This window comes from Kogia breviceps, chromosome 6 (assembly GCF_026419965.1).
Source record: "Kogia breviceps isolate mKogBre1 chromosome 6, mKogBre1 haplotype 1, whole genome shotgun sequence".
NCBI classification, from domain to species: domain Eukaryota; kingdom Metazoa; phylum Chordata; class Mammalia; order Artiodactyla; family Physeteridae; genus Kogia; species Kogia breviceps.
In genome coordinates, this window is record NC_081315.1 from 15,627,877 (window position 1) to 15,699,965 (window position 72,089).

The following is a 72,089-nucleotide window of genomic DNA, read 5'->3' on the forward strand; positions in this document are numbered from 1 at the left end:
TAGTCAGTAAGGTGAAACTATGATGATAGAATGTGCAACGTACACATAAGGTTAAAAAAGCAACATGCCTACATCTCTAGGAAGTGCAAAGAAAATATATTGGTTAAGCTGCCAATAACAGAATATTGAACTAAACAAGGCAAAAACACCAAGAATTTCTATCACGTAACTTAAAAAGAATCTCAGGTGGTTCAACACTGTTATCAAGTACTCAGGTTCCTTCCCTTGGTCTGCTCAACCACGTCTGCCCTTATGATCAAGAGACGGCCCAAACCTTTTTATGGCTGACCCCTCACTGACAAAAGGGGGAATTTCCATAATGGCAGTGGGACAGTCATGGCCTATTCCTTTGTCCTGGGGGTGGGGGTGGGGGAGTCTGCTCCTTGTGACTTTACTGCCTGAACCCTAAACAAAATCCAGGATCTATAAGCCAGGAAAGAAAGTAAATAGTTGCTGTGAGGCCTTCAACAGGTCTACTATAGGAACTTAACAAAACTGTTAATATTTTACCTTGGACTTGATGCATGCAGGACCTACCAATCTATTAGGCACAAAAGGTATAATGCTTAGGACACACAATGCATTTGGGGACAAGAAAATATTTTCATTTCCTTTAAGTCAGAAAACAATACGTTTTTAGATAGAAGAAAACGTATTAATACGTAAAATCAATATACTCATCTTTATACAAATGTGATTGTGAACTGTAAGTTTAAAATATTTTCTATAGTGGCAGGGGCCCATGGAAGTTATACTACAGCCCTAGTTGCATGAGTGTAGCATGCTAAGTGCACTAAGAGAGGAAGTGCATTCAAGGTGAAGGGAACAGCATATGCATTCCTCATGGGAAAGGTGAACCACCCCTTTTCAGAGGAATTGATATCCACAGTCCCAAATTCCCAAGTGATCCTAGGATCATTACGTGCATAAGCAGACAACTGCGGTGAGGATACTCAGATTAATTTATCCCAAGTCAATTTCCAATTAAACTGGACATAATAAACAGGTTTTCCCAGAGATGCCAATGATAATACAGTGACATAATTTTAACAGATTTTCCTTTCAATTTTTCAAAATGATAGAACAATATTTCCAAAAGAAAGGTGTGCCCTTTTTAAGACTAACTCTGTGTTCCATAAACACTGTGCCATATACATATGGGCACAGCCCCCACACATATATTTTTGCTTTTTGACATCTTTTCTAAACCGGTACATTTGAGAAGTGGCTATCTCTGTATTTTTGCTATCAAGGTCCTTTATTTGCCAGCTGGTTAGGAAAAAAGGAGGCAAAGGTCGATTTGCCTCTCCCCAGAAACAAATCTTTCATATTACTGATGTTCCACTATAGCAGCCTTGTGGGACTGGGGAGGCCAGTCCTCCTCCTTTAGGGCACTTCCTGCTCAAATACACACAACAAATTTTCTTCTAGATGAATCGGACATCAGAATGGCAATCAAGTCTGTTATGTTAGGAAAAAAACAGTCACAAAAAGCTTGCCTAGCTATTTCTGATAATCAGAGTACTTTAAGAAGCTTCTTATAATACATCCTCACACATCAAGGTTTTCTGGCTTTTGTAGTTGCAAGAGTCTTATTTTAGAGAGCAAAACTGCAAGGCTGAGTGATCAAAAGCGTCAGAGCTTCTCTGGCAGAAATAAATGTGGTTCAAACATTAGTAAATATATATGCTCTAATGAAAATATCTTTTTATAATATAGTTCCCCAGTCTCAGTTGTGAATTTCCATGGGAATTATTTCCAAAGACAAGCTGCAGGGAAAACATCAATCAATCTGCCGAATGAATTTTTGAATCCATTCTCAATGCTGAGACCCCCTCCTGGTGCTTGGTAATTACCCCAATATTTTCTGCACACTTGTTTAAACGGCTTCCTCTTGGGCTTCCTGGGAAGAAGGCCTTTCCCTCTGCTGATCTGAGAGGCAGCTTGCCTTATCGCTGTACCTCATTCCATCTGCAACTCGTGGGGGGTCCCACTAATCATTGTCATTGGAACATTGGATGAGGAGTCTGGGGACATAGATAGATGCGACACCAAAGGAGACCAGGGACCTTCCGAAACAGTACTCATCTCGGTAAATGCTTCATGTCCTCCCAGATTCAATGCAAGAGGTGAACTCTTTTTAAAGCAAAAGCCTGCACCTTAATTATACAAATACAGTGATCAAAGTCATTATCATTCTTTTCAAACAGCAAGAATGTATTAGAATGGTGTTATGTTACCTTTGACAGAAAATATTTGGTCCTTGTGAAGAAAGAGAGAAAAATACAATGGGGGGGAATAAAATAAGAGGAAAGGAAAATTGATTTAAAACAAAAATGCTGTTGCTAGAGAAAATACAATTTAAAAAGCAGTTGATGCAAAAGAAAGATAAATGTTGTAAAGTGTTGAATTTTGAAAGAACTTCAAAATGTATTCAAATGTCACACTGATTTTTCTTACATCTTTAAGTAGTAAGTTTCAAAAGATAAATGTAATCCACAATTTATCCACACATGATTCATCTATAAACATAAAATAAAGCACCGTGATTTTTTCATATAAAAGTATGCTCCTATTGTAAATATTTCTTCTTTACTTTTCTTAAATAAAGATGACTTTCATAGTTTTGGAGACTGTGACATGCGTGAATGTCATTTCCTATGTAAGTTAGGTCAGAGGTTCCTTGAAACTATCTCTGAGATATCTGAGGACAGACTGCTACTTTGCTTAGTGTGTAATACATGAATGTGGGTAATTTAACTCAAAAACTAAAACATATAATCTAACCAACATGAGCAATGAAAGTTTTTGATGCACAAGTATTTGAACAAAAGAAAATTAAGTAAAAGGCTAAGGGAAAATGTCATTCCTTTTAATCTTAATAATATAAAAATCTCGGTTCAATAATTTATCTCTGAATGGTCTGATTCCCAATATTTAAAAAGTTTGAGATAGCTTCTCATGTATAATGCTAGTTATTTCTAGGACATAAACTTGTAATATCACAACCACTATTGTTCTATTTGCTATCATCCAAATAAATATTTAGAAAGCCTCTATATTTAGAATATTTAGAAAACCTCTATCAATATTTATTTACGTACTGGTATGCAACATCTATACAGCAAAGTTCAAAATTTTACCCATAAAACAGAAGATCCAGTCATAATAATAGACTGGAGTCTGCAAGCCAAGAGCAAATCTCAGTTAAGATTCAAAGGTCTGTATTGATCTTTAATTATCTTTTTCTTCTTCCCTCTCAAGAATCCACACTAATCAGGAATTGCCTCCACTTTTCCAAAATGTCCACATGTTATTAAGTTGTTCCTTGTTTCTAAAAACCAATGGTCAGTTCTCATTTCTCATCTTAGTTGACCTAGTAGTGACATGTGTCATGGTTTCTCAGACCATTTTCCTTGAATATTTGCTCCCTGGGCTCCAGATCATTGTTCTCTCCTGATTTTCATCCTAGATCACTGACTCTTTCTTCTGGTTTATTCTGATTGTGTCGGTTTTCTGCATTTCCCTGATTTCTAATCATTCTAAGCTAATCATTTAAATGTCCTGGGCTCAGTACTTTCACCTCTCCTGTCTACACTGATCACCTTGAAGGTCTCATTCAGTCTTAGAGTTTTAAATACCATCTAAATGCCTATGACTCAGAAATTGAAACTTTTCATCCTGCATATCTATCTTGTACTCCCAGCTTTTTTTTTTTTTTTTTTTTTTTGCGGTACGCGGGCCTCTCACTGCTGTGGCCTCTCCCGTTGCGGAGCACAGGCTCCGGACGCGCAGGCTCAGCGGCCATGGCTCACGGGCCCAGCCGCTCTGCGGTATGTGGGATCTTCCCGGACCGGGGCATGAACCCGCGTCCCCTGCATCGGCAGGCGGACTCTCAACCACTGCGCCACCAGGGAAGCCCACTCCCAACTTTTATATCTAACTTTTTACCTTAATTTTGATGATGATAAACATCCCAAATTTATACTCAGAACAAAACTCCTGATCTTCCCCCAAATATACTGAGGTTTCCTAAACTCAATAAATGGAAAATCCATTTTATCATTACTGAAGCACAAAACCTTGGATTTATCTGACTCCTCTGATTCTTTAACTCTCCACACTTGATATATCAACAATGTGTTAAAAACAAAAAAAACAGCCAGACTGATCCTTTTACAACTCAGGGAAGGTCATGACACTCTTTTACTCCAAATTGTCAATGGCATCCCATGTTGCTCAAATGTAAAACCATGTTTTCTTCCAATGGGCTACAAGATAAGGTTTTCTACTACTGAAAACCTTACTTTTCATTCATTATTCCTTACTTTTTTCTTTGCTTACTACAAAACTGTCACTTTAGACTTCTTCTGTTCCTAGATCAGGCCCAACATGCTTTCATCTTTGCTTTCCTGATCCTTCTGTTTTGAAAGCTCATCCTTCAAATTTCTGCTTAGTTTACTCCATCATTTCCTACAAGTCTTTGTTTATATATTGACTATGTTAATGACTGTGTGTGAACTTGGGTAAACTATCTTAATTTTCTGGTATACATTTTTCTAATCAGTACAATATTGATCAAACTTATAGAATCACTGTAAGATTTAAATGAGATAGTACAATAGAATTTGTAAAAGCTGTATGAATGATATATATCTCAGTCCTCAATAAAATATGCTACTCGAGGTATATAACAGCAGAGTATATAAAAGCTCAAATTATGCTAAAATAAAGTTTATATCAGCACCCCTACACCTCTTAAAACATGATGACAGATTTACCCAGTCTCTCTAGAAAACAACCAGTAAAGGAAAAAGTAGTAACAATACAGACAAATAGTCAAAATATTTGACTAGACTAGAAAAATACATGTTATATGTAAAAGCATGTAACATGTGAGAGTCTAAAGACAGTATTCTTCAAAGTGAGGTGTCTCAGAAGACTCCAGTGTCAAATAGCCTAAAATCAAATTTTTTATGTTTCAAAACCAACTGTCTCCAGAGTTATCACATACAACAGCAGTCAAATCTGAGAAGCAGTACTGTAGTTGATGACATGGACATTGGTGCTTGATCATTTGGGCTCAAATCAACAGTCTTCTACTTATTAGAAGATAAGTGTAGCATGGATCCACGTTGGGCTAGTTAATCAGTCTCTCTGGTTACCTTACCTATGTTCTCTTCACTTAACTTTCAGATGTGAAAAGTGGGAAATATTAGACTACATTCTATTTTTGTGATAATTAAATAATCAATGATATAAGACTTAGAGCAGCGCCTAGTTCACAGGAAGTGGTAAATGGTTATTAGTTATTAGTAACATTAACCCAGAGCCAAATCTTTTGTAGAGCTCTGAGTGGAGAATAAAGTAACTCTAAGGTATAGGTAGAATAGGTATAGGTAGAATCTAATATAAATAGCTGATATCTCCCAGAGTTATATGTCCCTAGCTACAAGTGTTTTCTATGGCTCCAGTGATTCCAATGTATCAAAATCACTGTCAGGAAGGAAGATAAGAAGCTGTTGTGCTGCGTGTCATCTATCTCCTTTCAGTTTCCCCAGAGTCTCCATTTCTCAAGTTTGGACAAGGAGTCAGCTGGAGTCTCAACTGGAGTCAAAAGTTGAGCTCACTGCATTGGATAATCTTGTCCTAGATGCAGATTTGAACCAAATCCCATTTGGGGGACCAAGAAATGTCAAAAACATGTGTTAGCTTTGAAGTGCCCTGAAACTTAAAATTATCCTTTAGACCCTTGAAGAATTTAGAGCTCTTTAAGTATTACAGCCTCTTGGTGAGGTACTTAAATCTATCTGTCCTAAATTTCTGTCCTAATGATTTCTCAGGGACAGTTTATTTTCCATCAGTCTGCTGTTCTAGGAAGTACTCAAAATGATCTATTTCCGTCTGGACCAAAGTGTGGGGACAATATGAATCAGCTGAATCCTGAAGTGAGTGTTTCTCACTAGTAAATGAATTTTGATAAAAGGAAAAAAAGGGAATGGCTGAAATCTATGGGTACAAGAGAATTTTTTTTTCTTTTTCAAGTAACTCTAACATAGATCCAATCTCTCCTCACCAATCATGTGTTTGGTACAAATACAGATTTCAATTAGTTTAAGATCATATTTTATATCTAATGTTAACTAAAATGCAAGTTGTTTTACTCCCATTTCTTATTACATTAACATTTTAGTGTGCCGTTGCCTTCCATTATATACCCTTCGCACCTTTGGCTAGAACTCATGGCACTGGGTCTATGTATGAGTGTGATGTAACATAATTATAGGAGCATAATGCATCATTACCATTTTTGCTTTCATATAAACCACAACCGTTTTAATTCTGAATAAACTGTACTTTTAGTTACAACTCATATTCAGTAATTGGCTTTTGATCTTTATATGTGCTATGAAAACTGCTCTTTTGGGCTTCCCTGGTGGCGCAGTGGTTGAGAATCCGCCTGCTGATGCAGGGGACACGGGTTCGTGCCCCGGTCCGGGAAGATCCCACGTGCCGCGGAGTGGCTGGGCCCGTGAGCCATGGCCGCTGAGCCTGTGCGTCCGGAGCCTGTGCCCCGCAATGGGAGAGGCCACAACAGTGAGAGGCCCGCGTACCACAAAAAAAAAAAAAAAAAAAAAAAAAAAAAAAAAAAAAAGAAAACTGCTCTTTTATAATTTATTACCATAAAAGGAAAAAAATACTAAAGTCAAATAGTTACAGGTCTAGGTATAAATCTCCAATAAATTTATAAATTCTACTGAAGAGTTGAAAGTAAGTATGTTGATTTGGGCATATGAGTTTATCATTTAGGCAAATTTATACTTTTAAAATGAATTTAGGAAAACTCTAAAAGGGTGAATTTGGGGGGCATCATGTCTGCTGTGTTTCCTTTATTTCAGTTAATTTTACCCAAAGGTAATTAATCGGTTCAAAATTTCATGTTAATTCTTATATTAATCATCTTTTCTGAAATACTGATTCAATGTTACTGCCTTGGGTGACTTAAATAATATTCTCTTTTTAGCAAATAAGGGTCTCAGAAGATGCCCTCTTATCCATTCCATTAATGCATATAATTGGGAACTTGCAGGCTACAGAATCCTCCTTTTTCCTTAGAAGTTCGAAGCGAACTATTGATAATGAATTAAAGAAAGAAAAGTGTTAAGTTAAATTCATGTCTGAAGAAGTCTTTGTGAAATGTTTTTGAGAGGTAGAGATATAAAGAATGAGAATGTTTTGATCACTTGCAAATGACTTTTATCACATATATATGTCATACATATATATATCATATAAATATAAATAACATATGTCATATAAATACCATATAAATAGAATGTGTTTTTAAGCCATATGATTTTCTCTTCTTAAAATGTAAAATGTTTCACATTTTACACATTTTACATTTTACATTTCTGAATAATGAAGCAATCTCTGTGATGATGATCGACCAGAGGTTACTTGCAAACAAATCATCAATCCACAAACACAGAAAACAAAACAAAAAAAATGGCAGTTGTATAACTAAAAGAAATATTTGTTGAATGAAACAAGGGTCAGTAAATTTATCTCACAGAACAGACAGAGCATCACATGTTTCTGACTGTTAGTTTAAAATGCCCATGATATTTCCTTTCTGGGCTGACATTTTCTTCTCTCCAATTCAATTTGTAACTTAATCCTGTACAACTTTATGATTTGAATAGTAATTTTATACAATAATTTCACTGCATACTAAACTATCACTTTGTGTTCTGTTACCACTTATACAGATGTGGTTTTTAAAATTTTCATTATTTTGATACAGTTCGAAGAAATGTTTTGGTGAGAGAAATTTCTCTTTTAAATGTTGGATATTGCTTCTTTTGAAAACAGAAAACACTAGGCATGGAACAAAAGTATGTTCTCTTTTATTATTCATTCCATAAATATTATTCAGCATCTATTATATATAGGATGGTCTCTGGCACATATTGGAGGATGGATAGCTCTGTAAAACCTTATTTTTCCTTCAAGAAATCTTACCCAAATGACAAGAAAATAGTTGCTGTTGATTCCCTACCACTCTGGGCTGGCCCAGCACTGCCAGGCAAATTGCTAAAGTCACACCAGAAGCATTCCATCTCTCCGTCTCTGTCGTAGGTCAAGACTCCTGCTAGTCTGAGCTACAGAACAACCTATTTAATTATTGCATCTTTTGAAACACACACACACACACATCCCCCCACATACACACACATATCCTTACCCCTGTTGGACATTGGACATTGCTAATAGGATAATGACAGAGTTATTGAAACACATTTGAGGAAGGAAATATTTCTTTCACTTGCTTACATTTAGAAAAACATATTACAGTAAGAATAAAGTTTATTTCTTTCCCCTTTATTGCTTCCTTGTGTGGATATGCTGAACTAAGAATCAGGGCTTGTTACCTTTTAGTTATGACCCTTGACTTTCCCAAGAATGTTTTAAAAACCTGATTTTAGTCAAAACTCAATTTCTCAAAGAATCTTTTTTTTTTTTTTTTGTCTTTCTATTATACACAATGCCAGGGAGCATAACAAGTGAGACAATGTGGGGGACACAGCTGCTCTACACTAGTTTCTGAACTGTAAATGGCTTACTGTGAGACATTAAACAGGAATCTTGTGAAAGAGACCTGACTTAGAAGCCTGACACGGGCCCAGAGACATAGAGTACCATAGTATACTCTCTCTTCCCTAGACACGGGACTTGGGAATGGAGGGTAACATTGATCATCCTCCTAAAAGCCCAGGGACTGACTTAATGCCAAATGTCTCAAATTTGGAAAAATGTACTGCTAAAGGAATAGAGTAATTTTTGCACTTCTATAAATGTGGTGGCAATTATTACAAGAGCATTATGCAGTTTGGACTTGAGAAAAGAAAGATATCTTATCAGAACAGTTAAGAAATTGAATGTGTCCTCATGTGGAAACCTTTTGATGAGGAACTCTAATTCCTTAGATAATCTTTTTACAGACTCTCAAGAAAGTTCACTTTAGGGAACATAATGCAACTTGTACAACGGGCAATGGCAAAACAAGACATAGTAGGGAAAGACTTCACGGTGCTAAGAAAACATCTAAATACAAAAATCAAAAGACTTAAGATCCAACCTTCTCTGCTTATCCTAAATAGCAAAGGGAGCTGATGTTGAAAGATGAAGAAAATAATTACAGATTTTATAAATTATTTATGTTAGCTGACCATTCTAGCATGGCATGGCTCTGATCATTAACCATCATATATCTCTTTGATATTCACCTAGTAGATGGCCAAATAAAGATGGTCATATGCTCAACAAGTACCAACACAAAAAAATGACTATTATTTGAAGAGACTATCTCCTCTAACTCATAACCTAGATTATATACTTGAAATCTAGATCTAGGACTTGCCCACATACTGATGCTGTAATAAGCAGAGAGAAATATATAATGAGTAAATATATGCATATGAGTGTAAAAATTAAGATACATGTCATGTATTTGCAGATAATTTTCTGTGATCGCAATTAACTTTATATATTATACATTTTTTTCAGTGAATAACTTAACGAAAGGTTGAAGTTATTTTTACTTGGATATTTTTAAACATAGGCATAGTCTATGTTCACTGTAGTGGAAAATGGTGTGACTAATTTACATGGACAATTAGATTTCATTGCTTTAGTATTATTGGACAAAGTCAATCACTGCCATAAAATCTGCATTAGGCTCTGCTTTCCATGTGGCAACTTACAATGTTATAAAATTAGACCAATGATTTTGATTTAACATCACCACCATGTTTGTGTACCTACTGAAGGCACCTTTCACATAGAATATAAAGTGAGTGGCACCTAGTTAAGTTGTTCAACAGGGCAGGAATGCGTATCACATAAGTTGGCAAAACGTGACAAGGACTTTGCCATATAAATCATTTACCTGATTAAGGAAAAGGGAGATTTTTCTGGCTGATCAGTCTATAACCAAACTTCTGCAAGTGCTTTGGAACTACTAGTTTTTTAATTGAAGAATATGACATAAGTGAAACAAATTTCAGCTAAAATCGACTTTAGGAGTTCTTTTGGTTAACATTAAGTGATTTCCTTGAGGTAAATATATTTCCTACCCTTTTGAGCAAAAACATTCAATAACTACCTCCATAAATGTGAAAATGTGCTAAACTGTCCTTCAAACTTGTTTTTGGTAAGTCCATCATATTTCATAATTTTTCTACAAACATACTTACTCCTATTTAAAAAATCATCTTATTAAGATATAAGTTACATTAAAAAGTACAAATTAACAACGAGTTCACAGGTCTATTAATTTTTATGAAGTGGACACATCCAAAAACAAAATCCAAAACAAGAAACAGGACACTATCCACATTTCAGAAGCTTCCATCAAGCCCTGTCCCAATAGCATCCCTCCTCTTTAGAGGTAACCACTTTTCTGAAGAGTAGATTGCTTCTGAGCATTATTCAAATGGACTTTTACAGCATGTTTCCTTTTATGTTTGACTCTAAAAAAATTGTGATATCAGACTATGTTGTTGCAGGTGGCTGTCATTTGTTCCCTTTCATTTCTATATCCATTGTAAGACTATTACACAGTTTATTCATCCACTATATTCTTGTAAACAGTTTTGTTTTTCCAATTTGGGGTCATTTCAAATAATGTTGCTACAAACATTTTTGAACATGTCTTCTGGTGCACAAACATAGACATTTCTCTTGTTACTGTACTTAGAAGTGAAATTACTTACTTATGGGGTACTCACATGTTTATGTTTAGTAGATACTGCCAAAAAGTTCAACAAATTCATTATAACACAAATTTGAAGTCTGTAGTGCTATTTGTTGCTTGGTAGCTTATATTATCTTTGGAAACATTTTTACTGTTTTTCTTCAAATACTGTTCATGCTGCAGTGCCTTTCACGTCTCCCTTTGTTACTCTAATATATAAACTTTTTTTTTTTTTACCATGCCCCAAATGTGTCTTACTCCTTTTTCTATATTTTCCAAACTTTTTAATCTCTCTGTGCTTTCAGTTTGCTAATTTTCACTGATTTAACTTTCAGATCATAAGTCCTTATTTGAGCTATTGTGTAATGTACTATTAAATCAATTTATCAAGTTCTTAATTCTAGGTAGTATGTTCTTCTAATGTTAGAGTTATTTTTGAACTATTTTCTTTAAATTCTAATTTCCTACTGAAAATCTCCATAGATAGATATAGATATAAACTTCAGTTATTTGAAATATAAAATATGGCTCATACCTCCACTATTTGGTTTTTGATTTTTCCTGTAGGTCTGTTTCTATTGTATGGTTTTTCACTTAGTTTTCAATAAGTTTTCTTTTCTTTGATTTTCTTCTTTTTTTTTTTTTTTTTTGGTATCCTTGTGTTCCTGTTTTTTTGGTTTTTTTAATTCCAGGCATTCTGTATGAAAATGTGTCCAGGTTATTTGTGAGTATACAAAGTGTTATTATTTTCTTCTTTTGTCCCTAACAAGAAGTTACACTATGGGAAGATAGCTTTAATCTTACCAGGAGTTAACTCTTCTAAAGCTAGGTTTCTGTCTTCACGAGAGCAATTCTACATTCTGTCTGGCCATTCTCTTTGGGCAAATTTCTTCAGAGACCCCAAGTAAAATCCTAAATGTGTTCCAGCACTCACCACCCTCCCCATGTCCCCATGAGACTGCTAAATGCTTTTCTCAACTTCTCAGCATTTCTTCTGCTGCTTAGACTAAGGACAGATCATCATGATATAATCAGAGCAGAAACGGCTAAGTTTAAGATCTGGCTACAACTTGTAAATAAGCAAATAACTCCAAAGCAACAGCAACTTCCAATATCAGGGTCACTTCTTTGTGTTTCTTATCTAAGATATTGACCTCTAACATTTTGACTGATTTGATGGTTTTCTGATGTTTTTAAATTGATTTTTTAAATATTTTATTCACTTTTCACTTTTTCTTCTCAGCAGAAGAGTTAGTCTGATACAACCTGATATGCCATAGTCAAAAGCAGAAATTTTATGTATTTATTTTTCACTCAAACCATGCTACATTCACATATATTTTATTTAACAAGAACAGCAGTATAGTGAGAGGCATATATAACTTTTGATTTAATTTATAAACATGTCTTTTAATCAGTTCAGTAAAACATTTTAAACATAAGACCTGACATTAAAAGCACAAATTTATTATTTATATATAGACTTCTTTATGTTCCTAATATCATGTTTGGGCTTTGTTTCTAAAGACTTAATTAGGCAAATTATTATGGAATTATTTGAGACTGCAGTCTAAACATAAATATAAAAGTTAAATAATATCTTCATAGAGTAGTCTCTATTGGGTATATGAATGTAGCCATATGAAGCTATTAATTTTTAGAATACACAAATATTCTATATAATTTCAAGTCATTTTTATATGACTATATTTTTTTCCTTTGGTTAAGGATAAATCCATTGAATAATTATATAATCAAATAATTTAATTTTTCTTTGGTTTTAGAAATAGTAATTTCATTAAATTAGAAATAATCAGAAAAATTGTGTACTTAAGAGAATTTTTGGTGATAATATTTAACCATGGATATGGAGAATTATATATATTTTTAATCACAAAGTCTGTCTCAATTTTGAAGGTGTCAAAGTTTTTAATTTATTTTATTGCTGGCTCAAAAACCTGAAAAGAACTCTTTTCTTCACAATTTGAGAACAAATGAATATTCCTAGGAAAAGTGTAATATAGGTTGTCAGAATGTCCTTCCACATAATCATGGAATAAAGAAAATAAGCCCATCGATTAGAATTTAATTATTTATATGTGTACATGTTGATGTTTACTTAAATATGTGTCTTCTCACTTCATTTTCTACTTGAATTGGTAAAAATGGAAAAATTTATAATATTTACATTAATTCAATATTAGATAAAATAAAATGAAATATGCTATGTTGATTAAACATTTCAGTCAGTTCTGCCTCGTTTATGGTCTCATCTCCCATCCAACCCTAGAAAACCTGGTGCTGCTAGAGACTTCCATCTGATGGCCTTTTAATAGCTCAACCACTTTTATTCAAACTATGTTTTCTGAGCAGCTACAATATGCCTCTCCTTAGGCTGACTGGGGAAGTGTACCTCAGTGCTGAACAGGAAACTCTGGAACTGCATGCTGAAGCACAGAGCCTACCCTCCATGCTTCCTCTGGTCCTCTCATGCACATCCCAATAGTCCTTCTCAAGTCTCTGTGTAAGCAGCCTGGGCAGTTTCTTAATCTTTGAGTAATGAAAAGGTCCTGACTCCGATCTGGATCTGTCCTTAGAATCTGGATACCATCCCCATCTGGGTCCACAAACTATCCTTGCTCTATTCCTACATACATTCATACAAATGTATGGCCAGATTTCTGAGAATCAGCCTTCTGCTAAACTATGATAATTCTCCTCCTATGTGTTGGGACAAATCACTACTTTGCTTTATTCCTCTCTGCTGTACTTTTTGCCATTTGCCTGGATCATGACCAGAAATTACCTCTCTCACTTGAGAGTGTCTTCCAGCCTGGATCTCCTCACTTCCCAGCATCTGGGCACTGGGGCTTGTTCCATGGTATGTCAAGCCACAGCCTCTTTCTTGCATTCACTGTTATTTGTTACAAATTAGCTGCCATGCTCCTTCAGGAATTCAGAGACACAACAAATCTCATATAAGCAATCCTTTGCTGTGTCACAGAATTGACCTCTCTTTTTTTTCCTCTGTAAAGGATACATTTATTTTCTAACTATAGGGACAAGTTTATCACATTAAAATAACAGTCAAATATTATTGAGTCAATCTTAAAAATAACCAAACATAATATATAATATCTAACATACAAGGAAAACAGAAACTTTGAGGAAATGAAAATTCAGAATATATTCCTTCCAGAAAATATTACATGCTAGCAACATAACCCTGGTATATTTATGAATTTTTCTAACACCAATGAAAGAAGCTGAATTATTAACAATCACCAAAATTAAGTCTGTAATACCAATCCCATATTAAAAATATATGACTTTAGTCATTCCATTTGATTCAAATCACAGCTTGAAGTGGTATATAAGTGGAAGAGTAAAGAAAGAAGAGTATACACACTGGTGAGTCTACCTTGGTAATAAAGGAGTGAAAAGATTTTATAATCAGATCACCTTTACCTATAAAACATGATACTTAATAAATTATTCAGTTAATCCATCAATGCATCCTCCCCCCCAAAAGTGAAATCTATGATGAATGAGTACATAACATTCAGAAAAAAACTCTTCTAACACTTATTTTCACTAGAATTCATTTTACTTAACAGTTTTATATGATTATTCTGATTAGTGATACTTTTGATGAGGTAAATTAAGAAAACTAAGCTTTTAGCCATTTTTATTGCCAAGTAATAGGAAAAGTATATGTTCTCACCTTGTCTGAATATTACCCTATCACTACATCTAGATGTTTAGGATGAGCTGAGACTCAGAAATTAGCCAAACCAAATATGAAATTTCAAAATCATAGATAGGATTAAAATGGGAAAAAAATCTTATGAATGAGTGAGGGATAGAGTAAAGATCAAAGAGGGGGTGAGAGATAAAGTTCAGAGATAAAACTGCGTGCCTGTAGAACACTATTGTGGTACAAAAACAGCCTTTAAATATTATGATGTGTTTATGGACAAATCATTGCAATATAATGTTTTGTTCAATCAAACATATCACGTGTTCTGTTTCATCACAAACATAAAAAGGTTTGCAATGAGGGACCCCCTAAGAATTTACTGTCCAAGAGTTAAAATATTAAAATACACACACACAGATTTCTAAGTAACTGTAACTAAATCAGTAAATACATATAGAAATATCAAAGTTTAGGCAAAATAGCTAGTGGAAGTCCCAGTAGAGCAGGATGAGTAGGTGAGTTTGAATAAAGCTTAATTGTCATTGATTTCACTATTCCTCAGAGAAAACCTGTGTTAACGGAAAGACAATGTTTTAAAGGATTCCAGAGAAAAGGCATTCAAAAGGCTGGACTCTGACCACGTGACTTCACATCTATCTAGTCTGGGTAAAGGTTCACATGGCCCCAAAGAGAGATCGGTGTCTCAGGCTATCCCAGCTTGATGATACCAGCCATTTCAATAGTAAATCCAATTATCCTTGAACTGATTCTGTACCCACTGAACTAACTCCTTTTTGGAATTGGGCTGCTCAAGGAAGACTTTCCTACGGAGAATGGATGTCCTGGGTAGTCACCATGAACATCGCAGCTATACTGCTCGTGACAAATCAATATTCTGTGGTTCTGGTTACAGCTGAATCTTTTGAAAACATGATCATTGTGGATTAGTTCTCAAGAGACTAAACTACTTGAGCTACACAGACAAAATTATGTTTTTGTTCCAGAAGTACTGATAAGTAAATATATCCAATGCATCAAGTCAGAATTTTTAAATACTTTTTAATTCAGTTTTAATGTACACTCAGCAAAATGCAGAGATCTGAACTGTTCACTTCATAGACTTTGACAAATCTATACAACTGTGTACACAACACTCAAAACAAAATGTTTCTCCACCCCACAGAGTGTTCTTTTGAGTACATTTCTTCCCACAGAGGAACTGTTTTGGTCCCTATCACCATAGATTATTTTTGCCTCTTCTAGAACTTTATATGCATGAAATCATAGGGCATATCTTACTTTTTTCTTGACATTTTCATATACTACGATAGCTACAAGATGACTCCATGTTGTTGCACTTATTAGTAATCATTTTTTCTTGCTTAGTTTATACCACTGTATGAATGTACCAAAATTTGTATACGCATTTTCCTGTGGATAGATAACTTGTTTCCCCACCATCTCCTCAACTCTCCCAGTTTGGAGCTAATACAAATAAAGATGCTAAACACTTCTTCACATATATTGGTGGGGGAATATGCACACATTCATTTATTTTCATTATACACCAAGAAGTGAACGTTGAAGGTTATAGGGCAGGTGTGTGTTTAATTTACTGTATAAGAGCGTATCAAATATTTTTCCATGTTATGCTTCCACCAGCAATGTACAGCATGAGAGTTCTCAGTTGCTCCACATTCTCAAAACATTAATCATTTAAAAAATTTAGTCATTCTAGAGCGAGTGTAGTGATAGCTCTCTCATTGTTTTAATTTGCATTTCCTGAATGAAGCACTATGTTGAGCTCCTTCCACATGCTTATTTTCTTTTGTAAAGTGTTCAAGTCTTTTAATTGGGCAGTTCGTGTTTTCAACTATAAATTGAAAGATAATCTTTAGATTATCTGAATACAAGTCCTTTGCCAGAAAATTTTACAAATATTTTTCTCAGTTTCTGTCTTGCTTTTTCATTTACTTAATAGTGTCTATTAATGAGAGAAGTTTTCAACTTTTAATGAAACCTAATTTATTAAATTTTTAACATATTGCTAGTGCTTTTGTATCTGAGGAAAATTTTGTCTACCCCAGCGCTGTGATGACACATTCCTATGTTTTCTTCTGTAATCCTTAAAATTTTACCTTTTATATTTAGGACTGTGATACACCTTTGAATAATTTTTATATATGTTTTAAAATATGGAAGAAGATTCATTTTTCTTGATTTTAATATTCATTTGTTCCTACACCATTAGTTGAAAAGACTTTGCTTTCTCTTTGAATTGCTTTATTACTTTTGTTAAAAAATCAATTTCCACATGTTATGTGAGCTTATAGACATCCGGACTTCATGTTCAGTTCTATGAATCTATTTATAGATCCTTATTAATTTCTGTCCCTTTACAGTACTTTAAAAATTTGAGCAGTAAAAATCATCCATCTTTTATGCCCTTTTAAAGTTGGTTTGGCTATTTTAAATCATTTGCATTTTCATATAAACTTTAATTTTACCAGTCATTTCCTCAAAAATCACTCTTGGGATGATAATTGTGATTGCATGCTTAAGATAGTTACTTCTTACATGTATTTTTGCTGTGGTTTTCCATTTCAATTCTGATTTTGTCAGAGAATACATTCTGTACTATTTTGACACTTGAAATTTACAGAAATGTTTTTTAAGTCATTAGTTTTGTTATATTAAACACGTGCTTGAAAACAATGTGCATTCTATAGTTATTGAGTGTACTGTTCTATAAATGTCAATTAGGTAAAGGTAGTTTACTTTGCTATTTAAATCTTCTAAGTCCTCAAAGATTTTTGTGTGCTAATTTTATAAATTACTGAGAGAGGAGTGCTAAAACAACTGTTTATCAATTTTTGCTTTAAAAATTTTGAAATTGTTAGTAGGTGAATAAGCATATATAATTGATTAACTTATTTCGTTATTATTATGAAATTTCTCTTCTTCTGAAAATACAAACACAGTCTATCTGATATTAATAGAGTCATACTAGCTTTTTGATGAGTAATGTTTTGCCTTCAAGCTGTCTCTATCTTTATGTTTAATTAATATTTTTCTCTTATAAAAACTATTTAGTTAAATCTTCCTTTTTATCCCAGTCTGACAATCGCTGCCTTAAAATCAAAGTGTTTAGTCCATTGACTACTTATATAATTATTGTCATGGTTGGGTTTAATCTATACCATACTGCTGTTTGTTTTTTGTTAGATCTATCCTTTTTTTATTTGTATCTCTTTTCCTATCTCTCTTTTACTTAACCAAGTAGTTTTTGTCATTTTTTATCTCCTCCATTTTGTTTTTAGGTATTTATTTTATATTACTTTTATAGTGCTTATTCTAGTGATTATAATAATATGCATCCTTAACTTACCACTGTCTAGCTTGAACTAATATAATACCATCTCATGTATAATGTAAAGCTATTCCTATCTTCCTGACTTTTTTGCTACTTTTTCATTTATTTGCAGCTACATGTTATTAACTCCACGAAACATAGGAATTAGTTTTGCCTTAAATGGTTTATCTTTAAATAAAATTAAGAAAAATAATATTTTATATTTAGCCCCAAATATATCATTCCTATGGTTTTTCCCTCCTTTGTTTAGATCCAAGTTTCCATCTGATATCATTCTCTTCATTCTGAATAACTTTCTTTAGCATTTATTTTAGGATAGGTTTGGTGGTAATGAATTTCTTTATATAGTATTTAGTTGACAATTTCTTTGTCTTCATTTTAGAAGAAATTTTCACCATAGAATTGTGTCAATTTTTTCTTTTAGTACTTTAGAGATGTCATTCTTTTTTTGTCCATTGATCAAATGAGTAGTCTTACATATTGCTGTTTACCTTGTCTTTTTTTTTCCTCTGCTACTTTCAAGTTTCCTCCATAACTTTAGTTTTCAGCAGTCTGACCATGATGTGCCTAGATGTGGTTTTGTTTATATTTATTCTATTTGGGGTTGCCTAAGTTTCTTCAATCTTTAAGTGTATTTATTTCACAAGATTAGAGGATTTTCAGCTATTATATATTCAAATATATACTTTAGCCCAGTCTCTCTCCAACAAGGATTTCATTTACACATGTCAGACTGCTTGATGCAGTTCCATAAGTCCCCTAAGGCTTGAGGAATTTTTTCTTTATTCTTCAGATTATATTACTTCTATTGATCTGATGGCAATTTGCCTGACTTTTTTCTGCCATGTCCAACTTGCTGTTAAACTCATCTGGTGAATTTTTCATTTCAGATATTGTAATTTTCTACTTGTAATTTTGTTATTTTCTTAAAACAGTTGTATTAAAGTATACTCATATAGCATAAAATTCACCAGTTGTAAGTATATAATTCAATGCTTTAAAACAAATTCATAAAATTGGGAAGCTAGTTTTAGAAAATTTCCATCATTTCGGAATGATTCCGATTTTGCAGTTGATTCCCATTCCTACCTCCAAACCCAGGCAGCAACACATCTGCTTTCTGTCTTTAAAGATTTCTCTTTTAAATACATATCTTATAAATCAGGGGTCCCCAACCCCTGGGCCGTGGAGCGGTACCGGTCCATGGCCTGTTAGGAACCAGGCCGCATAGCAGGAGGTGAGCGGCGGGCAAGTGAGCGAAGCTTCCTCTGTATTTTCAGCAGCTCCCCACTGCCCGCGTTACCGCCTGAGCTAAGCCTCCCGTCAGATCAGCAGCGGCTTTGGATTCTCATAGGAGCGCGAACCCTACTGTGAAACGCACATGTGAGGGATCTAGGTTGTGCGCTCCTTATTGAGAATCTGATGCCTGATGATCTGAGGTAGAGCTGAAGAGACGATGCTAGCGCTGGGGAGTGGCTGCAAATACAGATGATCATCAGCAGAGAGGTTTGACTGCACAGAGACCATAATCAATCAACTGCTTGCAGACTCATATCAAAACCCTATCAGTGAGTTCCAAGTGAAAACAAGAGCAGGACTCCCACTGATTCTGCATTACAGTGAGTTGTATTATTTCATTATATATTACAATGTAATAAGAATAGAAATAAAGTGCACAATAAATGTAATGCTCTTGAATCATCCTGAAACCAACCCCCAACCCCCAATCCATGGAAAAATTGCCTTCCACAAAACCGGCCCCTGGTGCCAAAAAGGTTGGGGACCACTGTTATAAATGGCATCATGCCATATGCAGTACTTTGCATCTGGTTTCATTCACTAAAGACAATGTTATGAAGTTTACCCATATTACAACATATAATATTTTGCTTATTTTTTATATTTTTTCATTCACCGGTGATGGACACTTGGGCTGTTCCAAATTTTTGCTTCTTATGAATAATGTTGCTATGGAACTAAACGTAAAAATCTGTGTGTATGTGTGTGTGTGTGTGTGTGTGTGTGTGTCTATATGTACATTTCACTATGTGTAGATACATAGGAATCATATTTCTGTGTCATATGGCGAATTTAGGCTTTATTTTTGAAGAAACAAACTGTTTTCCAAAATGACTATATTATTCTGCAGTCTAATTCCCCCAAACATGAGAGTTTTATTTCTTCCTCATCCTCAACACTTACACTTTTTGGCCTTTGAAAAATTATAGCCATTATAGTCAGTTTAAAACGGTACCTTGTTGGAACTTCCCTGGCGGTCCAGTGGTTAAGGCTCTGTGCTCCCAATGCAGGGGGCATGGGTTCATCCCTGGTCAGGGAACTAGGATCCCACATACTGCATGGCACAGCCAAAAAAAACAAACAAAAACAAACAAACAAACAAAAAACGGTATCTTGTGGTTTTAAATTTCATTTCCTTAATAACAGAGATATAGGCTATTTTTAAAACTTTTTTATAGTTTATATCTTTTCTACTGAGAATTCCCAGACATTTTTTTCACTGTGTCATTATTTTTCTCTCAGTCAGATTTTCTAAGCAGCATTACCATTTTGAACCACAGAATTTGTTTGGGGATGCTGTTCTGTGCATCATAGCACGTTTAGCAGGATCCTTAGCCTCTACTCACTGAATGCTAGCCAGCAACATACCCACCAGTCGTAAGAATAAAATACCACCATACATTGCTAAATGTCCACTTTGGGGGTCAAAAAACACCCCAGTTGAGAACTTCTGCTTTAATTCTTTGATAGTTGCTTTAAATTCCACTTATGCTAATTCCAATATCATGAGGTAGCTTTTCCTGTTTCTTCAAGTGTACAAGGGTAGACTGTAAGTGTGGATAATACATTGCAGACACTCTGGCTTCTGTTTTCTTCCTCTGAGGAGTATTATTTTTTGTTTAGCACTCAAATTGCTGGCTTATTGCCTCGTAAAAATGGGAACTTGGTTTTGTGCTTTATTAAAGTCAACCTGTTTTAGATTTTCCCTTGCTCTTGGAGTGAATCCCTTAATTCAGGGCTGTACTTTTTATGCCTGGTGTAAGTCTCTTCTGGTTTTTCAATGGAAAGCCCACGGTATTTCCATGTACCTCCACTTTGGCAGGATTCAAACTTAATACTGACACTATGTTTCCCATGAGATGGGCAGCAGTTGCAATTCCTGCTCAGGGTTTTTCAACATTCCATCCGTGTCTTCCACTTGCTTTCTTAGAGCCTCCCCAACACTTACACAATTCTGCGTGTCAGTCAAAGATTTGAAGACAGCTTTTCTGAACATTTTGAGCTTCTCCATCTTTTTGGTATTTTCCCATGCTTAATTTTCCAGCTGCTGTGGTATTGCTAAACTATATCTTCTAACCCATCAAGCAGATAAAGATCTGTTTATTGATACTGTTTAGTCTCATATCACCTCTGTGTGGTTAGTCTTTGATATCCAAACTTTACAGCAAGATTAAATAACTTCATGGTCACATTGCTAGTAAAGTAATCCTCTTTCCATTTCACTATACTTTTATTTCCTAACATTGTTTATTTCTATGTAGGTTTTCTTTTTTTTTTACCTAGTCATCTGAATTTAAAAGTGCATGATTTGTAGTTTTCTATTTATTAATATTATAGATTGTCTATAATACTCTATCATAGTATTAATTATCAGAAAGTAGCATTAATATGTATGTATTTGATTAAAATAAAACAATTTAGTAAAAGTAGGCTTCTATTCCTATTTATGAGCTAAGTAGGCTGCACCTTAAAGTCAACTCCAGGATGTTTACTCCAAAAGCCTTTTAAGCTTTGTCAAAACAGTTTTCCAAATATGTGTGAGACTAATTCTAGATTTTCTACTCCATTCATTTATTTTTCTATCTTTGAGCCAGTGCTACACTGCTTTGATTATTGCAGCTTTATAATAAACCTTGAAATCAGTTGGTGAAATAAGTCCCGTTAAAAAATACTAAAGCCAGGGCTTCCCTGGTGGCACAGTGGTTGAGAGTCCGCCTGCCGATGCAGGAGACACGGGTTCGTGCCCCGGTCTGGGAAGATCCCACATGCCGCGGAGCAACTAAGCCCGTGAGCCATGGCCGCTGGGCCTGCGCGTCCGGAGCCTGTGCTCCGCAACGGGAGAGGCCACAACAGTGAGAGGCCCGCATACCCCCCCCAAAAAAAAAAAAAAATACTAAAGCCAAACTTACAGAAACAGAGAGTAGCATGGTGGTTACCAGGGGCTATAGGGCAGGGTAAATCAATATACACTGGTCCAAGAGTACAAACTTCCAGTTATAAGAAGAATAAGTTCTGGGGACCTAAGGTTCAGTATGGTGACTATAATACTGTATTATATACTTTAAATTTGCTAAGAGAGTTGATCTTATATGATGTGATGAAGGTGTTAGTTAATGGTACAGTGGTAATCATTTTGCAATATGTAAGTGCATCAAATTAACGTGTTATATACCTTAAGCTTAAAAAGACCCACTAGTGCAATTTATTTCTTAGTTCTCACGATTTCTAACACTCAAACAAATCAGAAATCCCTCTTTTTTCCTTCATTACAAAATAAGTTAATTAATTAATAATGAATTAATAGTAATACTATTAAACTTTTCATGTCTATGTATATTTAAATCTTAGCTTCACAATAACCCATCCATTTCAATGAGGAATCTTAATATAAAGAGATTAGTTTCAACACACGGTTACTAAATGGCAGAGTTCGAAATCAAATTTTGGCAGTTTAAGCCAGAGCTTAGTTCTTAGCTACCTTACCTCTATTAGTAGTTAAACAGTTGAAAACTATGCAAAAGCATACAAAGAAAATAATAAATTATTTTAACCTCACTCAACAAGAATAATCACTGTTATTTTGGTATGCTTTTCTCCATACTTTTTTTTAATTTATATACCAATAGTATTAAGCCAAAAATGAATACATTCTTATATGTGATAAATATCGATCCATTCACTCCAGCAATCTAAATACAATATTATATCCCAGACTTATTTAACTCAAGACTGTGTGAAGGAAACAAAGAGATCTCTTGAAATAACAGAACCTATATTCAATAATGAGAATGATATAGTTACTAGTGCTTATATTTATGTGCAATGAACAATAAAGGCTGTAACGGGTAAAGGTTTTTTTTTTTTTTTCTTACTAAGGCAATATCCTTAGTAAGGCAATATAGCAAAATTTGCTATAGGATATCTCCTTGTTTTGTGACTTTGTTAAATTAACATTTGTTAAGTAAACCCCCCATCCCAGGGTATCTACGAGATAGTGAGCTAGGTTCAACAAAAGACCACAAGGGAACTGAAATAGAAAAGTTTATTACTCACAGGTCTTGGAGGAGATGTACAGCAAGGGGAAGTCAAGGCAGGGTGCAGGCAGAGAAAAAGGTAGGAACTGGGGCACACGCCTTTACCAGGAGCTGTGAGTGAAATGCATTTGGGTTCCCAGGCTAAGGCCAGATTGATCATAAACCCTGAGGGTCTTATCTAAGCAGTACACAAGGTTAAAGGCCCTGGGAGGCAGGGGAGACTTTATCACAAGGGCCCTTGGGGAAGTCATACCAGGAACCTACACTTACTTGTGACTCTATAGGTTGCTGTCTAGAGCATGCATTTGCATCAGCGGCTAGTGTCAGTTTAAGGCCTCCACAGCCTGCTTGGCCAAACAGAATGGATGCCACCAATGCAGCAATACCACAGAGTAGCTCAGCTAAACTCTGGACACCTTACCACTGAATTCTTGGTCTTCTCATTTTCACTCCAAGGAAGACTAGACCATACTTCCACATTGTTTCTCTGAGCTAGATGGGTGTGTCTGAACTCTCTCCATAGCGAGCAGTGTTTTCCTGCTCTGAACATTTCTGCTCTATCATATCTACAGAGGTGCCTGGCAGTAGGGAAAGATTCTTTCTGCTTAGACTCAACTATACTTGGGTTCCTCATTTGCAGGGGTCAGGACACATCACTGTTTAATCATCTTCCCTCTAGTGATATGCTTGTTTACAAAAGCATAGGTTTCTGTTCTGGCCTTGAACAATAAAATACGAATAATTTCCATTTTGCCCGTTTATTGAGCAAGTGATATAATGTATAGGATAATAGTATATATAGATAATTATGTTATTAATAATAAGACTTCTTATGAACATACTATCTCCTCAGAAACTGTTTCTTTTCCAAAGATAGCACTTCTCATAGATAGCAATTGGGTACAGTGAGGATGAGGTATAAGGTCACAAGCTAATAGTAATTAGTTCCATAAAATGGAGCTTGTAGTTTTACTTTGTTTTAATTTATAGAAGAAAACTGTTACCGTTTCAGTGTTTCATGGAAGAAAAAGCATTAACTTATTCTTCAGTATGCATAAGTGTATACAAACACACACACACATATACATATAATTCATTTCATGTACATATGCTTTATGGTCTACTGTATATTTATGTTACCCCTTCCTCTGGGTGGGGAAACATTGGGCACAGCCCTCCCTTCTTCACCACTATTTCTAAGCATAGCTACAGGAATAATTCATTCCCAGCTGACAAGGATAATTGAGGTAATCAGCTATCAAGTGAAAACAGTTTATTATCTGTTTTACTTAGCGTTTTTATCTTATAAAAGTGTGAATGAGATTTTAATAAAAGACCTCTGAAATTTTAATGTTTATTTCTCTAAAAACAAAGTAATTTAAATAATTAAAAAAGGATGTCTAATTTGTGTACAAATAACTCCCAAATGCATTGAAGTTCCCGTGTTTTGATTGTTCTGGAGTATTAAATATAAGTACTTCAATGAGCTGTGTTTAAGATGAAATATGTGAAAGATAGATACATTCTGATTGGAGGACGTGTTCAACAGATATTTACCTTGCGTTAGTCAGGGAAAAAAAGCTCTTAACATATCTTTATTTGAGCTAACAATGTAATTCTAAACTCCTGCCTTCATGTATACATTCTGGGAACACAGAAAATATGTTGGCCAAAGTATAGTTTGTTTTCTATAAACCATGTGAATCTTACTAAAATTCCCTTAAATAAATATTTTAAAACACCAGTTACAATACATGTTAAGTATCTTAAAAATGGAAATGGGTAATTATATACTTGGAGGTAGGGATGAAAACCCGAATCATTTGGGAAAACTTCCAACACAGCAACTTCTTATGAGAGCTTTACTGTCATAATAGTAATGATGAGCTTAATTCCTCTGGGTGCATAAAAATCACATAAGGATTGTACTGTAATTTTAGATGAATGAAAGTGCTGTGAAGGGGTGCAAATTGGCTCATACACACACCTCCACAGCCCATGGGAGAAGAGATGAGCCTGAAGCAAAATCCTTCTTGAGATTATAATGCTCAGTTTATGAAGCTTATATTTCATCTAGCAGGAAAATATACCTACCGGAAAAATCCTTTGTTAACCTCTGTTGAGACTTTGCCTCACACTAGCAAACAGTGACATGCAGTCTCTCACACAGCAAGCACTTACGTTTGAATAGAAATTGAACATTCCCAAAGGGTGAGAATATGGCTATTTGCACCTTCAAAATGGAATTGTAAGCCTGGGGCCCAAAACATAGCTTTGTAAGATATAAATCTGCCACAATGGACCACCTCTGCCTCCCTCACACCTCCCCCCCTCTCAGAGATACTATCATGTATTAGTACTTCTGTAGTTTTAATTACTCCAGTTTCTTTCAAAAGTTTTTCTTTTCCTTTCTGCTTGATAAATATTGGCTTTATTACAATTAACTGGCAGCTGGGCATTTTCATTTAGAAGTCCTAGTTTCATTAAGAAAAGTATGTCTAACTAAAATCACAGTCTTTCCTTTCAAAATGCTCATCTCTCCAATTTCACTGTCAGAAACAATGGCACCATCATTTTTCTTGTTATACAAATTCAGACTCTCAGAAATATGTCTGAATTTCTTTTTCCCCCTCTTTAACTTAAGATATCTCATTAGGTCAGACTCCACTTATTTTGATACTGGTAACCTCATTATTATCTCTTTATTTATTTATACTACTTTTCTAGATCAATTTCTCACACTTGGATAATTGTACTAGTCTTTTAACAGTTTCCAGCCTTCAGTAAAACCCCATCTCATCCTGAACATAACCATCAGATTAATTTCCAACTGCAGTGTTCCCATCAGGCACTTATCCTTCATCAAAACAAACCTAAAAGGTTTCTAAATAACATCCAAAATCATGACTCAATGTTCTCCCTTACCAAACACAAATCTCTCTTTGTCTAATTTATTTTCCCTGTATTTCCAGCTATATTTATTCCTACTATGCACAATACGTCTCCCATAATTCTACATTTCAATCTAACCTTTGAAATCCAGCACTATTTTCAACTTAGTCATCGATCATTCAAATACTGATCCTCTCAATGCATTGTCTACATCAATGTCATTCCATCTATGATTCAATTCCACCCCTCTATCATTTCTGGCTTGTCTGCAAACTAAATTTTTTTTTTCACATTTTCTAAAACTTTGTTAAGGCCTGGTCTGTACCCCTTTGCCTTCACCTTAGTGTAAGTCAATCAGAAAAAAGTTAAATTGTTACAGGAATGGTATAGGTAAAGTTACTTGTCTTTACTGTGGAGTCTGAAAGGAGCATAATGGTGTAATCTCACTGAAGACAAAGTCTAACTATTTCAAGAACTAAGAAAGTTTAGGCAATATATTGGACTGGCCAAAAAGTTCGTTCGAGTTTTTCCTAACATCCTATGGAAAAACCCGAATGAACTTTTTGGCCAACCCAATATAAGTATCTGGAGAGTTGGAGAGTTTTTCCAACTTGAATAAGTCTATATTCTGAGACTATATTTGAAGAAGGCGGCACCACAAAATTCTTTTTGAGAAGTTCTTACTCAATAACCAAAAAATTTTACTTTGAATATTACTTCCCAAATTCAATGCTAGTTGCAAACTAGTATGTGAATATATGGATTTCTGTGGTCTGTATCAGATTTCATTTAATTTATGTTATTTTATTATGTAAAAATAATTAAAATATTATTATAATAAATTATATTATAATTATAATTATTATATAATATTATAATAAAAATATTTCTGGATACTCTGTGTAAACTCCTTGTAACTAACTGAGTATTGCCATGTGGTTTCATTGCATGTATTCAGATTCTGGTTTATAGTGAACAAAACTTGGTCTAAATGGCAGTGTTAGACTTCATATATTTTCCAAGCATGCCCTACTAGCAGCTGGGCATGCCAGCACTAGGAAATAAGCATTGCCAGGAATAGAGATGGCAAGCCTCAATCTTCACCTTTGATCTTCACATGAGCATCTAAATTTTATAATCATAGCCTAAGGCTTTAGATTCTTAAATCAACATCAATTTCCAGCTGAAATTACTACACACAGAGTTTATAGTTGCCATGGCAGTCTTGGGATAGAGATGGACAGACAACTTGTTAAAGAACAGAGAAATCTAATTATGCTATTCTCAGACTCCAAACACATTCTTGTTTCCTAAATGTAAAATACAATATCCAGTGTGACTGACAATTACCACTGAGTCTTTACCCTAGATCCAAATCCAGATATAGCCTGTGTCCAACTCTAAGGGGAAACAAAAATGAAAAACATCTAAATGGGGTTTAGGATTCAAAGGGAAGAATTTTCACTAGCCAATGGAATTTAAAAAAAAAACAAAGAAAGGATTCTACAACAGAAAATAAGAACCATAAACAGTATCTTGATACTATCTTTGGGGAGAATAAAGAGTTTCATTATGAGTATGTATACTTACTAGCCATAGTCTAATATACACATATGTATACTAGTAAACCCCAAAAGAGAAGGTAGAGTATGTTCTTACTCTTTAAAAGATTGCTTATCGGGCTTCCCTGGTGGCGCAGTGGTTGAGCGTCCGCCTGCCGATGCAGGGGACGCGGGTTCGTGCCCCGGTCCGGGAGGATCCCACGTGCCGCGGAGCGGCTGGGCCCGTGAGCCATGGCCGCTGAGCCTGCGCGTCCAGTGCCTGTGCTCCGCAACGGGAGAGGCCACGACAGTGAGAGGCCCACGTACCGCCAAAAAAAAAAAAAAAGATTGCTTATCCACAGCAGCATCCACAGTAACTGGGAACTTACTAAAAATGCAGAATCACAGACCCAATCCCAAAATTTATGAATGAAAATTTCATTTTAATAAGTTCCCCATGTGATTTGTATACATATTAACACTTGAGAAACAGTGCTTGAAAACATGAAAATTCTAAATAGTCTACCTAGCCCCTCTTTTATTGAAGATTGTTTATAAAGGAAAATTAAATATCATCTCCCCTCCCACACAACATGAAAGCTACTGATAGCAACAGCAAGAAAGAGCAATATATCATTTAAAGAGACAGTGTTAAGTACAGAGGAGACCTTACCAGGAAGACTATATTCCATAAACAGTCATCATAGTGCTGTACTGCTTTATTTAAATATTACATGTAAAACTGGTCGTTAACTGTTTAAATTAGTATCAATCAAGGGGATTATTTTGGGATAGTGTAATTATAGTCAATCCATATGAAGTGTTAATCAATACCAATTATGTCCTTTCTTCACATACAGAAAAATATCTACATAGCAAGGGTCACATTTTTTAAGTTAGTATTACTGGGTAGTATCAATTGTTAAAATTATTTAAATGTTGGTTATTAAATAATTTTGAACTGCTCAGTTTTCCAGTAAGCTTAACTATACATATTCCTGTGCAATTAATCTACCCAGTTGGCAAAGTAAGGATTATTTCCTAATGTAGTTTCACATTTTTGGGACAATTTTCAAGATACCAACTAATTTTTATTTTGATGACTTTTCTAATAATTTGTTTTATACATTAACAAAAGCAGTTCCACCTGGAAGCATAAATTTAGTTAAGGACATTGAGAACTAGTTCAATCATGGTGGTATTCAAAAAAAATTAAATGGAAATGGTCTCAAGGTATGCCAGAAATTATGCCAAAATGAAGGTCATGCCCTTTTTAAATGGATTTAAGCGGTATAAGTCCAAAACACTAAATGTGGTAGGATTATATATATGTAGTAATGTAAACGATTTTTAAGAAATACACTGGAATTTATAGATCCAAATATTCATTTCAAAAGAGTCAACTTGGGGCTTCCCTGGTGGAGTAGTGGTTGAGAGTCGGCCTGCCGATGCAGGGGACATGGGTTAACATGCCCCCGTCCGGGAAGATCCCACATGCTGCGGAGCGGCTACGCCCGTGAGCCATGGCCGTTGAGCCTGCGTGTTCGGAGCCTGTGCTCCGCAACGGGAGAGGCCACAACGGTGAGAGGCCCGCGTACCGCAAAAAAAAAAAAAAAAAAAAAAAGAGTCAACTTAGATGTCTATACGATTAAGATGTTAACATAATTCAAAAATATGTAGAGCCCCTCTTTTAGAATTATCTCTACAGCTTATTATACATTATCATTTAAAAATCACAAATGTTCTAATGTTCATTTTTAAATGGATTTGATTATTGAAGATAGAATCTTTGATATACTAGTTGAGATATCAATTTTTATTTTTATTTTTTGGCTGATTTGGGTCTTCGTTGCTGCATGCAGGCTTTCTCTAGCTGCAGAGAGCAGGGGTTACTCTTCGTTGCAGTGTGAGGGCTTCTCACTGCAGTAGCTTCTCTTGTTGCAGAGCACGGGCTCTAGGTGCACAGGCTTCAGTAGTTGTGACACACGGGCTCAGTAGTTGTGGCTCACGGGCTCTAGAGCACCAACTCAGTAGTTGTGGTGCATGGGCTTAGTTGATCCGTGGTATGTGGGATTTTCCTGGACCAGGGTTAGAACCCGTGTCCCCTGCATTGGCAGGTGGATTCTTAACCACTGCGCCACCAGGGAAGTCCTGAGATATCAATTTAAGATTCAATTTCCTCTGGAGCATATCTGTAGCTGAACATATTAAAATGCTGGGCAACAACTTGAATAAATATATTGTATAAAGTAATAAAGATAGATAACACCTAATAGGTCTTATAATCTCTATACTACTTTAGTGAAGGAAGCATCGCGTTCTAAGAAATTCAGATAAAATGATCCCAAATATATGGGTGATGGGCAGAAGATATAATTTCTTCTTCTATTTTCTTTTTCCTTCCACTTAGTATCTAAGTGGTGAGCCACTTTTCTTATGAGCCAGTGCTCATAAGAAAAACGTAATTACATTGGAATATAGAGTGAAGTCAGTAACCCTTAAAACATATGGAAGTCCATTTTCAAAAACGTCTAGAGATTTTCATTAATTTAATTGAAGAGATGTACCAAGTTATTAAGGAAAAGGTAAGAGTATGTGAATCTTTCCGGTAAATTAACTTGTTTTTCTGTTGTTATATTTTGTTTGCTTTTATTTGGGAGAGAGCAGAATTCTCTAATACAAGAGTCAATAAAATGTGGAGTTCAGTGCTCTGAGAATTATGCCATGCAACTATGTACAGATTCTACATCAGAACAAGAATGAGGATATGTTTGATACTGTATACACTCTTTACATCCCCCACCCCAATAAATACAAAATAAATGGGACATTTTCTCATATTTTTGTGGTATGTTTCCTTAAAAAGCAGCTAACACATCTATTACTAAAGCAAATTTTTAATGTTTTCGTACGAATATACTACAAAACACAAAGTAAGAGTGTGCTGAGACATTGGTTCCAGAAAAATATAATTAAATCTCACTGTGGTTGAGACTGGGCCATGTATTTTACATACAGAATCAGATATTTCCAGTCGTCTACTTTCTTTTTTGGAAAAGGAACAAAACAAGAATTCTAACACGTTATAAATATAAACAAAGTAATGTCTAACTCTGCATGCTGAAGGCAATTTCCCATAAGAGGTCATATTTGAACTAGAAAAAGGAAGGCTCTTAATTTTTATATGTATGTTTTTCCAGACCAGACAACAACAAAAGATATAGGGATGTGTATATATTCAAAAGTTTATATGATTAGAAAGGAAGAAAATATTATCAGCCTCAGCTAAAAAGTCTAAACATATAGCTTTCCCCAAGCTTCCCTTCTCCCTAATGGCTAAAGTGAAGCTAGTTTTTCTGGCTGGAACTTTTCTAACAACCTTTTAGAGGAAGTTAATCACTCTTACACTTTCCCCATCTTTTAAATTCATTCCAACTACATGTTTTAAACCATCAATTTATAAAAGAAATGTAGTGCTCATGTTTCTAAAACATGTATATGAATGTGACACAATGAATGCTACACCTCTATTTGTAAAAATAAGACAAGGCATGGGAAATAATTTATTTTAAACATTTTTTCTCAAATAATTGATTTTATTCAACTCAGTGTCAAAATCCAAGTAAGTTACACAGCAGGTTGTTTCTTAAGTTGCTTAACCTGCTACAATCTTTCTTTTGACTCATTTGTAGTTTGTGTAATTGTCACCTCTGCAGTCTGCTTTTTAAAATTGAAAGGCATTACAGGGAGAGAAGACAAAAATACTGAAGTGTATTTCAAATTAGTAACAATTTCATGTCAGATACACTATAGAGATGTTATTATGTGCTAGAATCTCTTATTTAACAAATGTTAACTCTGTTATCATTTCCTATGCCTATAAAATTATGAGGCAAATATGACATGTTTCAGGAAAATAGTCATATATTTTACGTCAAGTGTAAAAAGCACAGATATGTGCGCACACATAAACACACACTCCTACATCAGAATACTCTCATCCACCCCAACTTTAAATAGGACTAAACTGACACACTGAACTTACTGTCTTCCTGTATTCCTTACACATATTATTTCTGATCTTCTCACTAGTATAAACAGTGTGTTAAATATCTATTGCTGCATAACAGATTATCCAAAAGCTCAGCAGCTTAAAACAACACACATTTATTATCTCACAGTTCCTGTGCATCCCCTTAGCTGGGTCCTCCCATTCAGAGTCTCTTACAATGAGGCAATCAAGATATTGGCTGGGGTTACAGTTACCTTAAGGTTCATCAGAGGAAGGATCCGCTCTCGAGCTCACTCACCTGTTGTTGGCAGGAGCCAGGTCCTCACAAGCTGGCGGACTGAGGAGGTCAGTTCCTCACTGGTTGTTGGCTGGAAGTCTCAATCAATTCTTTGCCATTCGAGTCTTTCCGTAAGGTAGCTTACACATGGCAGGTGGCTTCCATCTGAGCAAGCAAGTGTGAAGGCAAGAGAAAGTGAACAAGACAGAAGTCAGAGTCCTTTTGTAACCTAATCTCAGAAGTGACATCAGGATTCCTTTTGCCCTATTCTATTCATCAATAGTGGGTCACTAGACTCAGCCCACACTGGAGTGAAAGGGATTACATGAAGGTGTAAACACTAGGAAGTGAGGTCTTAGGTTATCTTAGAGGCTGCCTCCTACTCAGTGCACATAATGCATTAGCACTTAATAAATATTTTCCAAATAACTAAATGAATTTTTCTTATTACAAAAAGTCTCAGAAAATCAAAGGAGTTCAAATAATACCAAAACGAAATATGTTTTTATACTGAGGAATAACTCACTACTTCTTAAACCAACTGGATTGGTTCTAAGTAGCATAACCTTTGCTCTAATCACTTAATCTAGTAAAGAATTCAATATATCTAGTTATCATTATTCATAACCTGGCTTGGTCTGCTGATTTGTCAAGAAGATAGTAAGCTGTTTACAAAGAGATCCACTTTTCAGGTAACTACAGATATCCTGGTTTAATATTACCATCACATTTTTAGATGAAAATATTGATGGCGGTCACTTTAATGCATGCTTCCTGAGCTGCTAGCTTGCTGGTAGCAACAAACCTTGAAATGAATGGAGATGTATATCCTCAGTATCAAAAGTTGTGCATGTGCACATATATATATTTGAACATGTTTATGCTAACGTTCAAATACAGACATCCCTATAAGCCAAAGTGTGTGTCTGAAAGACTATTTTTATAGGAAGTAATGCATTTATTATTGTTTTCTACTTAAATGGAATTTCTCTCAGCAATTTAAAAAATGCTGCTGCCAGATTCACTGTGTGCTTTTTTCTGACAATAAGACTTAAAAATTAAGAGTATATAATATATGGCTTCCCTGGTGGCGCGGTGGTTGGGGGTCCGCCTGCCGATGCAGGGGACGCGGGTTCGTGCCCCGGTCTGGGAGGATCCCACATGCCGCGGAGCGGCTGGGCCCGTGAGCCATGGCCGCTGGGCCTGCGCGTCCGGAGCTTGTGCTCCTCAAAGGGAGAGGCCACAGCAGTGAGAGGCCCGCGTACCGCAAAAAAAAAAAAAAAAAGAATATATAATATATGAAATCAGTTGTCCTTGAAGGAGAGGAACTGAGTCAATCTTTGCATGTTTAACTAGGATACCTTTGAAAACTAAGAACCTAGCCATTGAAATTACTTTTTGAACCCATCAGAAATTTAATTTGCTATAAAGCGCTTAGTAATAATACGGTTAACTTTGAGGGGAAAAAATGTAAACATCATCTGAAGAAGGAGAATCATTTTAAATGAACTTCTTGGTCAGTGACCAATATTACCCATCAAATTTTTACATGTTTTCACTGAAATGGAAGAGTGGCCAAATTCAAAAGATAATGTTATGTGTCATTCATATCTCTAAGAATCCTGATGTTTATGTTTCTAATTCTAATATGCATAATTTCATTCTATTTTCTTGTTAGTTGCATATAAAATATTAGCATGTATCCCCTGGTCTTCTGGTTCCTGATTTGCCTCCATAAAATTTTGTTGGTGACACTGTATGAGAATTGAGACTAAATGATCAAGTAATAGTAGTTAATGCTAAAACCATAAAGACATTTGATGTTTATATGCCAAATTTTATATTGTATAGCTTTTTATATTTAGAATTTGCTTTTACTTACACATAGCAACTGTTCATTGTTGCCCCTATAATGGGTTGGCAATGTCCCTCCCAAGAGAAATGTCCAAGTCCTAACCCCTTGTACCTGTGAATGTGACCTTATTTGGAAATAGGATATGTGCAGATGTAATTAAATTAAGAATCTTGAGTTAATATCTTCTTGGATTTAGGGGGGGGGTACTTAATCCAGTGACTGGTATCCTTATAAGAGAAAGGAGAGAGATATTTGAGACACACAGAGACAGAGAGGGGAAGGCCACATGAAGACAGAAGCAGAGACTGGAGTGACAAACATCTATATGCCAAGGACTGCCTGCAGCCACCAGAAGCCAGCAGGGAGGCATGGACTGGATTACACCTCAGATCCTTCAGAAGGTACCAACCCTGCCTACATTCTTATTTCAGTTATGTAGCCTCTAGAACTGGGAGAGAATAAATTTTTATTGTTTCAGTTGACCAAGTTTACAGTTAATTTGTTATGGCACCCCTAGGAAAGCAACACAGGCTCATTTAACATACATTCTAAAACAGAGATTCTTATTTACCCAAGATGAAAAAATAACTAAATTGATATAGGTACCACTGGCTTAGAGAAAAGACAGAAATAGTCTTTCAATATCGCTGTATTTCTATTTCGCTTGGTACACTATGGAATACTATAGTGTTTGGTCAAGGCAGTTATTAACTTTAAACTAACTTTTTTGGAGACATCTCCTCAGGCAAGGGAAACAAAAGCAAAAATAAACAAATGAGACTACATCAAACTAAAAAGCTTTCACACAGCAAAGGAAACTACCAACAAAATGAAAACCCCACCTATTGAGCAGGAGAAGATATTTGCAAACAATATATCTGATAAGGGGTTAATATCCAAAATATACAAAGAACTCTTACAAGTCAACATTAAAAAAAACACAAACAACTTGATTAAAAAATGGGCGGAGGATCTGAATAGACATTTTCCCAAGGAAAACATACAGATGGACGATAGGCACATGAAAAGATGCTCAACATCACTAATCATCAGAGAAATGCAAATCAAAACCACAATGAGCTCTCACCTCATACCTGTCAGAATGGCTATTATCAAAGAGACAAATCACAAGTGTTGGCGAGAATGTGGAGAAAAGGGAACCCTTGTGCATTTTTGGTAGGGATGTAAATTGGTGCTGCCACTATGGAAAACAGTATGAATATTTCTCAAAAAATTAATAATAGAACTATCATATGATCCAGCAATTTCACTCATGGGTATTTATCTGAAGAAAATAAAAACACTAATTAGGAAAGATATATGTACTCCAGTGTACAACATTATTTACATAAGCCAAGATATGGAATCAACCTAAATGCCCATCACTAGATGAATGGATAAAGAAGATGTGACATTTTATACATATATATATATAAATATATATAATTCTATATATATGTATATAGAATATACATACACATATAGGAATATTACCCAGCCAGAAAAAAGAATGAAATCTTACCATTTGTGACATGAATGGACATAGATGGTATTATGCTAAGTGAAATAAGCCAGACAGAGAAAGACACATACTGCATGATTTCAATTATATGTGAAATTGAAAATACAAAACAAGTGAACAAACATAACAGAATTTTTGGTAAAGTTAAAATAAATTTCCTTAAAATAAAAAAAAGAGATCTGAAAGTGAATAAATATTATGACAATCTTAACCAATATTTTATGTATGCTTTCTTTTTTAATAGTCAAAGAGTGACAAATCTAGTTAAGCTAAGTCTAAAGGAGTTGTATTAATAAGTAAAAATTTTAACAAATTGAGTAATAATGTATGGTAGCAATTTAATTACCAGGATTTCCTTTGAGTGGAAACATTAGATTTGATGACATATTTGTGACTGTCCTGCAGGCTGTTAGTGGAAGGACTGGAGAGAAGTTTTTGCAAAACATCTTTCTAAGGATTCTTCTCTCTCATGCAAAGAGACCTGGAAATGTCACATTGTCACTTGCCAGAGTTGCCAAATATGTCTTTTTTCCAGTGAAGAAGTGTTTATTCTGAAACAGATGTTAATGTTATACTTAGGAAATTCTATTCTACAAAAAGGTAAAATATTTTTTTCTTTAAAATGAACATTTTCTTCTAATTTAATGGTTATTTTTTGGTGTTCTTGTTTGTTTGCTTTATCATTTGAAATTTTAAAACCAACAAGATAAAAGTTGTGTATTGTCATAGGTTGTTCTGAACTACTGCTTTTCAGAGTAGTTGTGTTGGACAAAATTTAGAGTACCCTCTATGTTTTTATTCTGTATAATCTCCTAATCTGGAATGTGGACTGGATCTGTGATTTGCTTGTTACTAATAAAACATGGAAAAGGTGCTGAGATGTCACTCCCATGATTACATTTACATACATATGTATATATATGTATACACATATGTATATAAATGTATGTATATATACATATATGTATATTTATATCTCTATCTCCATCTATTTATCCCTGTATAAAAACACACATATACACATATATATGTGTATGAATATATTTTTGTATGGAAGCATGTAGTTCTCTGTAAAAGTATGCAAGCATGCATTTGTATGCAAGCCTGTCAGGAAGACGTCTCTCTCTTCCTGGTTTTGAAGAAATAAGCTGCCATCTTATAAGAGGGCCCTGTGTCCAGAAAATGCAAGCAACTTGTAGGAGCTAAAAGCAGTACCAAGTCAAAGGCCATCAAGGAAGTGAGGACCTCAGTTTTATAACTGTAAGGAGACTTATGCTTTCAACAACCTGAAAGCATCTGGAAGTGAATCTTTCTCCAGTCCAGCCTCTGATGAGAATGCTGTCCTGGTTAACACCTGGATTGTAACCTATCCTTGACCCATGGAAACTGAGACAGTAAGCATGTTGTTTTAAGCTGCTCAATGTGTGGTAATTCATCTTGCTTCAGTAGAACACTAATAGTCAATTAATTAAACAGAATTAATGATCAACCCATTCTTTTCTTCTTGATCTATATTGTTGGATTTTAGTATCAATTAGATTATTTTATATACACTAGGATCTTTTTTCTGCTCCATTTGTTTCCATTTTCATCTGTCAACCTGTCGTAGTGATAGCTTGTTCAGAAATCAGCCCCCTTCCTGCTCTAGAATTGGAAAATTTTACATGGTAATAAGGTTTTTGTTTGTTTCGATTTGATTTGGTTTCTAGTATAATTCATATTCATTCCTGTAACTGCTATTTGATGATTCACATAAGCAACTCATTAGCATATACATGCATTACATCAATGAGAAAATTTATTTTGCAATTGTGTTACAAGTTAATTTTTTAATAAAAAAGTTAAGTTGGCAATTGACTGTAATCAAAGGAGTGACTGCCATAATGAGAAAACTGCCATCATGTTAAACGTTTTGGCATCATCAAGTAAGAGATATACCTGTTCAAGAGCTCTTCCAACTGACTGATGAGAACTCTGTCCAATATTCCTATTTTAAGAGCCCACTATTATAAAAAATATAATGATACTTGAATTTTTATCTCAGTTTTGCTTTCAATTCATCAATTCTAATATCCTGGTTAACAGAGAATCTGTCAGATGTTTCTATTTTATTCTGTTGATCTGGCAGATTTAACATACTCTCTGTAGAGAGGCTTTTTTTTCCCCACTCGGTTCAGTTTTTCTTTATTCCTGGCATTTGTTGCAGTCTTTAGTGCTTTGCGACCTCTTGAGAGGTCCTCCTGCCCATGCTTTCCTACTCCTTGGATCTGTCAGCCAAAGCCAATAAGCAGCGAAACACTTTCCCCAGAAGCAACTGATGAACAATGTGATGTGGTATAATGTATGTTTTCTGTACTCTAAATGCCACCCATAGTATTTACTTGGGTCTCTAAAAAGTCTAAACCATTTTTACTGGCTATAAATTTATCTTTTTACATTTTGATTCTTGAATCCATCAAAACCATTTTAAATTCAAGCTTTAAGGAAATGGGAATTAAGAAAAGTGGTCAAGAGTATAATTCCTGAAATCAGACAGCTATGACTTGCTGACTTCAAATGTTTTCTCTGCTATTTACTGGCTACAGGGCTTTGGACATGCAAGTCAATCTCTTGGAGCTCTGTTCCCATATCTCTGAAATGACCATCACTAGAGTGCTTCCTCATATGATAGATTAAATAAATGAATGAGATGATATACTTTTTTATCACTTATCAAAACACATGGTATATAATTTGTGCTCAGTAAATAAATCTGCTAACCTAGTTACTATTATTAATACAACTATTAACATAAGAAGGCCTTTTCGGTACCAATGATTCTTAACCAGGGGTGATTTGTCCCCCAGGGGACATTGGGCCAGGTGTGGAAAGATATTTGATTGTCACGACCAGGTTGCGGGGTGAGGGGATTCTACTGGCATCTAGTGGGTGGTGGACAGGAATGATGTTAAATACCTTACAATGCCTATGACAGTCTTCCATAAGGAAAAGTCATCCATCCCAAAATGACAATACTGCTGAAGTTGAGAAACTCTGCCATAATTTTGTTTGTTCATAGACCTTTCTTCTCCAGCAGTGATGATGTTTTCATTTAAAATCACACTATCAAAAGCATTTAAATTTTTCTTTATGTGCGTTAAAGTCGTGCTTATGTTTCTGCAAGCTAATTGACAGAGCAAAACGAAGGACACTATTGCATAAAATATTAGGTATAGGAAAAAAACCTGAAAAAGTAACTTCTTATGCTATGATGGCTCTTTTCTTATAAGACACATTATTCACTGTTATCCAAATCATGATGCTTTTGGCCTTTAGGACATATTTATTTTAAAAGTCATATTAAATACCAGTCATTATTAGTAAGCTAGTATAATAAGTGAAATTAAAACCCAGAAAAATGTTATGTTTAAAACAAATAAGTTGCATCAGCTTCTTATTGCGTTTAGGGTAAATTTTTTTCAACAATGACAAGTTGAAGAGTCGTTGGGTTTAGCAGTTGTGTTTAGTCAGTACAATTAATCATCATTAGTTCACACTTTATAATGATCAATCACACTCAATTTTATGACCAGAGCTGATCACCAAAGAATGTATTAGTAATCATCCAGAAATTAAACAAAATAGGCTGTTAAGCTCTCATTTTAAGTAACTAAAATTTTCCATTACTAACAATTATTTGAATATTTTGGGTATTTTTCAGTTTGAATTAATGCTGATTGACAGAAGCAGTTATATTTAAACACTGTATCTGCAGATTAACCAGATGTCCTATACTAATCTGGGTATTGCCTTGGAATTTTTAGCCTTTTTCATCTATTTAATTAAACAGAATATATATATATATATAAACCTCATATGCACATATATAAAAACACACATTATACACCTTAAACATATATATATATATATATACACACATGTATTTTTCCCAACAGGTTTAATCAAATGCCACTTTCTCAGTGAAGCCTTTCTTGATAAGTCTCTTAAAACAACAGTTCTCCGTACACATTTTCCCTTATATTTCTTCCTTATTCTATTTTACTCCATGACATGAATAATTATCTAATGTCTTCCCTCAGTATTTGTGGGGGATTGGTTCCAGGAACCTCTGCAGATACCAAAATCTGCCTATGCTCAAGTCTCTTATATAAAATGGCATACATAGTACAGTCAGCCTACCCTATCTGCACAAGCAAAACCCGCAGGTATTAAAAACAGACTGTATTTTATGCCTTTATATATTTTTTTAATTTTATTTTTTTAACATTTTATTGGATTATAATTACTTTACATTGTTGTGTTAGTTTCTGCTGTATAACAAAGTGAATCAGCTATACATATACTTATATCCCCATATCCTCTCCCTCTTGCATCTCCCTCCCACACTCCCTATCGCACCCCTCTAGGTGGTCATAAAGCACCCAGCTGATCTCCCTGTGCTATGTGGCTGCTTCTCACTAGCTATCTGTTTTACATTTGGTGGTGTATATATGTACATGCCACTCTCTCACTTCGTCCCAGCTTACTCTTCCCCCTCCCTATGTCCTCAAGTCTGTTCTCTACATCTGCGTCTTTACTCCTGTCCTGCCCCTAGGTTCTTCAGAACCTTTTTTTTTTTTTACATTCCATAGATATGTGTTAGCATACTGTTTTTGTTTTCTTATTTTTATTTTGTTTTATTTTTATTTTCCTTTCCATTTCCTAGGAGGTGGGTCGAAAGGATCTTGCTGTGATTTATGTCATAGAGTGTTGTGCCTATGTTTTCCTCTAAGAGTTTGATAGTGTCTGGCCTTACATTTAGGTCTTTAATCCACTTTGAGTTTATTTTTGTGTATGGTGTTAGGGAGTGTTCTAATTTCATTCTTTTAAATGTAGCTGTCCAGTTTTCCCAGCACCACTTATTGAAGAGGCTGTCTTTTCTCCATTGTGTGTTCCTGCCTCCTTTTTCAAAGATAAGGTGACTATATGTGTGTGGATTTATATATGGGCTTTCTAAACTGCTCCATTGATCTATCATTCTGTTTTTCTGCCAGTACTATACTGTCTTGATTACTGTAGCTTTGTAGTACAGTCTGAAGTCAGAGAGCCTGATTCCTCCAGCTCCATTTTTCTTTCTCAGGATTGCTTTGGCTATTCAGTGTCTTTTGTATTTCCATACAAATTGTGAAATTTTTTGTTATAGTTCTGAAAAATGTCATTGGTAGTTTGATAGGGATTGCACTGAGTCTGTAGATTGCTTTGGATACTATAGTCATTTTCACAATTTTGATTCTTCCAATCCAAGAACGTGGTATATCTCTCCATGTATTTGCATCATCTTTAATTTCTTTCACCAGTGTATTATAATTTTCTGAGTCAGATCTTCAGCCTCCTTTGGAAGGTTTAACCCTGGGTATTTTACTCTTTTTGTTGCAATGGTAAATGGGAGCATTTCCTTAATTTCTCTTTCAGATTTTTCATTAGTGTATAGGAATGCAAGAGATTTCTGTGCATTAATTTTGTATACTGCTACTTTACCAAATTCATTGATTAGCTCTGTTAGTTTTCTGGTAGCATCTTTAGGATTCTCTATGTATAGTATCACATCATCTGCAAACAGTGACAGTTTTAATTCTTCTTTTCTGATTTGGATACTTCTATTTCTTTTTCTTCTCTGACTGCTGTGGCTAAAACTTCCAGTACTATGTTGAATAACAGCGGTGAGAGTGGGCAACCTTGTCTTGTTCCTGATCTTAGAGGAAAAGGTTGCAATTTTTCACCATTGAGAATGATGTTGGCTGTGGGTATGTCATATATGGCCTTTATTATGTTGAGGTAAGTTCCCTCTATGCCTACTTTCTAGAGAGTTTTTATAATAAATGGTGTCGAATTTTGTTGAAAGCTTTTTCTACATCTATTGAGATTATGGTTTTTATCGTTCAATTTGTTGATATGGTGTATCACATTGATTGATTTGCGTATATTGAAGGATCCGTGGGATAAACCCCACTTGATCATGGTGTATGATCCTTTTAATGTGCTGTTGGATTCTCTTTGCTAGTATTTTGTTGATGATTTTTGCATCTATGTTCATCAGTGATATTGGCCTATAATTTTCTTTCTTTGTGACGTCTTTGCCTGGTTTTGGTATCAGGGTGATGGTGGCCTCATAAAATGAGTTTGGTAGTGTTCCTCCCTTGCTATATTTTGGAAGAGTTTGAGAAGGATAAGTGTTAGCTCTTCTCTAAATGTCTGACAGAATTCGCCTGTGAAGCCATGTGGTCCTGGGCTTTTGTTTATTGGAAGATTTTAAATCACAGTGTCAATTATAGTGCTTGTGATTGGTCTGTTTATATTTTCTATTTCTTCCTGGTTCACTTGTGCTTTTTTAAGAATTTGTCCATTTCTTCCAGGTTGTCCATTTTATTGGCATATAGTTGTTTGTAGTAGTCTCTGATGATCCTTTGTATTTCTACAGTGTCAGTTGTTACTTCTCCTTTTTCATTTCTAATTCTATTGATTTGGGTCTTCTCCCTTTTTTTCTTGATGAGTCTGGCTAATGGTCTGTCAATGTCATTTATCTTCTCAAAGAACCAGCTTTAGTTTTATTGATCTTTCCTACTGTCTCCTTCATTTCTTTTTCATTTATTTCTGATCTGATCTTTATGATTACCTTCCTTCTGCTAACATTGTGGGGTTTCTTGTCCTTCTTTCCCTAATTTCTTTAGGTGAAAGGTTAGGTTGTTCATTTGAGATTTTTCTTGTTTCCTGAGGTAGGATTGTATTGCTATAGACTTCCCTCTTAGAACTGCTTTTGCTGCATCCCATAGGTTTTGGGCCGTCGTGTTTTCATTGTCATATTTTTCTTGATATTTTTTGATTTCCTGTTTGATTTCTTCAGTGATCTCTTGGTTATTTAGTAGTGTATTGTTTAGTCTCCATGTGTTTGTATTTTATACAGATTTTTTCCTGTAAATTATATCTATTCTTATAGCATTGTGGTCAGAATAATTACTTGATAAGATTTGAATTTTCTTAAATTTACCAAGGCTTGATTTGTGACCCAGGATATGATCTATCCTGGAGAATGTTCCATGAGCACTTGAGAAGAATGTGTATTCTGTTGTTTTTGGATGGAATATCCTATAACTATCAATTAAGTCCATCTTATTTAATGTATCATTTAAAGCTTGTGTTTCCTTATTTATTTTGTTTTGGATGATCTGTCCATTCATGAAACTGGGGTTTAAAGTCCCATACTGTGATTGTATTACTGATGATTTCCCCTTTTATGGCTGTTACCATTTGCCTTAAGTACTGATGTGCTCCTATGTTGGATGCATAAATATTTACAATTGTTATATCTTCTTCTTGGGTTGATCCCTTTATCATTATGTAGTGTCATTCTTTGTCTCTTGTAACAGTCTTTATTTTAAAGTCTATTTTGTCTGATATGACAACTGCTACTCCAGCTTTCTTTTGATTTCCATTAGAATGGAATATCTTTTTCCATCCCCTGACTTTCAGTCTGTATGTGTCCCTATGTCTGAAGTGGGTCTCTTGTAGACAGCATATATATGGGTCTTGTTTTTGAATCCATGAAGCCAGTCTATGTCTTATGGTTGGAGCATTTAATCCATTTACATTTTAGTTAACTATTGATATGTATGTTCCTATTTTCATTTTCTTAATTGTTTTGGGTTTGTTATTGTAGGTCTTTTCCTTCTCTTGTGTTTCCTGCCTAGAGAAGTTCCATTAGTATTTGTTGTTAACACTGGTTTGGTGGTGCTGAACTCTCTCAGCTTTTGCTTGTCTGTAAGGGTTTTAATTTCTCCATCAAATCTGAATGAGATCCTTGCTGGGTAGAGTAATCTTGGTTGTAGGTTTTTCTCTTTCATAACTTTAAATATGTCCTGCCACTCCCTTCTGGCTTGCAGTGTTTCTGCTGAAAGATTAGCTGTTAACTTTATGGGGATTCCCTTATGTGTTATTTGTTGTTTTTCCCTTGCTGCTTTTAATATGTTTTCTTTGTATTTAATTTTTGATAGTTTGATTAATATGTGTCTTGGCATGTTTCTCCTTGGATTTATCCTGTATGGGACTCTCTGTGCTTCCTGGACTTGATTGACTACTTCCTTTCCCATATTATGGAGGTTTTCAACTATAATCTCTTCAAATATTTTCTCAGTCCCTTTCTTTTTCTCTTCCTCTTCTGGGACCCCTATAATTAGAATGTTGGTGCATTTAATGTTGTCCCAGAGGTCTCTGAGACTGTCCTCAGTTCTTTTCATTCTTTTTTTCTTATTCTGCTCTGAAGTAGTTATTTCCACTATTTTACCTTCCAGGTCACTGATCGTTCTTCTGCCTCAGTTATTCTTCTATTGATTCCTTCTAGAGAATTTTTAATTTCATTTATTGTGTTGTTCATCACTGTTTGTTTGCTCTTTAGTTCTTCTACATCCTTATTGAACATTTCTTTTATTTTCTCCATTCTATTTCCAAGATTTTGGATCATCTTTACTATCATTACTCTGAATTCTTTTTCAGGTAGACTGCCTACTGCCTCTTCGTTTGTTTGGTCTGGTGGGTTTTTACCTTGCTCCTTCATCTGCTGTGTGTTTTTCTGTCTTCTCATTTTGCTTAGCTTACTGTGTTTGGGGTCTCCTTTTTGTAGGATGCAGGTTCATATTTCCCGTTGTTCTTGGTGTCTGCCCCCAGTGGGTAAGGTTGGTTCAGTGGGTTGTGTAGGCTTCCTTGTGGAGGGGACTGGTGCCTGTGTTCTGGTGGATGCAGCTGGATCTTATCTTTCTGGTGGGCAGGACCATGTCCAGTGGTGTGTTTTGGGCTGTCTGTGAACTTATTATGATTTTAGGCAGCCTCTCTGCTAGTGGGTGGGGTTGTGTTCTGGTCTTGCTAGTTGTTTGGCATGGGGTATCCACAACTGGAGCTTTCTGGCCATTGAGTGGAGCTGGGTCTTAGCGTTTCATGGAGAACTCTGGGAGAGCTCTCGCTGATTAATATTACATGGGGCTGGGAGGTCTCTGGTGGTCCAATGTCGCCAACTTGTCTCTCCCACCTCAGAGGCTCAGGCCTGTCAGCCGGCTGGAGCACCAAGACCCTGTCAGCCACATGGCTTTTGGGAAGTCTGAGGTCTTCTGCCAGTGTTCAGTACGTGTTCTGTAGGAGTTGTTCCACATGTAGATGTATTTTTGATATATTTGGGGGGAGGAAGGTGATTTCCACATCTTACTCCTCCGCCATCTTGAAGGTCCTCTCTCTTCACACCTTTTAAAATGAAGTTGAGGAATAGTACCCACCACCTGGCATTATGTCAGTAAAATCTAGGAGTTGTTTTTTCAGTTTTGAAGTGTTCCATACTCCCAGATCAATCAAGGAAAAGTTGACGGCAGATTAAGGGTAATCTTCCACTACTACTGTTGCTAGAGGATCCACATTTCATCTGGAAAGGACATAAATCTGGCAATCTCACTTCAGGACTAGCCCATCCATCTTTTTTCCCTTTGTGCTGCTTTTTCTGTTTCCCTTGCTCATAGCAGGCCTGTGCAGAGGCCTTGCCCCCAGCCCTTCAGACCAGAGTTCCTCATGAAACAGCTGAGCTGACACCTCAGCTCAGGACATGGGCTGAAGCTCCCTACAGGACAAACTATGTTCAAAGTTAGGAGGCACTGACTACAAAATAAATGTACAATTCATTCATTTAACCATTACTGATTGAGCTCCTGCTATGCACCAGATATTACTCAAGGCAAAGCAAACAAAAATCCCACCCTAATGGAGCTTGGGAGAAATAAGTAAAATTTACTGAAGAGGGAAAAAATGAAGGTATGATACTGTAAGGGCAAATTTATAGTAAAGAATAAGGTAAGCAGAGGAACAGAAGTGGAGACAAGCAGGATAGTTTCTGAGAAAGACTTAGGTACTTCATGTAGGCTGGAATGTAAGTGACTAGTGGGAGATAATTACAGAGAGGTAGGTGGGATTCACACTATGGAGGACCTCAAATGCCAAGTCTGAGGACTTTGTACTCAATTTGCTAATCATGAAGAGTCAGTGGAGGCTTGTGAATAGGCAAATAGTGCTTAGAGGTCTGAATGAAACAAATAAAAAGAGTACACTATTATATGTTGATATTATTTTAAAATATTAACTTGCCTATAGTTTGTTTTCATCTCAAAAGCCCTACAGCATATGAAAACTTGTCTCTTTGCAAGCTACTAAGGAGAAAAAGAAAAAACAGTAAGAAAATAATCTTAGTATCTATGACTCCAACAGTTTGTCAGTTTCTTCAGTTTCTTCCTTCCTTTCTTCCCTCCTTCCCTCCCTCCCTTCCCTCCTCCCTTCCTTTTGCAAGAAAGATTAATGTAGGCAAAGAAAATGCAACATTTTTTATAGAGAGCTAGACCCTGTACAAGTTAATAGCTTGTGGTTGAGATCTTTGACTTATCATTTTGAAAGAAACAAATGGCTCTCTCAGAAGTTGTAGAATGTACCCAGATCAACACAATGCCCAGTCCCTGCACCATGATAAACAGCAATATATTTGGGCATCTAATATTTACATTCACTTCAATTTGCTTGCTAATTTTTCATTGTCAGCTCCCAGAGAGATGAAGGAAATCAGTTTCATTACTAATGAGTTTTAAATACAGACAAGTTTGGGGAGGGATGAAATCAGACAGATGCCTGTGCTCCAAAATGAATGTTATATCCAACTAGTGCCTGTTAAAGAACAGTAATTAAAGTGGTGCTTTGGATGATGTCCATACAAGTCATCTTGAATTTGCCATTTACTTATATCCATGTATGTTAAAATGTCCTTACTATAAAGCTTACACCAGAAAAATCCAATAGATAATTTTGAGGGATATCACCTTTGACTTTTGCTCAAACATTCACATAGAGAGTTTGAACAGCAGATTCTTTTTGAGTAAAGGTCTGAAACCTTTGCATGTGACTCAACTTGCTACTCTAATGTACTACTCATTCATCTATGGAGCTTTCTGGGGAGATAGGCTTCAAAATGAAAACAGTAAATGTTCTTGTTTCCAAGCATCTCCTAGTAATTCATATTGTCCAGACAGCTTCACAGAGTTCTTTCCCCTAGTTACCTTTGTGACCCTTGCTTGTGCAGAATAAAATGAGGAAAAGTTCAAGTTTAAAAACTTTTCATCTATACATAATAAAAGAATACTTTAATACAATGAATTCCTAGCAATGCTAATCAACTTCTGGAAAATCATCAGGCTAAAATAATCATTTACTCTATATTATCATTCTGGCCTTTTTGTGACTGAGCCCCTACAAGTAAATGATGTGGTACTTCCTTCACTAAAAAGAATTTTTCTTACCATTTCCATGAAACATACATTAAGTTGTTTTGGAAGTCATCACTAATAACCTTGCCCTTTAGATCTCAGCTTGACGAGATAATGAGTCGGGGTTTGCTGAAAATTTCATCTTTGTTTCAGGTCAGGGTATTGAATGACCCAGTTCAGTAAAACATACTGCTATATCTTTATTCTCATCACAATTGGGAAGTAAAATTTCATTAGCTACTGACAGGAGAATTCCAAATGGTTAATTGAAATATGACACATCATTTGGGAAGCTTTGCTGCTTTTCTAGCACTTTCAAGTTGTGAGGCAGACCAGAAGAGTCAGGAAAGTTCCAATAGTTCTTCAGTAAGAAGTTCATTTAGCCCTTAGTAAATGCTATTTCTAAAAACTAAATCTAAATTCATTGCATTCCTGAAAGTTTTCTCAAAATGTTCCTCTAACTCTAAATACAGATAGAGGCAAGAGGGATTAGATCCTTAACCTATTTTTTGTTTTTAATTATAAATTTAGTTTATTGAAACAGTTATAACTAAAATACAAATATCTTACTTTAAATACTGGGGAATATTATAAAATCTAATATCGCCTATCTAGATGCTAATTTTGTTATGATTGTTGTGTGTAGTAATTCCAATGATTAGTTAAATTAATACCAATCAATATATGACTTTGGTAAAACTGAATGGATTTATTCATCTTCATATTAGTTAGTGTTCCTTGCTACACTGGGCAATGTAGAAAACACAGAAAAACAATACATGGGGCCCACCTTTAAACTCAAGAGATAGGAAAACAGTCAATAATTACAATACTGTATTAAAGACCATAACAGAAATAATCAGTACATATGTATACATATATAACTATATATATAATTGGAGAGCACTTATAACTCTAAGATTCATCAGAGATTTTCTTTATGTTGTTTTGTTTTCATTAAAGGCATTAGTATTCATGTATAATTTTCAGCATGCTTGAATTTTCAGAAGTATGCCTGAATTTCACAGATCTTATAATTCAATATAAGTATCCAAACTCTTCCAAATATTTCTTGATAATCTCTCTCACAAAGATAGGTGTCTGCATATAAAATACCAAGCTTAGTTTTGTCCTGGGAAGACTTGGAGTGAGACTATCATATGCCTGTCTCCAGCCCTCTCACAGAAAGCTAAGACACAATTTGCAATAGCCATGTCCTGGTGATGAGCAATTTTACATGATTCCACAGTCTCAAATCATACTGTAAAAAGATTGACCTGAGGTTATCCTAAGGTCTCTCTGGCTGGGCCTGGTTGTATAAAGGTAGTGCCTTTGGGCAGTTCATTTGGCTGATAACTTTTCTCCTTGGCTGCCTTCCATAATGGTGGCTCAGTGGATGGGGACATTGATTCCTGCTCTGCTGGTAGGCACTCACCTCTCTTCTTCAGGTCAGAGTGCTCTTCTGCAACACTGACTCATGTGTATCAAGGAGACATCTCCTCTCCTGGAAAAAGCCCTTAAACTGACTCACTGCAACAGTCATTTTTCCAAGCTCTCCTGGAAATGCCTGCTACCTAAAGTTCCTTTCCTATCTGATTAAATTACATCAGGGGACCTGTTCTACTTTCTAGAGAAGTCCATCTTTCTCTACATTGGCATTGATAAACATAAGCATTCTCGCTTCTGTTACTTGAGATCACGAGTGGAAGAGTTTTCCCTCGATTTCTTTATGTGCAAAAGGAAATATTTCTAAGTAATAACCATATTTTATATTATCCAGCTAAAAGAACTACACAAAAGCCCAAGGATATGGATATTCTTGGATTTGAGCATACTGTCTCACCTCTGAAGCTCTACACAGTCAGTGCCCTCAGTGAAGACCCCTTTCCCTGCTTCTCCTAGGGCTTAGTTCTTCAGCCCTTGCTTAAATATACCTTTCTCCAGATTTCTCAGACACATGAAAATATAATAGATGTTCTTGCTTTGTGCATTCACATCAATTTTATTTTTATTACCATAACCCTCAGAACTTTTAAGGTAATTACTTTTTTTTTTTCCTTTGTAAAACTGATGAAAACAGGGATTTAACCAAATGTGTTCACCACTGTAGCCACATACTGGGTACTCCACAAATACTTTTTAAATAAATAATGATTAGATCAGTAAATCTAATGATAATAGCACTATATCATTCATACGGAGTTATATTCAAAGATAACAAAAAAATGTGTAAAAATCATTTTATAGAAATAAAAAAGTAAAGAAAGAGGTAGATAATATATGCAACTTATTCTCAAATAGTTCAGAAAAAAATAGTAATAATATGTATATAGAGAGACTAGAAAAGTCATTTTAGCAAATTTAGCTAATTGATGAAACTAGGGAAAGAATACAAGGGGTTTCTTTTAAAAATTCTTGCAGGAGAAGCAGAGGAAGAAGGTGGAAGAGTAAGACGCAGAGATTACCTTCCTCCCCACAGATACATCAGAAATACATCTACACGTGGAACTGCTCCTATAGAACACCCACCGAACGCTGGCAGAAGACCTCAGACCTCCCAAAAGGCAAGAAACTCCCCACGTACCTGGGTAGGGCAAAAGAAAAAAAGAATAAACAGAGACAAGAGAATAGGGACGGGACCTGCACCAGTGGGAGGGAGCTGTGAAGGTGGAAAGGTTTCCACACACTAGGAAGCCCCTTCATGAGCGAGCACTGCAGGTGGCGGAGTGGGGAAGCTTCGGAGCCGTGGAAGACAGAGCAGCAACACGGTGCGGAGGGCAAAGCGGAGAGACTCCCACACAGAGGATCGGGGCCGACCAGCACTCACCAGCCCAAGAGGCTTGTCTGCTCTCCCGCCAGGGCGAGTGGGGGCTGGGAGCTGAGGCTTGGGCTTCGGAAGTCAGATTCCAGGGAGGGGACTGGGGTTGGCGGCGTGAACACAGTCTGAAGGGGGCTAATGCGCCACAGCTAGATGGGAGGGAGTCCAGGAAAAGTCTGGACCTGCCGAAGAGGCAAGAGACTTTTTCTTCCCTCTTTATTTCCCCATGCGCTAGGAGAGGGGATTAAGAGCGCTGTTTAAACAAGCTCCAGAGATGGGCGCGAGCTGCGGCTATCAGCACAGACCCCAAAGACGTGCCTGGGATGCTAAGGCCGCTGCTGCAGCCACCAAGAAGCCTGTGTGCGAGCACAGGTCACTCTCCACACCTCCCCTCCCGGGAGCCTGTGCAGCCTGCCACTGCCATGGTCCTGTGATCCAGGGACAACTTACCCGGGAGAACTCACGGCGCACCTCAGGCTGGTGCAATGTCACGCTAGCCTCTGCTGCCAGAGGCTAGCCCCGCATTCCATACCCCTCTCTCCCCACTGTCCTGAGTGAGCCAGAGCCACCAAATCAGCTGCTCCTTTAACCCTGTCCTATCTGAGCAAAGAACAGATGCCCTCAGGTGACCTACATGCAGAGGCGGGGCCAAATCCAAAGCTGAACCCCGGGAGCTGTGGGAACAAAGAAGAGAAAGGGAAATTTCTCCCAGCAGCCTCAGAAGCAGCAGATTAAAGCTCCACAATCAACTTGATGTACCCTGCATCTGTGGAATACCTGAATAGACAATGCATCACCAAATTGAGGAGGTGGACTTTGGGAGCAAAATATATTATTTTTTCCCCTTTTTCTCTTTTTGTGAGTGTATACGTGTATGCTTCTGTGCAAGATTCTGTCTGTATATCTTTGCTTTCACCATTTGTCCTAGGGTTCTGTCCATCTGTTTTTTTTTCTTTTTTACTTAAAATATTTTTTTTCTTAATAATTTTTTTTATTTTACTAACTTTATTTTATCTTACTTTATTTTATCCCCTTTCTTTCTTTCTTTATAATTTTTCTCCCTTTTATTCTGAGCCGTGTGGATGCCAGGATCTTGGTGCTCCAGCCAGGAGTCAGTGCTGTGCCACTGAGGTGGGAGAACCAATTTCAGGACACTGGCTCACATTAGACCTCCCAGCTCCACATAATATCAAACAACAAAAATCTCCTAGAGATCTCCATCTCAACAGCATGTCCCAGCAGACCCAGCTTCACTCAATGACCAGCAAGCTACAGTGCTGGACACCCTCTGCCAAACAACTAGCAAGACAGAAACACTGCCCCATCCATTAGCAGAGAGGATGCCTAAAATCATAATAAGGCCACAGACACCCCAAAACACACCACCAGACATGGACCTGCCCATCAGAAAGATAAGATCCAGCCTCATGCACCAGAACACAGGCACTAGTCCCCTCCACCAGGAAGCCTACACAACCCACCGAACCAACCTTAGCCACTGGAGACAGACACCAAAAACAACGGGAACTACGAACCTGCAGGCTGTGAAAAGGGAGACCCCAAACACAGTAAGTTAGGCAAAATGAGAAGACAGAAAAACACAAAGCAGATGAAGGAACAAGGTAAAAACCCACCAGACCTAAAAAATGGAGAGGAAATAGGCAATCTACCTGAAAAGAATTCAGAATAATGATAGTAAAATGATACAAAATCTTGGAAATAGAATAGAGAAAATGCAAGAAAAATTTAACAAGGACCTAGAAAAACTAAAGAGGAAACAAGCAATGATGAACAACACAATAAATGAAATAAAAAATAATCTAGAAGGGATCAATAGCAGAATAACTGAGGCAGAATGGATAAGTGACCTGGAAGATAAAATAGTAGAAATAACTACTGCACAGCAGAATAAAGAAAAAAGAATGAAAAGAACTGAGGACAGTCTCAGAGACCTCTGGGACAACATTAAATGCACCAACATTTGAATTACAGGGGTCCCAGAAGAAGAAGAGAAAAAGAAAGGGACTGAGAAAATATTTGAAGAGATTATAGTTGAAAACTTCCCAAATATGGGAAAGGAAATAGTTAATCAAGTCCAGGAAGCACAGAGAGTCCCATACAGGATAAATCCAAGGAGAAACACTCCAAGACACATATTAATCAAACTATCAAAAATTAAATACAAAGAAAACATATTAAAAGCAGCAAGGGAAAAACAACAAATAACACATAAGGGAGTCCCCATAAGGTTAACAGCTGATGTTTCAGCAGAAACTCTGCAAGCCAGAAGGCAGTGGCAGGACATATTTAAACTGATGAAGGAGGAAAATCTACTACCAAGATTACTCTACCCAGCAAGGATACCATTCAGATTTGGAGAAATTAAAACCTTTACAAAAAAGCAAAAGTTGAGAGGGTTCAGCACCACCAAACCAGCTTTACAACAAATACTAATGGAACTTCTCTAGGCAGGAAACACAAGAGAAGGAAAAGACCTACAATAACAAACTCAAAACAATTAAGAAAAGGGGAATAGGAACATACATATTGTTAATGACCTCAAATGTAAATAGAGTAAATGCTCCCACCAAAAGACACAGACTGGCTGAAGGGATGCAAAAACAAGACCCATATAAATGCTATCTATAAGAGACCCACTTCAGACCTAGGGAAACATACAGACTGAAAGTGAGGGAATGGAAAAAGATATTCCATTCTAATGGAAATCAAAAGAAAGCTGGAGTAGCAGTTGTCATATCAGACAAAATAGACTTTAAAATAAACACTATTACAAGAGACAAAGACGGACACTACAAAATGATCAAGGGATCGATCCAAGAAGAAGATATAACAATAGTAAATATTTATGCACCCAACATAGGAGCACCTCAATACATAAGGTAAATACTAACAGCCATAAAAGTGAAATCGACAGTAACACAATCATAGTAGGGGACTTTAACACCCCACTTTCACCAATGGACAGATCATCCAAAATGAAAATAAATAAAGAAACACAAGCTTTAAATGATACATTAAACAAGATGGACTTAATTGATATTTATAGGGCATTCCATCCAAAAACAACAGAATACACATTTTTCTCAAGTCCTCAGGGAACATTCTCCAGGATAGATCATATCTTGGGTCACAAATCAAACCTTGGTAAATTTAAGAAAAGTGAAATCGTATCAAGTATCTTTTCTGACCACAATGCTATGAGACTAGATATCAATTACAGGAAAAGATCTGTAAAAAATACAAACACATGGAGGCTAAACAATACACTACTCAATAACGAAGTGATCACTGAAGAAATCAAAGAGGAAATCAAAAAATACCTAGAAACTAATGACAATGGAGACACAACGACCCAAAACCTTTGGGATACAGCAAAAGCAGTTCTAAGAGGGAAGTTTATAGCAATACAATCCTACCTTAAGAAACAGGAAACAGCTCAATAAACAACCTAACCTTGCACTTAAAGCAATTAGAGAAAGAAGAACAAAAAAACTACAAATTTAGCAGAAGGAAAGAAATCATAAAGATGAGATCAGAAATAAATGAAAAACAAATGAAGGAAACGATAGCAAAGATCAATAAAACTAAAAGCTGGTTCTCTGAGAAATAAACAATATTGATAAACCATTAGCCAGACTCATCAAGAAAAAAAGGGAGAAGACTCAGATCAATAAAATTAGAAATGAAAAAGGAGAAGTAACAACTGACACTGCAGAAATACAAAGGATCATGAGACTTTACTACAAGCAACTCTATGCCAATAAAATGGACAACCTGGAAGAAATGGAAAAATTCTTAGAAATGCACAACCTGCCGACACTGAACCAGGAAGAAATAGAAAATATGAACAGACCAATCACAAGCACTGAAATTGAAACTGTGATTAAAAATCTTCCAACAAACAAAAGCTCAGGACCAGATGGCTTCACAGGCGAATTCTATCAAACATTGAGAGAAGAGCTAACACCTATCCTTCTCAAACTCTTCCAAAATACAGCAGAGGGAGGAACACTCCCAAAATCATTCTACGAGGCCACAATCACTCTAATACCAAAACCAGACAAAGATGTCACAAAAAAAGAAAACTAGAGGCCAATATCACTGATGAACATAGATGCAAAAATCGTCAACAAAATACTAGCAAACAGAATCCAACAGCAAATTAAAAGGATCATACACCATGATCAAGTGGAGTTTATTCCAGGAATGCAAGGATTTTTCAATATATGCAAATCAATCAAAGTGATACACCATATTAACAAATTGAAGGAGAAAAACGATATGATCATCTCAATAGGTTCAGAAAAAGCTTTCGACAAAACTCAACACCCATTTATGATAAAAGCCCTGCAGAAACTAGGCATAGAGGGAATTTTCCTCAACATAATTAAGACCATAAATGACAAACGCACAGCCAACATCGTCCTCAATGGTGAACAACTGAAACCATTTCTACTAAGGTCAGGAACAAGACAAGGTTGTCCACTCTCACCACTATTATTTAACATAGTTTTGGAAGTTTTAGGCACAGCAATCAGAGAAGAAAAAGAAACAGAAGGATCCAAATCAGAAAAGAAGAAGTAAAACTGTCACTGTTTGCAGATGACATGATACTATACATAGAGAATCCTAAAGATGCTACCAAAAAACTAACAGAGCTAGTCAATGAATTTGTAAAGTAGCAGTATACAAAATTAATGCATAGAAATCTCTTGCATTCCTATACACTAATGATGAAAAATCCGAAAGTGAAATTAAGAAAACACTCCTGTCCTACCTCTAGTCTCTTCATGACATTTTTTTTTCTTAGATTCCATATATATGTGTTAGCATACGGTATTTGTTTTTCTCTTTCTGACTTACTTCCCTCTGTATGACAGACTCCAGGTCCATCCACCTCACTACAAATAACTCAGTTTCATTTTTTTATGGCTGAGTAATATTCCATTGTAAATATGTGCCACATCTTCTTTATCCATTCATCTGTTGATGGACACCTAGGTTGCTTCCATGTCCTGGCTATCGTAAATAGAGCTGCAATGAACATTTTAGCACATGAATCTTTTTGAATTATGGTTTTATCAGGGCATATGCCCAGTAGTGGTATTGCTGGGTCATATGGTAGTTCTATTTGTAGTTTTTTAAGAAACCTCCATACTGTTCTCCATATTGGCTGTATCTAAAGCATGGACTTGAGGATATGGGGAGCGGGAAGGGTAAGCTTTGATGAAGTGTAAGAGTGGCAGGGACATATATACACTACCAAACATAGGGTGGATAGCTAGTGGGAAGCAGCCGCATGGCACAGGGAGATCAGCTACGTGGTTTGTGACCACCTAGAGAGGTGGGATAGGGAGGGTCGGAGGGAGGGAGACGCAAGAGGGAAGGGATATGGGAACATATGTATATGTATAACTGATTCACTTTGTTGTAAAGCAGAAACTAACACACCATTATAAAGCAATTATACTCCAATAAAGATGTTAAAAAAAAAAAAAGAAAACACTCCCATATACCATTGCAACAAAAAGAATAAAATATCTAGGAATAAATGTACCTAAGGACATAAAAGACCTGTATGCAGAAAATTATAGGACACTGATGAATGAAATTAAAGATGATACAAACAAACAAACAAAAAAAAAGATGATACAAACAGATTGAGAGATACACCATGCTCTTGGATTGGAAGAATCAACATTGTGAAAATGACTCTACTACCCAAAGCAATCTACAAATTCAATGCAATCCCTATCAAACTACCAATGGCATTTTTCACAGAACTAGAACAAAATATTTCACAATTTGTATGGAAACACAAAAGACCCCAAATAGCCAAAGCAATCTTGAGAATAAAAGGAGCTGGAGGAATCTGGCTCCCTCTCTTCAGACTATACTACAAAGTTACAGTAATGAAGATAGTATGGTACTGGCACAAAAACAAATATAGATCAATTGCACAGGATAGAAAACCCAGAGATAAACCCACGCACATATGGTCACCTTATCTTTGATAAAGGAGGCAAGAATATACAGTGGAGAAAAGACAGCCTCTTCAATAAGTGGTTCTGGGAAAACTGGACAGGTACATATAAAATATAAAATTAGAACACTCCCTAACACCAAACACAAAAATAAACTCAAAATGGATTAAAGACCTAAATGTAAGGCCACATACTATAAAACTCTTAGAGGGAAACATAGGCATAACACTCTATGACATAAATCACAGCAAGATCCTTTTTGACCCACCTCCCAGAGAAATGGAAATAAAAACAAAAATAAACAAATGGGACCAAATGAAACTTAAAAGCCTTTGCACAGCAAAGGAAACCATAAACAAGATGAAAAGACAACCCTCAGAAAGGGAGAAAATATTTGCAAATGAAGCAACTGACAAAGGATTAATCTCTAAAATTTACAAGCAGCTCATGCAGCTCAATAACAAAAAAACAAACAACCCAATCCAAAAATTGGCAGAAGACCTCAGTAGACATTTCTCCAAAGAAGTTATCCAGATTGCCAACAAACACATGAAAGAATGCTCAACATCATTAATCACTAGAGAAATGCAAATCAAAACTACAATGAGATGTCATCTCACACCAGTCAGAATGGCCATCATCAAAAAATCTACAAACAGTAAATGCTGTAGAGGGTGTGGAGAAAAGGTAACCCTCTTGCACTGTTGGTGGGAATGTAAATTGATACAATCACTATGGAGAACAGTATGGAGGTTCCTTAAAAAACTAAAAATAGAACTACCATACGACCCAGCAATCCCACTACTGGGCATATACCATGCGAAAACCATAATTCAAAGAGTCATGTACCAAACTATTCACTGCAGCTGTATTTACAGTAGCCAGGACATGGAAGCAACCTCAGTGTCCATCAACAGATGAATGGATAAAGAAGATGTGACACATATTTACAATGGAATATTACTCAGCCATAAAAAGAAATGCAATTGAGTTATTTGTAGTGAGGTGGCTGGACCTAGAGTCTGTCATACAGAGTGAAATAAGTCAGAAAGAGAAAAACAAATACCGTATGCTAACACATATATACGGATTCTAAGAAAAAAAAAGTTCATGAAGAACCTAGGGGCAAGATGGGAATAAAGACACCGACCTACTAGAGAATGGACTTGAGGATATGCGGGGAAGGGTAAGCTGTGACAAAGTGAGAGAATGGCATGGACATATATACACTACCAAATGTAAAATAGATAGCTAGTGGGAAGCAGCTGCATAGCACAGGGAGATCAGCTCAGTGGTTTGTGACCACCTAGAGGGATGGGATAGGGAGGGTGAGAGGGAGGGAGAAGCAAGAGGGAAGAGATATGGGAACATATGTATATGTATATGATTCACTTTGTTATAAAGCAGAAACTAACACACCATTGTAATGCAATTATACTGCAATAAAGATGTTAAAAAAATTCTTGCAACTTTTTATGTTAGTTTGAAATTGTTTTCAAATAAATAGCTACACTTTGAAAAATATTTTTAAATCTAAGCAAAATTCTATATTAAATTGTATTTATATCAGCAGTACATTTCAATTCTCTGGAAACACTGTTAAGTGTATTTGTGTACACACACATAAAAGTTAAACCTCTCCAAAAATTAATGTGGATTATCACAACATTCCACTCTATATACATGCTAGATAAGAAAAAGGTGCTTCTGGAGCTCCCTGGTTGCCTAGTGGTTAGGATTCTGGGCCTTCACTGCCCTGGCCTAGGTTCAATCCCTGGTGAGGGAACATTCCCACAGGCTGTGTAGCATGTCCAAAAAAAAAAAGGTGTTTCTATTTATTTATTTGTTTTGAAAGAATTCAGGAAAAGTTACCACAAATATGAGACTTTGGTATATTGATTATTTTCAGCTTGAAGACACTGGGGAAAACAGCAGGAAGAGACTTTCTCTGACTCCTCCTAACTGCCTAAAGACAGAGCCTCCAAAATGAACTCAACTATCACAGACATCCTCCTTGGGAGTTTCATCAACATGGAAGGTTGCCTCTTACCACAGGAGAGGACACTAGAAGTCCACATCACACTCAGACAACTTTGTCACAAACTATCATACCTCCCAACCATTCTTCTAAAGGCCCATTCATCTTTCGTAAAAATCATTCCCTCAACCCTAAGTTGCCTACATCCCCTCTTCCTTTTCCCCTATTTAGGTGATATTTAAGCTCCCAAATAGCACCAGTTTTGGAGTATCCACTTTTGTTTTCCTATATACCCTCATGCACATAATTTTTAAAGTTAATAAATTGGGGGGTACCAGCGCGGGTAGTGACACAGGATGATCCTGAGCTCATCTCCGCCCACGGACACAATGAGTCTACGGCTACATATGGAACAATTTTCTCTTTAAAAAAACTAAAGGCTGGTTGAATGACAACTACATATGAAGCAAACAAGAAGAAAACCACACTGATTCAGGTAGGAGAGGCTGGACCACAATCTCACCATAAACCCCATCCCTGGCACAGTGACCCACAACTGGAGGGAACCCATAACCTGGAGCTTCTCTCTGAGGAGCAAAGGGTTCAAAGCCCACATTGGTCATCCCAACTTTTAAAACACACACTTGAGAGATGAGCCCTCAAAATATCTAACTTTAAAAACCAACACGGCATGTGTCCCAAGACCCATAAGTCTGAAGCAAACTGAGAAAATTCCCTGAAAGGGCTTGCACATGTGGAATCACCCATTTCAGGGCCCAGCTCAGAGGCAGCCAATTGTGCAGAGGCTTAAAGTGAAGGAGATTCACCTGCTTACATTAAAGCACTGGACTGAAGGGCAGGCATCTAATTTAACACACATTTAAGAGCCTGCTGGAACACTACCCAGGGACAGAAATTGGTGGGCACCATCCTTGCCATGGTTCAGAGCACTCATAACTCCTGCAACGGAGCTTTTACATGCATCTGGTGACCCAAATTTTACGGCTCCCACCTAGGGAACACCTCTTGATTGCCTGGCACTGGAGGCCAGAGGAGTTTGCATTCCTGGTTCCCTGGGACTACAATAACCTGTAATAATTAATGTTACCCAGAAAGGACCTCATATTCCTTTGGGGGGCCTCCATTTTTGTGACTGCTTCAAGGGGACACCTCTGTATCACCTGGTTCTTATGACCAGTGAGGCTTAAGTCCATGGGACTGTAACCCACTGAGAAAAAGTTTTTAAATAGCCACCATCCTCAGGGCATGGCAAGAGGCAACAGAGCCAGAAGCTCAGTCTTTCTGTGAGGTGGCATATTAGGTAGCGAATCATCATGACTGTGGACCGAGGGGCAGGCTTCTAACTAAACATGCATCTAGGGACTGACTGTGATCCTTTCCACACATCTTGGGAGGGTGGGCACAATCTTTGTGCTCAACCTACACAGTGCTCCAGAGTCCCAGTGTCTCCTGTAGGAGATTTTTACATGCTTCTGGTATCTTTTTTATGTCTGAAGCCCTGGTTCCTGCAGCTGCCTTTCACGGGACACCCCTTGATCTCCTGGCTTTGATGACTGGGGGCTTGTATTCCTGGATCCCACGGAATTGTGGCAATCAGAGAAAAAGTTCTTCACAGGCTACCAACCCCAGGGCTCCACACATAAAGCAGATTGAGGCACCTCCCCACAGCCCCACCCAGTCTTTCTGTGAAAAAGGCCCTTTGCTTGTCCTGGAGCTTCAGCCTTAGGGGCAGGTTTCACATTTGGCACACATTTAGTGGCTTCTGGAGCTGCTCACAAGGAAAATAAGCTGTGGACACCATCTTGCTGCTCTCCCTCTGCCTTGTTCCATGTTGCTGGTATCATCCAGAAAAGAACTTATACACTCATCAGGAGCTCCAATTTTTGTGACTGACCCCCAGAGTCACCTTCAGATCACCTGTCTCTGGTGGACAGTGGGGAATCATGATGAAATAGAAAATCTGAACAGACCAATCACAAGTAAGGTCATAGAATCAGTAACCAAAAACCTACCAAGAAACAAAAGTACAGGATCAGAGAGCTATACTGGTGCCTTCTGCCAAACATTTAAAGACAAATTAATAACAATCTTTCTCAAACTCTTCCCAAAAAAAGAAGAGAAGGGAACTCTTCCAAAATCACTTTATAAGGCCCGTATTAGCGTGATAAAAAAGCCAGACAAGAATGCCACAAGAAACGAAAATTACAGGTCATTACCCCTGATGAACATAAATGCAAAAATTCTCAACAAAATGTTAGCAAACCAAATTCAACAATACATTCAAAGGATCATATACCATGATCAAGTGGGATTTATTCCAGAGACGCAAGGAAGTTTTAACATCCACAAATCAGTCAGTGTGATACACCACATTTACAAAATGAAGAATAAAAATCATATGACCATCACAATAGACCAGGAAAGGTATTCAACAAAATTCAACATTCACTTATGATAAAAACTATCAACAAATCATATACTGAGGGAACACACCTCAACATCATAAAGATCATATATGATAACCCCACAACTAAAAATCATAGTCAATAATGAAAAGCTAAAAGCTGAAAGCTTTTCCTCTAAGATCAGGAATAAGACAAGGATGCCCACTCTCACTACTTTTATTCAACATAGTATTAGAAGTATATAGTATTATATATATTATATATATAATATATATATAATATATTACATAGTATTAGAAGTGTTAGTATTAGAAGTGTTAGTTTCAAAAAGAAATCAAAACCACCTAAATAGGAAAGGAACAAGTAAAATTCACTATTTCCAGATGACTGATATTATGTATGGAAAACCCTAAAGACTCCAGCAAAAAACTGTTAGAACTAGCAAACCAATTCAATAATGTTGCAGAATACAAAAACAATACTCAAAAATATGTTGTGTCCCTACACATTAATAATGAACTAAGAGAAATAAAGTAAACAATCCCATTTAAAATTGCATTAAAAATAATGAAAACCTAGGAATAAGTTTAACCAAGGAGGTGACATCAGTATATTGAAAATTATGACATTAAGGAAGAAATTGAACAAAACAGAAGTAAATGGAAAGACATTCCATGCTCACAGACTGGAAGAATTAATATTGTTAAAATGTCCATACTACCCAAAGCAATCTATGGATTAAATGCAATCCCTATCAAAAATCCAATGTTGTTTTTCATAAAATTAGAAAAATCCTAAAATTTGTGTGTAACCACATATATGAGACCCCAAATAGTAAAAGCAATCTTGAGAAAGAATGACAAAGCTAGAGTCATCATGCAACCTGATTTTAAGCTATATTACAATGAGAATAATTTTAAAAAGATAGTATTGGCATAAAAATAGACACATAGATCAACAGAACAGAATAGAAAGCTCAAATAAAACCATGCATATATGGTTAATTAATTTATGACAAAGGAACCAAGAATATACAATGGAGAGAGAACAGTATCTTCAATAAATGGCATTGGGATAACTACACAGCCATAAATGAAAGAATGAAACTGGACAATGATCTTACACCACACACAAAAACTAACTCAAAATGGATTTAAGACTTGAATGCAAGACATGAAACCATAAAATTCCTAGAAGGAAACATAGATGATAAGCTCCTTGACAGAGATCTTGGTAATGTGTTTTTTCTTTAAATCTGATAACAAAAGCAAAAGCACCAAATGCAAAAATTAAAAAAGAAGATGACATCAAAAAGCTTCTGCACAACAAAGAAAATCACCAACTAAATGAAACTGCAACCTACTGAATGGAGAAATGTTATTTCAAATAACATATCTAATAAAGGGGTATTATCCAAGATATATAAAGAACTTATAACTCAACAACAAAAAAAATCCATTAAAAATGGGCAGAAGATCTGAATAGACATTTTTCCAAAGTATACATACAGATGGCCAGCAGGTACAGAGAAAGATCCTCTATACCATTAAGCATCAGGGAAATGCAAATCAAAACCACAATGAGATATTATTCATACCTGTTACGATGACTATTTATCTAAAACACAAGAAATAACAGGTACTAGAGAGGATGTGGAAAAAAAGGAACCCTATGTACTGTATGTGGGAATGTAAACTGGTGCAGCAATGAAAAACAATGTGGAAGTTCCTCCAAAAAATAAAAGTAGAACTACCATATGGTCTAGCAATTCCACTTCTGGGTATTTATCCAACAAAAATGAAAACAGTAACTCAAAAAGATATATGCACCCCCATATTCATTGAAACATTATTTACAATAGCCAAGATATGTAAATAACCTAACTGTCCACTGATGAATGAATGAGTAAAGAAACTGTGACATACACACACACACACACACACACACACACACACACACACACCCCATAATGGAATATTATCAAGTCATAAAAAAATAATGAAATCTTGCCATTTGCAAAAACATGTATAGACCTCAAGGGCTTTATGCTAAGTGAAATAAGTCAAACTGAGAAAGAAAAATACTGTATAATTTTTCTTATAAGTGAAATCTAAAAATAAATTAATTAAAAAAAAACAAGCTCATAGATACAGAGAACAAATTGTTGATTACCTGAGGTGGGAGGGGTTGTGATATCAGAGAAATGGGGGATAAAATGCTTTTCTTTTCTTTTTCAGTTTAAATAGATTGAATTTTTTTTAATTTAAAAATTTGTATACATTTTTTCCTGTTACTTTATCTGTTGTCAGTTTATGTCATAGACCCAGAGAACCTATGAAGATAAAAAATAATTTCCTCCCTATAGTGTCATTAGATAAATACAATTAAAAAGTTATTTAAACTATGAAAGTAAGAATATTAACAAAACAATAAATAAAGATAGATTGTCATGAATATACTCACCAAATCTTTATGGGACTTGTAGTGAAGTGATCATTCAAATTCTGACAATTTTTACTTATGTAACCATGGACAAGGTGCTTAACTTCTCTATTAATGAAATATATTTCTTAAATACTTTGCACATAAGTCCAGAAATGTTAGTTTTCTACTTTTCTCTTCTCTTTTTTAATCCATAGGTTCTTAGGATAAGCAATATGCACTCAATGCTGAGAAGTACTTCATAAAGCACAGTTATTTTTCTTTAAAATAGTCTAATTGCGAACAAATAGAAATCCAAGTAAAAACTGCCCCTCACACAAAAAATTAGAAATTCCAATAGATTCAGTCAAAAATACACACACACACACACACACACACACACACACACACACACACACAAAGTAAAACACTACAGATTCTACCTCGTCTGAAAGCTACTCAAGTGGATTAAAACACTTTAAGTGGATAAGAGAAAAATCTAGATATAAAGCTAGTGATCTGAGACTCCTCCCTGAAACATAAAATACTCTATGTACTTTTATTTTCTCTGTCTTTTTACTAGTGAATTCTATTTATCTTAAGTTTAAATATGGCCCTTTTTCAGTATGAAATAAAAATGTTTTTTAAAAAGCTGAACTGATTACCTGAATTCAGGAAATTAATTTTTTCTCATTTTTCAGCATTACAAGATCAAATTAATTAAACAAATAAAATAATTCTTTGGGGTAATATCTTTGTTTTACAAAAGTTTAAAAAATTAATTAGATATTTGGTGGTTAAAACTAAGTTAACAGCGTTTTACCCTTTATCTTCAAAAATAGTAATGTGCAAATCCCATAATTATCATGAATCCTTGTTTTAAATTAACTTGTCAAGGTAGATCTTGCTATTATCTTTTATTGTTATTTGTTTTTTGACACATATTTATTATTGTTATAAATTACATATTTATTGTTTAATTTAAAATTAATCTCATGGATTTGTACATTTCTCAAAACATAAGAATTTGAATTCTGGCAATATCTGGGGTCTAATCATGAATATTTTTGGTATGAATTTTCCACTTTATCATCTGCTCAATACATACTGGCAAACTCTGTGCCACGTTTATATAACCTATTTAGAAATTATACACTTTTTGTGAATTTTTTAAGCTAAATTTTATTCACTACTTATGACACACCAGGCTATATTCAAAATGCATGTATTGAGGAAAATCTTTTATATAGACCTTTGATATAAGATTGTATTTTTATTCCCATTTTACAAATGAAGAAATCCAGCATAGATCAGAGAAATCTCACAGAACCTGGTTTGAGCCCAAGCAGACTAGATTTAGAATCCATTTTCTTAATCCATTTGCTACACTATAGCTGCCCCTAAATATATTAAGAATATATAGTGACATGGGCTGAGTGTGCTCCCCCCAAATTCTAAAGTCTTCACTTCAGCACCTCAGAATCGTAATTATATTTGGAGATAGAGGAGGCCTTTAAGGAGATAAGTTAAAATGAGGTCATATGGGTAGGCCCTAATCCAATGTGACTGGAGTTCTTATAAAGAAATTAGGACACAGACAAGACAGACCATGTGAGGACACAGCAAGAAGGCAGCCAACCACAAGTCAAGGGGAGAGGCCTCATAAAAAACTAAACTTGTTCACATCTTGATCTTGGACTACTAGTCTCCAGAACCATGAAAAAAGTAAATTTCTGTGGATTAAGCCACCCAATCTGTAGTATTTTGTTATGGCAGCACTAGCAAACTATTGTATACAGTCACCTATAATCCTAACTGATAAAAAGTTTACATTAACAACAATATCCCCCACATCTTCATTGCTTCAGTCCATGACAACCAGAATCATTTTACCTCTCAAGCTGTGTGCCCTTATAAAAAGCATATGAATTCTCTAAGTCTCGTTAGGAATGATGATTAAACTCCAAACTAGAAATGTTGTGAAAAATGAGATAAGGTATGTAAAACTTTTAGCATATAGCATATCAGATAGTAAGTGCACAATATATGTTGTCATTTTTCTTATCATTAATTATAAAATAAACAATTTCACAGTATCAGAATAAGTTGTTTCCTAACCAGATTTAATTACTAAATGCAAATTCAGAAATAAATTCATATGGGTTTAAACTCTATATTTAGTGCTTATTTTTGTTTTTTTCCTAGTATTTTCCATGTTTTTTCTACTTTTAAAACTTTTTTCCATGTGAAGTTGAAAAAAAATCAGCATTAAGAAGAATGTTGTCTTCCTATATACTAACAACAAAAAATCAGAAAGATAAATTAAGGGAACACTTCCATTTACTAATGCAACAAAAAGAATAAAGTACCTAGGAATAAACCTAAGGAGGCAAAAGACCTGTACTCAGAAACCTATAAGACACTGATGAAAGAAATTAAAGATGATACAAACAGATGGAGAGATATACCATGTTCTTGGTTTCAAAGAATCAACATTGTGAAAATGACTATACTACCCAAAGAATCTACAGATTCAATGCAATCCCTATTAAACTACCAATAGCATTTTTCACATAACTAGAACAAAAAATTTTACAATTTGTATGGAAACACAAAAGAACCCGAATTGCCAAGGCAATCTTGAGGAAGAAAAACAGAGCTGGAGGAAGCAGGCTCCCAGACTTCAGATTATACCACAAAGCTAGATCAATGTAATGCGATAGGAAGCCCAGAGATAAACCCATGCACATATGGTCATCTTATCTTTGACAAAGGAGGCAAGAATATACAATGGAGAAAAGACAGCCTCTTCAATAAGTGGTGCTGAGAAACAGGACAGCCACATGTAAAAGAATGAAATTAGCACACTCCCTAACACCACACACAAAAATAAACTAAAAATGGATTAAAGACCTAAAGTAAGGCCAGGCACTATAAAATTCTTAGAGGAAAACATAGGCAGAACACTCTATGATATAATTCACAGCAAGATCCTTTTTGACCCACCTCCTAGAGAAATGGAAATAAAAACAAAAACAAACAAATGGAACCTAATGAAACTTAAAAGCTTTTGTACAGTAAAGGAAACCATAAACAACACGAAAAGACAACCCTCAGAATGGGAGAAAATATTTGCAAATGAAGCAACTGACAAAGGATTAATCTCCAAAATTTACAAGCAGCTCATGCAACTCAATATCAAAAAAACAAACAACCCAATCCAAATATTGGCAGAAGACCTAAATAGACATTTCTCCAAAGAAGATATACAGATTGCCAACAAACACATGAAAGGATGCTCAACATCACTAACCATTAGAGAAATGTAAATCAAAACCACAAGGAGGTATCTCCTCACACCAGTCAGAATGGCCATCATCAAAAAATCTACAAACAATAAATGCTGGAGAGGATGTGGAGAAAAGGGAACCCTCCCGCACTGTTGGTGGGAATGTAAATTGATACAACCACTATGGAGAACGGTATGGAGGAAAAAAGAACTAGCATATGACCCAGCAATCCCACTACTGGGCATATACCCTAGCGAAAACCTAATTCAAAAAGATACACATACCACAGTGTTCACTGCAGTACTATTTACGATAGCCAAGACATGGAAGCAACCTAAATGTCCACCGACAGATGAATGGATATAAAAGATGTGGCACATATATACAATGGATTACTACTCAGCCATAAAAAGTAATGAAATTGAGTTATTTGTAATAAGGTGGATGAACCTAGAGTCTGTCATAATGAGTGAAGTAAGTCAGAAAAACAAATACCGTATGATAACCCACATACATGGAATCTAAAAAAAAATGGTTCTGATGAACCTAGGGGCAGGACAGGAATAAAGACACAGATGTAGAGAATGGACTTGAGGACACAGGGGGAAGGGGAAGGGTAAGCTGGGACAAAGTGAGAGAGTAGCAGTGACATATATACACTACCAAATGTAAAACAGATAGCTAGTGGGAAGCAGCTGAATAGCACAGGGAGATCAGTTCAGTGCTTTGTGACCACCTAGAGGGGTGGGATAGGGAGGGTAGCAGAGAGGCTCAAGAGGGAGGGGATATGAGGATATATGTATACATATAGCTGATTCACTTTGTTGTACAAGAGAAAGTAACACAACATTGTAAAGCAATTATACTCCAATAAAGATAATAAAAAAAAGAAGAATGTCAAGAATATTGGACTACATTCCACATAATAGATAAACTAACTGAGAAATGGATGATATTAATGGAGTAGAGAGCATATGTCTTTAGTCTCAAAAAATTAAAAATTAGAAATCACTTCCCTCCAAAAAACAGTATCATCCACATATGATGGAAACAAAAATGGCTCCAGATATTGTGTGGTTGATGCTAAATAAGAAAAGTTAAACTATTTGACGTGGATCCAAGGAACACTCCCATTTTAGCGGTCTGGTAATTGTTAACACTCAACAATAGAGTAGAAGACACAATCCAGGATACTACTTGGCCTTGCAATGCATACTATTTACATACTCAAAATGATTAAAAAGTTCTTCAGTAGTTGTTACTTTTTAGAATCAACTTGTAGATAAAATATGGAGGGCTAAAATATAGATGCTGAAGAGAATATTAATATAAACAATGTTTAAAATATAAAATTAAAGATTCAGATTATTGAAGTTGAAGGCAGAGGGAAGAGTACACATACCAATACCCTCATCTTCACAGAAAGAAGTCAGGAAATGCTGTTTAACTTTGAAGGAAGAAGATATAGATGTTTCTTTTCCTTTCTTTTCTTCCTTTCTTTTTTTTTAAGAACATCACATATACACAAAATTAAGTTCATGGCATAATATCAGCCTCATTATGTCCAAAGCCCCTCTTTAATTTATTTTACTTGTATTTTATTTTTCTTTGTCCTCATCCTTTTCCAGTCATATTCCTCTCTTCTTTCATTCCTATCTCTAGAATACTGAATGCATAGTTTTTCAATCCATTTCACTGCCAATCAATATGCTTATTTAGTTGTAAATGTATCCTTGAAAATATACAGTGTTTTGTGAAATACATGTGTGCATGTGTGCTACTCATTGTGCTAAGTCTTCCATTATATGCTCATACTACATTTAATTTCTCATTTTTCGTAGCAAGGGATGCCTTGGTTGCTTGTCCTTCTTTGTTACAAAAACAAAGCATTTTAAACATTCTTATATAAGTCATCTATGCACACTTGAAGTTTCTTTATAACCCTTGTGTTTTTGAAGAATTAATAAGACAAAGGGGTCTGGGCTTGGGATAGAAAATTAGTGAAGAACTAACAAGGTCTGTTTATACAGGCTTCTCAGCCCTGAATTCCCTAACTCTGGTGGTAATACCTTCTACCCTCCTGGTACAAGAAGGGTACCTTTCATGGGAGATTTATTTATTGCTTTCAGGGCAACAAAGGAGGGTCAGAGTGTTCTTGAACTGGCTGTTTCTTAAGTAGCTTTAATTCCAAATAATTAATATGCCAAAGTAGCATATTTGGGGGTGACGTATTCTGGTCCCCTTCACTCTATATAGCTATATATAGCTTTATATCATATGTAACTCTATATGATATTTTTACCTTCCATCCAGTTGATCAAAAATATGTACTGAATAATGAATACATTAAATAATCTGTATGTCCCCTAGTCATCTCCCTCAGATGAATACAGACCACATTGCTCTGAGACAACTCCCTCTTGATTTAGTTCTTAGATGACATCTCTTATGTGTACAGCACAACATACCTCTTAACCACCATAATACACGCACACTACACACTGATGAATTCTTGTTCTTCATGTGCCTATGCCTGTTCTTGTTTCTCTTTCCCCATGATCAACTTAGAATCCAAGCATAAATTATCATTCATCACAATAACTAATTTTTGTTTAATTTCTCATTTCACCCATTCTTATGATTCTTAACAAAGGACAAGGAGAAATGGTATGTGTATTTATAGTGGGCTTACATGACAGTAGTTACCAATAAAAGCCAAATATTTCACAAAAGTTTTTCTAAGATATTGCAGTATAAGCACTAAGGCTTTTGGTACCCCTGAGGATAAAAACAACACTCAAGCAGAGAGAGAGGAAAACTGCCAGCTTCTATAAGTTTCACACATTGACTTTATCAAAGAAAGGTCTTTAAAAAGCACAAACAAAAGTAGATACTGACAGTAGCAATGGTGATACCCAGAGGGAGGCAATGACAGTGATGTCTGACAGTAAAGAGCTTAGTGGGAGAGACAGAATCCACTAGAATGACCTCAAAGATGAGCATTTAAGGGAGGAGCAGCTGGTACTAGAGGTAGCCAGAGTACTGAGGATAGATAGTTGACTGATAATTTCTGTTCACATCCAAAACATGCCCAGGGAATGCACAGAATTAATTAGGATGGGGAGACTTTTGAGGGTATTGAAGTCATAATAGAAATTGGAGAAATTACCAAGAAATATCAATTTACAAATGGTTACAACAAGAGGTATAATTAGGACATTAACTAAGTTATATTAACTATAAGCTCTTTGTTCTTGCTATAACTTAATCCTGTTAATGGTGGTAAGAGAAAATATTTTCACTGTCTATATTTTTCAATAGCATTGCTCTTCTTTGTAACTGTTCTTTCTTTCCAACATAGTACTCACTGCTTTTGATAAAAATAATATTACTATTTTTATAGAAGTAAACATGTTAGAGCTGGAAGGGATCTTGGATATCATCTCATGTCATCACCTCATATTATAAAGAGATAATTTTAGCTAATATGTTATCCAAATCACCTATCTGGTAGTTGAGCAAGAATGAGTAATTCAGAAAGTCATACTGGGCTTCCCTGGTGGCGCAGTGGTTGAGAATCCGCCTGCCGATGCAGGAGACACGGGTTCGTGCCCTGGTCCGGGAAGATCCCACATGCCGCGGAGCAACTAAGCCCGTGAGCCATGGCCGCTGAGCCTGCGCGTCCGGAGCCTGTGCTCCGCAACGGGAGAGGCCACAACAGTGAGAGGCCCGCATACAGCAAAAAAAAAAAAAAAAAGAAAGTCATACTGCCCAGGTGCTTTGTTTCTTATGACACTACACTGCAATATTTAGAATACTGCACCATTTTAGAATACTTATTTTTGACATGAGGAATCTGTTTCAGAATCTAAATTTTACATAAAAAAGAATCATAAAAATTAACTTGTAGAAAAATCAAGAAACCAAAAAAACGGGGAGGGGTATAAGAAAATTTAAATCCACATCTCCATAGACAGAACGTACAAAGGAAATGTTTGAGAACCAGTTCCATGATTCCTGAACTCCATTACACAGGCCTACAAACTTCACCACAAGCTATCCTTGGTCTCCAGCTTGCAGATGACAGATCTTGGTACTTCTCAGCCTCCACAGTTGTGTGTACCAGTACCTTATAATAAATCTCTTAATATCTAAATGTATGTATATTTTATATATATATTATATAAATATATATATTATATAAATATATATATATTATATATATATAAAACCACCTATTGGTTGTGTTTCTCTGGGAAAGTCTGACTTATGCACACTGCAAAAAAAAAAAAAAAGCACAACAAAACAAAACTCTGCAACAAACATTTGAGAATCTTGACACAGAGCTATTAAAACCCTGAATCGGCTCTTAGTTTCATTATCTTTTCTATTATCTTTTTAGTCTCTTTTCATTTATTTGTTTTAATCTTTGTTATTTCCTTCCTTCTACTAACTTTGGGCTCATTTGTTCTTCTTTTTCTAGTCCATTGAGGTGCAGAGTTAGGTTATTTGATTTGAGACTTTCTTGTTTCTTGAGGTCGGAGTTTATCACTATTAGCTTCCATCTTAGAACTGCTTTTGCCCCATGAATTTTGATACTTTACATTTTCATGTTCACTTGTCTCAAGGTATTTTTTTGATTTCTGTTTTGGTTTCTTCTTTGACCCATTGGTTGTTCAGTAGCATTTTGTTTAATCACCATATATTTATAAATTTTCCAGTATTCTTTGTGCAATTTATTTCTAGTTTCATACCACTGTGGTTGGAAAAGATGCTTTATTTTTAATGATTTCAGCCCAGTTGAATTGTTTTGTTTTGTTTTGTTTTGTTTTTTTGCAGTACACGGGCCTCTCACCGCTATGGCCTCTCCTGTCCTGGAGCATAGGCTCCGGACACGCAGGCTCAGCGGTCATGGCTCACGGGCCCATCTGCTCCACGGCACACGGGATACTCCCGGACTGGGGCATGAACCCGCACCCCCTGCATCAGCAGGCAGACTCCCAACCACTGTGCCACCAGAGAAGCCCCAGTTGAATTTATTATGAATTATTTTGTGGCCTACCATGTTATCTATCTTAGAAAATGTTCCATGCGCAGTTGAGAAAAGTGTGTATTCTGTTGCTTTTGGATTTAATGTTCTGTAAATATCTAAATCCAGCTGTTCTAATGTGTTATTTAAGGTCTATGTTTGCTTATAGAGTTTCTGTCTAAATGATCCATCCATTGATGTGAGTGTATTAAAGTTCCCTATTATTGTATGGCTATCTCTCCCTTTAGATCTGTTGATATTTGCTTTATATATTTAGGTGCCCCTAATTAGGTACATAAATATTTACAGATATCATACCTTCTTGTTAGATTGACCCGTTCATCATTATGTAGTGCCCTTCTTTGTCTCTTATTACAGTCTTTGTTTTAAAGTCTATTTTGTCTGATGTTAAGTGTAGCTATTCCAGCTTTCTTTTGATTTGCATTTGCATGGAGTATCTCTTTCCATACCTTCACTTTCAGTCTTGCATGTCTTTACATCCAAAGTGAGTCTCTTAAACGCTGCATACAGATAAGTCTTGGGTTTTTTTCTTTTATTTTCAGCCACTCTGTCTTTTGATTGGCAAATTTAGTCTATTTACATTTAAAGTAATTATTGATAGGTATATGTTTATTGCCATTTTGTTAATTGTTTTCTGGCTGTTTTTGTAGTTCCTCTTGCTCCTTTCTTTTTCTCTTTCTCTCTTCCTTTGTGGTTTGATAGCTTTCTTCAGTGATATGCTTACATTTCTTTCTTTTTATCGTTTGTATATTTACCATAGGTTTTTGCTTCATGGTTCCCATGAGGCTTACATGTAACAACTTATAACAGTCTATTTTAAGTTGATAACTTAATGTGAATCCCATTCTAAAGGTCAACATTTTTACTCCTGCCCTCACATTTTATGTTTTTAATGTCACATTTTAAGTATTTGTATCTTGTGTATCCCTTAACTAATTATTGTAATCATAGTTATTTTTTACTACTTTTCTTTCTTAACCTTCATACCAGCTTTACAAGTAATTAATCTGCTACTTTTTCTTGATATTTACATTTCTAGTGAGATTTACTCTTTCATATGTGTTCTTGTCACTAATTAGTGTCTTTCCTTTCAACTTAAAGAAGTCCCGTTAACATCTCTTTTAAGGAAATTTTAATGGAGATGAACCTCTTTAGCTCTTGCTTGTCTGAAAAACTCTTTATCCCACCTTCAGTTCTCAATGATAATTTTTCCAGGTATAGTATTCATAGTTGGAATTTTTTTTTCTTTCAGCACTTTGGATATACTGTGCCACTCCCTTCTGGCCTGCAAAATTTGTGCTGAAAAGTCTACTTATAGTCTTAAGGGGTTGTCCTTGTATGTAACAAGCTGATTTCCCTTGCTGCTTTTAATATTCTCTCCTTGTCTTTAACTTTTGATGTTTTAATTATAACATGTCTTGGTGTGAGTCACTTTGGGTTCATCTTCTTTTGAACTCTCTGGGATTCTTGGAGGTAGATGTCTGTGTCCCTCCCCAAGTTAGGGAAGTTTTCAGCCATTATT